The sequence below is a fragment of the Symsagittifera roscoffensis genome, chromosome 4, assembly GCF_963678635.1.
Source record: "Symsagittifera roscoffensis chromosome 4, txSymRosc1.1, whole genome shotgun sequence".
In the NCBI taxonomy this organism is placed as follows: domain Eukaryota; kingdom Metazoa; phylum Xenacoelomorpha; order Acoela; family Convolutidae; genus Symsagittifera; species Symsagittifera roscoffensis.
The window spans coordinates 47,459,748-47,531,836 of NC_087065.1; the positions used below are offsets into that span (position 1 = coordinate 47,459,748).

Below are 72,089 nucleotides of genomic sequence, written 5' to 3' on the forward strand. Positions count from 1 at the left end.
TTCAAAAGAAGTTTTTCCAATTTACTTGTTTTGGTTGGAAGACGAGCTTGCTGAGTGAGATTTTTCCGTTGCCTATTCGAAAGTGCCGGGAGTGTCGGGCTGGATACATGTTCGTAAAATCTTAGAGTATTTCGGTTGAGGCCAGTTTTAAGAGAATGTGCAAGATCGAGTGCCGGCTGGACAACTTCTTTACCACCAGCTTGCCGCTCTCAGCTGGAAGGTTTCAGTTACACTGGGACCACGTATTGCCTGCCCGCTCAGGGTCCACTAAGGCCTTGTACGTCTCACTATCCGTGACGTTGCGATCCAACGAGAACATCGGCTTAAAGCGAGGAGTAATGGTAGGACTAGCGCTGCCTCTCGGAACCACTTTGGCACGATCCCAGCTGTAACCTTGACTGGCAATCTTATCCGATGTGAGGAGGTTACCTTCAAGTTCTTGAGCTGAAGTAGCATTTTTAACAAAATTATGAAACGCTTGAGACCACTCATTATTTGGTTTTCTACCAAAATGTATTTCGAAGGCAATTTTTTAAGCACTACGTGTTTGCTTTTACGTATATCTTGAACAATTTGTTGAGTCGTTGATTTCAAGTTATTAAAATTAGCATCAAGTTTTCTGTACCCAATTTGCGCTTAATCGTTTGTATCGAACGCTCAACCAAACCACTGCCTCGATGATCTCCAACCAGAGAGAGGATACGAACAATGCCTCTACTAGAACAATAAGGTTTCACATTATCATTCTTAAACCCATACCCAAGATCAGTTCTGATAGATTGCGGTATGCCATGGATACGTATATAAGAATCAAGAAATTTAACTACTCTTTTTCGCTCCCGTTGTTTTCGTGATAAGAACAGAAGGAACCTTAGAGAAGCGGTCAATAGCAACTAAAGCAAAGAGTTTATTGTCTTTTTCATCCAAAATAGGACTAGCAAAATCTAACTGAAGTTCCTGATTAGGACCCGACAGGTGAGGAAGAGAGTGCGCCGTGTTAAATGCTTTAGTAGTTTTAAGATTCTTACCAAACAATGTGCACTCGCGGCACTTCTCACAGGTATCAGCGATTTGCTGATTTAGAAATGGCCACCAAATGCACTCTGAGGCCGACATCATCGCCTCCTGGCGCGGATGAGAGCGATGCAGCCTGGCAAGAACAGCCTTCCTCAAGGGCTCCGGGATTGCAAGTTTGCTGTCCACTATCACACAATCGTTGACCACCGCAGCTTTAGTCCAGAACTGGGCCATGTTCGATCCTAGTTTATTAAATGAAGTGACATCTTTGTTTATAATGGCGCGCTTCATATAACCAAGGAACCTATCTTCCTCTGTTAGTTCCGCCAGAAGATCCACATAAAAGACGCCCGGTAAGCCCACTATGTCCTATTTAGATTTAGAGAGAATCACTTTATCTTCCTTGACGGTGAAGACTCCAATTTTAGAGGCTGTTTATTATCTTTCCTGGTTTGGACCTTCGCATTGCTTCCAACAACTGAGCATGCCCCTCCTTCCGAGAATTGATCCGCGCAGCGACAAACCGAGTTCTAGCGGTCCGCTCTCTTGTTCTGTTGTGCTGGCAAATCTGGTCAATGCGGGAAACTCTGACTATCTGTCGAGATCGTAGCGGAGGGCGAGGGCTTGCTGGAGAGAAATTAGGCAAATTAATCGGAAAATTTTCCACAAAAGTTAACAAGTCAGTCTGTTCGTCCGTCGAATTAAGTATAGTATTTGAGTGAAAAGAGAGAGACATTAGTAATCGTATTATTAAGGTCATTAATTTCGGTATCTGGATTCATCATAGAAGGATTTGACTCTAGTTTTGTAAGTTTTGTTTCAGGTCAAAGACAATGTTTTTGAGCGAGAGTTTCGGGATTTCGTTTTTTAATTAGCATACTGGTACTTGATTGGTCAATTCGATCAGAGCATAACTCAACGCCCTCTATCGTTGAGGAATAAGATTGGGGAATTTTCATAACGCGATTTGATTGGTGACGCCGCTGAGTACTTTTATCAACGCCCCCTACCGGAGAATAACGATGAACTGGCGAAATGTAGCAATCCCTCGCTAAGAATGCGACGCCCTCTTGAGGATGAGAACGAGACCTAGTCCTCCGCTCAATAGACTTAACGACGAAAAGTTCATCGTATTGAGGAGGTTGAGCGGCAGAAAAAGTAGGATAACGAGACATGTAATAGAAAATACCTAAGGTAACCCCAGGAACATGTACGACTTCAAAATCAAAAGATAGCAATCTATCGGCCCACCTGGACAGACGAGAGTGATAGGACTTGTTATTGTAATTTTCTTTCAAGGCAGAGATAATAGCTTTATGGTCGGTCAGTATTTGAAAACGATTTCCGAATAAATATGTTCAAAATGCTCACAGGCCCAAACGATTGCCAACAGTTCTAATTCATTTGTACTTCATTTCCCCTCCGCATTATTAAGAAGCCGCGAAGTGAAAGCGATTGGTGCCCAAACATCAGGTTCGATCTCTTGCTCGAGGCAAGCTCCTTATCCATTATGACTAGCATCGCATTTTTTTCTGTATTTTTTTTAGAAGAGTCATAGGTAAAGAGACCAGGAATTTTAGCAAATAGACTAATGTTATTCTTGAATGCAATTTCTTGTTCCTCCCCCCTCATAAAGAACTGTTTATTACAAGATTTTTGGTGATTGCCTTAAATGCACTTTGTGAGTGTGTAGGTCAGGGATAAACCCATTTATATGATTCAGGGTACCCATAAACGAGCGCAACTGCTTTAATGTTTTCGGAGGCTTGAGTGATTGAATCGCTTCGTTTCTCGAAAATTTAGGAGAGTAACGTTGCTCATTGATTTCGTATCCCAACCAAGTTAACAGGTTGACCGAAAACTCACAGCCCTCAGTGTCGAGTCTTTTCATCACCACCTCTACAAGGGCATTGTGTGTGATCTTCAACATCTCCTTTTGTAACCACCAGGACATCGTCCAGATAACAAATAACACCATCTAAGCCCTGTAAGGTACAATCCATTGCCTTCTCGAACTCGGTTGGCATATCGGTTAAACCGTAAAATCCAGTAATAAATCTGTACGTCCCCGTTGCCTCGCCACATAGGGTGTTAGAGTTGCAATGACTACTAGTGACTGACGTTAAAGGCAACTGACTAAAGCATTTTTCAAGTCCAATGATGTGAACCAAACCTTACCAGGAACATCTTTGGTAATGATTTGAGCCACCGAGTCAATACGTTCGTGTATATTCGGCATCTGGTGCTTATTATTCCAGATTTTTGCATTCATTGCTTTGGAATTAAGAGCGATTTTAATTGAATTGTCCTTCTTGGCAGTCAACACAATGGGTGCAATAAAATTATCAGTCGTACACTTATCCAGTTTTTCATTATGAAAATTTTCCACTAGGGTTTTGATTTTGCCCGCGACTTTGTCCTGGATGTGTATCGGAGCTTTACGAGCTTTGACTTGCCGAGAAATGAGGGTGACCTTGAAGTTAGAATAAACCTTGTGATTCTTTGATCTATGTAGACGATTAAATACATGAGCGTACCGTTTAGCAAAATACGATTTGCAGAGCTCCGATATTAATTTATGCAACGTTTCTTCAAGAAGATGAATGGATTCTACCCGCAACTGGATAGCCACTAACCCCAACTTCTCATGAAGGTTCACACCCGGAAGATTGCTCGTCCGGTTTTCATAAGAAACCGGACGAGCATGAGAAAAGTAGCATCTTCAACTTTCCAACCATTAGAAGAGATAGAAAACGTGATCAAGCCCAATAAGCGAATGGGATGTTTTTTATAATCTAATTAAAAGGTTTCGATTGGGTGCCTCGCAACATCCCGAAAGTGAATGGACGGACGGCGTTGTAGTAAAAGGTTGAAAGTACGTTTGTTGAGGAATGAGACCGGGCTTCCTGTATCAATCGTGGAATAAACGAAAGTAGGACCTGACCGGAGTTGAATGCAGTTGCTCCTGGGTTTGCCTCCAGCTGATTTGAGTACATCAATGCTGTTGATCTGCAGTACACCTTCTAACTGGAAGACGCCATACTCCGGTTCGCTATCAAAGTCAACATCTATGAAATTACAATCTACTGAGTGGCTGGGCGCTTCCTCTTCTTCCTGAACCAAGTTCACCCTCCGCTTTGACGAGTTGCAACGTTTGCGAAGTGGTCACGCTTTTTACAGAGGTTACACATAACTTCCCGAGCTGAACAAGACTTCCTGTGCTCTAGACTGAAAGGATTATCGTAGAAGTAACAAGATTTTTTGCCTTGGTTGCCTTGGTTTTTTTGGACGATTCGCTTGGTTCTGAGGACCATTGCGTTTTCCTCTAGACGGCTGAATAGAAAAAGCTGGTTCTTATTTAACTTAAATGGTATTGGAATATTGTTTATGAGGAAGTAGCTTCTGAAATTGAGCTGACGTGCTTGCTCTCTTCTCACATTCCAACGCAAGTTGAAAAGTGTTATCTAAATTTGTCTTGGCTTTAATGAGCTGTTGTTGGACGTGTACGTCTTGAATTCTCCCAATGAAGAGGTCTTTGAGAATCTCCATCTCTTGAGCATTTGACCAACTACATAATGCAGCCTGAGCACTTCGCCGAGCATAGAAAGATGAAAAAGTGTCATTGCCTAGCATAAATACAGTGTTATACAGCTGTATCTGTTCGTTTGTGTAAACACGTTCCACATTAAACAACGTTTCACAGTTAATGTGAAAATCCCTGAATGGGGTAAAACCAATATCTGTATGTGGAAACGAGTCCGCAAATCACCTCTTGCCTTCGTTACCCACCGAGAAAAACAACCGTGATTTTAATCGAATCTCTGCCTCGTGATAGAACTATTTTTGACTTATCCGTGGACCTTTCTTCCTACGCTCAAGGTTCAACTCGTCCACTCATCGGACAGCTACTTGATCCCTGAGGACTCGAGTATCGGCCTCCGCTGCATCTTCCCCAGTGCCAACAGTCTCTGGTTTCGGAGGAGGTTCATCAATAATCTCCGCGGGCTCGGCAAGAAGGTCGTGTGGGTTAATGTTATATTTGAGTCCAACTGCTAAGAAAAACTAGCCAATCAACAGAAACGGTGGGTTTATAGACGGTTTCGCCCAGAAGGTAGGTATACCTAACAAGTCAGCTGTCTTCATTCACAGAAACTGCTGGCTGCGCCATGACATTTGCCGAGGAATAATAACTGAAAACTTGGTTGTAAAGTGAAATGTAAATAAGTAATTAGTTAGATAGTTGGTTTCAAGGAATAGTTTAAATCAAATACTCGGTATCAATTTAACATGAAAACCAAAATGACTTTCGACAGAGATTTACGTAAAGGAAAATGACAACATCTAACATCGATGTAGATAATCTAAATAGTGACCACCTCGCTAGCTGAACTCTCTCGAAAAGCTAAAATGTAAAAAAAGAACCAGTTTTTCTCGAAATTGAGAGTTTGTTTTGAAAGTACTTGAAAAATTTTCAACGAACGATTAAAAGTGTTTTAAGAAGACTTATTGTTGGAACAATTCTAATGATCATTTGTGATGCCTGATTTTGCCGGAAAAAAAAACAAAATTAAAAAAAAACGTTTGAAGACATTTCGTCCTCACTTATAGGGTTTCCCAAAAGCTTTAATCAATTATCTCGCTGATGTTCCACACTCCTGAGGCTAGGTAAAATCATTTCCAAAATTAGCTTCTTTCTTCTCCCATTTGTAGACGATTACAATCCCGATGTTTTACCTCACAGGGAAAAAAAGTCCGTCTACTGGGGGTCCAATGGACCAAAAAGCCACTTTCGATCAGCTAAAGGAATATCGCAAACCTTCAATTTCTTTAATAGAAAAAAATAGAGCGCATTCTGCACTCCTAATTTTGCCAGTTTCCTCCGGCAGCACGTTTCCTTGGTCTAATTGAGTTGTTAAGTTCAGTCTTACTGCCATAGCTAACCTCAAACCGATGTATGCCTTGATTCACTCATATTCAATCATCGTTTTCAGCGTTCCAATCAAAAACATTACGCATTGTATCTCTCGTTTCCTTAACAAAAAAAACAGGTTTCCTGCCAACTTCAAGAAAGATCACTGACTCTCGTTTCCAGGGCTTAGGGCTGGAGGATTGGCCATTTACCGGTGATAATTCAATCTTTTTTTTGGGGGGGGGGGGAGGGGGGAGTAGAGTAGACCAGTTTTTTTTCTCTTAAATTTTCGGGCATAAGAGGGTTTAGTTTCTTAAGGTTCGGACTGTTTTTGCCTCGAACGTTTGTTTACTTTTCTAACTATAATATTGAGCAAACAATCTCACTAATACGTTCCCACCATTAGCTTACCACTTTACACGCAAATCGAAAGCCTTCAATAATGGAGTACGAGAGTTATAAACGTTTGTCGAGTATCACAAACTGTATCCGCGCAGAGCGAGATATCCCCCCTAACTTAAGCAGGGTACGAAAAGTGACCTTCCACCGTAAGTTTTCTCGTTGATTCTTTAAATTACAGAGGGAACAGCCTTCAAATTACACCGGAACAGAAAAATCATTCTAAATGAACATACCATAATACCAATTTTATGCAGTACTAACGATAACGATTTGGGCCACTGAGGTGGCTACCACCAGTAAGAGAGCGAGGTCCGCCCAAAATGTTATGCAGAGTCATTCCGCGAGCGATGTAAAACGGTGTGTGGTACTGACGGCTCCATGAAGCACCTAAACGCCGAGACCGGCCGCCAGTTACACTTGCGGTTGAGTTTGACCAAAGCCAAAATTTTAGTCCATACAGAAGATAGTGATACCAAAGTTCCAATTACTCCCTAACCAAGCTAATTGAGTGCTCCTGTCCAGCTCAAGCTGTTTTCTAGACTGCTTTTTTAAATGGAGGAAAAACGCCGTCTTCACACAGCATCAGAAAATTTTTAGAGACCAGCAGCGTAAGCAACCGTACCGTTTCCAGACATTTCACTTCCCATATGACCCACCTAACTTGTCTTTATTGGACCGCGAAATCCTCGAGTCCGATTTACATTTTTAGGCAGAATTCTGCGGTGTACATCTTAAAATGTACAGTGATGACCAGGATGGCCCTCGCTGAATGTGTTTTCTGAGCGCTAACGTGGTCGCAATTAGGTGGAGGTAATATATATGTACTACCGTGTCCAAATTTAGGGGCCTCAACAGGGGTAGGGACAATTCGCTCCAGTTAAAGGGATGCGTCCCTGTACTAGACTTGGGTAAGCCTAGAAATAAAATTCTTATAGTTATCACGATTTCGTGGTAAACTAAGCAACTTTTGAACACAGGATAAAAAAGCGATCTAAAGGTTGTGGGTTTAATCACTATTGGCAGTTTTTATTCGCTGATCTTTTTCAGTGGTTTTGATTGCACTGAATTAGCGTTCAGTGATTTACTGCACTAATGATCGGTAAAATGGCCCTAATCAGAACCTAATTTTCGATACCAATCTTAAAATTTACGCTGATTCAGCGCTGAATCTTGTTGTGAGAAGAACTTTGTTTATTGCTGTTATTTCAATCGGTTTTGAAAAGCTTTAATCGAAACTACAAAATCCTGAACATTTTTTTTCCACATTCTTAGACACCCATTGAATGCTTGAAATTTATAAACCAAGCAATAAGTTGAACCAAAATACTTGATAATGACAAAATTTTTCCATATATTTTTTTCAATCTGTTCAAGTTTTTGAGAACTTTTTTTCTGGAAGTTGGTCATTTTACGGTTTAACTTGAAGTATCGGCTTGATATTCAGCGCTTTCTCTTGATAATATTCAAAATACTAAAACAGTTTTGCGCGCCAGTTTGCCGGCCAAAATATTGACTTTGAGAAAATCGTTGATTTTCATTTGCAATCAAGCTTGTGCGCCAAAATTTTGATTTGAGCAAATTTGTGACGAAATATGACAATTAGCAATTAAAAAATCGCATGCGTTCAAGTTTCAATTAACTACTAGTTGACTATTACAAGCAAGTCAATGGGCTAATTTTTCAAAAAGAGCAACCTTTGACCAGTTAGCGCATTTGTTTTTTTTTAAAATCTTGGTTGAAAATTCACGTGATATAGAAGATCAAGTAATCCTGTCAATGTTGACTTCCTACTATAGTGAGTAGATCTTGCTTTACGGCGCACGAAATTGTGCACAAATAGCTCGATGCAACTATACCAGTGCTCGAGTCGCGTTCTTGCATTGCTGAGATAGGAGAGGTGGAAATACGAGGTGCACATAATGCGTAAAAAACTTTGACCAGTTATGAAACCAATAACTATAAAGTGCAATTGCTCAAAATTGAATAACCTTTTTTTTCAATGTTTCCAATAATAACAAAAAAAACCTTGTTGATGCCTTTCCCAAAACATGATAAAAACGAAAGCATTTAAGTGCTGTGCGCTTTTTCTTTTTGAAATCTGAAAATTGTTTGAGTTTCATCAATTTACTGATTAGTTATCAAAAACCTGTCAGCTACCGATTTTCCATAGTTTTGCAGAGGATACTTGCTTGGCTTAGCTCTGGCTAAAAAACCACTAACTTTGTAGTAGTTGGAACATAGTTGAAAGATGCCCGAGGGAAAAAGTGCCCGGCCTGAGGGCACGAAGTGCCCCATGGCGGCTCTTTTGCCCGAGCCCATCTTCAACTATGTTCTAACTGTTGAAGAGTATGTTTTTGCTCTTTCTGAGCGAAATATGCCGGAAAATTGTGAAAGAGCCCGGAAAAAAGCGCGAAACTACGCAAATGATTTCTTTGAGGTAGCTAGAAATAGTTGAAAGATGCCCGAGGGAAAAAGAGTAGAAAACATACTCTTCCAAATTTTCAATGTGTTATTTTAATTTTAGCAAATTTAAAAACTGAGCATGGCACTGATTGCCAAAGTTGCGCGTGCATTCATTAAACTTGGAATACTTATCATGGCGTTTCAAGTGTTTATTATGAGCTTCGTATTCTACAAAAACTCGAATAATCGCAATTTTGATACATTTAGGATGAAACTAGTAGATGAAAACTCTGTGAAAGAAGAAATGGAATCCTCTAATCAAAAATTGAGAAACTTATTTCGTTTTGGTGCTAAAAATACACCTTCTGCATACTTGCAAGGCAATTTGTTCACTTTTTCAGAATCAAAAATCTGTGAATTACCTGAATCGAAAAGTGTTCAAAAGGATTTGGTAGTTATTTTAATTGCCAGTCTTCCCGAGAGGTCTGGAATACGACATCTCATCAGACATTCGTGGGCCAATCCGAACATTTACAAAAACTTGTCGATGAATTATGTCACGCTTTTTGTCGTAAGTTTCTTCCCAAAAATTTTATAATTCGATATGAGCAAATCCAAAAAATTCATTTGTCAGGATTGTTTTCATTTTGAAATGCGATCTTGTTTGAAATTAATGTTTTGAAACTGAGATCTTAATAGCCAGTACTGCAATGTAAAACACTAGCGGAAAATTTGAACGCCAATTTAGGTGTTTACTTTCTAAAATGATTGTTTTCAAATGAGATTTGGACAAAAACTTTACATAGGCTAAGATCAAGTGATCAAAGCTTCCCTCTATACAGTTATCAATTTTCGGCTTTAAATAAGTAACAGTATATTCTGAGTCTGAAAATTTTATTTTTACAATTTGCATTGAGTGTTTATTTCAGTGAACTTTTTCTCGAAGAAGCCGAGTAAAAAAAACTGTTCAACCGATGTGAAATACATTCTGAGCAATAAAATTGAAAGTTTGAAAATGGTAAGGACCTGAAACCAAAACTTAATTGCATTGACGGAAGCTCTGAATATTTACGTTTTGCAAACAGGTAATTTAGAGGGTCAAAACTTTAATTTGCGTTTTATTTTGATGTACTAGTTTTAATATAAAATCAAAAACGAAATCTGGCAAAAATGAAAAATTATCTGGATCCTAATAGGAAATGTTTCTGATTAAAAGTTTGTTTCAAATGATTTGCTGATTCAAATAATGACATTTCACAATTTTTCTTCAAAAGTCAAAACTGGAATAAACAAGATTTTTTGTCAACAAAAGTAAAACGTGGAGAGCTTAAGATGTCCAAATGAAAACGGGTGTTGCGTTACAAAATTACTATATTTAATGTGTCAGACATATTTTTATTTCTGTTTAATAAGTTACACCTGTGGAAAAAATTAAACTCAATGCTAAGTTTTTACTCCCTAAGTTAATGGATTATTTTGAACAGAATTTACTCAAAATCTTATAAAATTTTTTGCATCGACTGCTTGCAATTAATCTTAACAATTTTCTTTGATTTGAAGTAACTGCCAGCTTTTTTCAAAAATGCTGTATTCAATACTTGGGCTTAGAACACTGAACAAATCAATTTTCTTGTTCAAAAATTTCACATGAAATGACCAATTTTTCGACTCCGCTGGTTCAAAAAAGTGTTCATTCCATAGAAAATTCACTTCAATTGCGGAAAGTATGCGGAAAGTATGCCGAAATTAAACCAGGAATACACTGATAAATGCTAAAAATCAAAAACTTAGATTTCCAGAGTGGGTAGCTTAAGTAATTTGGTATAGGAACAACAATCAAAATGAAAATGACGAAACACCAAAATATTCACATCAAAACACCAGTAGCAATTGCTGTATTTGAGTGTCTTCCAAAATTGTTAAATATTAACAATGAGAGGAGAACAAAAAAACTACATCAGCTATTCAATTTTTATTATTTTGTTGTTTTTATGAAAGATCACCAATCAAACAAAAAGCAATCATTCACAACTATATGTAAACTGGAAAGTTAAATTAGAGGTTTTTATCAATAGGAAACCCTGTGCGTTTTTCATGGTGACTGGTTTAGCTATATTGAAATCGCTTATTTAAAAAAAACTGAAGAAATATACAAAAATTATATATAGTCAAGCTAATGACTTTTTTATTTTCTTTTTCAATTTGTCTACCTACAAGCTGTGTAAAGTATAAAGCTATATATCTTACTTAAATTTCAGTGAGACCAAAATGTTACTTGTTTCTTTTCAGTCAAACGTTTAATTTGCCGCTTAGATTGTTGTAATAGGGCAAAATTTTTTGCGCGTTAGGTATGCTTAATTGGCTAAGTTGGCAGTTTTTAAACTCCTGTATTTTGAAAAAAAAATTGCAGTTATTTTGCCATAATGTTTGAAAATCACAAAACTAGTTTTTGCGTAAACGCTATAACTTTGTTTTTTTTGTGTGTGTTTTTTAAACAATTTTGGAAACCAACTAAGATGGTTTCAATAAAAACCCTCAGTTCACGATCATTAAATTACTCTGTATTTTGAGGAAATTTTCTAGGTTTTTTCTTTTTTCTGTTCTCATAATTAATTTATAGTCCTTAACTTAATTTTGATTTTTGAAAAAATAGAAAACTTCGAGCCCGCTCAGGCCATTCTTTTACAGGTGTTAATTAGAAAAACCAAAACTGGTGATATCTAACAAAACCTTGATTAAAAGAGCGAGTTCTTCGCACTGTTTTTTTAAGTGTCAATTTGGTTTGGAAAGTATCCCCGAGCTATCAAATTTCTAATGAATCTGTGTTGTGTATAATAAAAGCATTTTTCGTTTGTTCAGATAATATCAATATAATAACAATATGAAGAATTTGAATTTACGGGCTCAAATTAATTTTTTGGAAAACTGTTGAGCTTGATTTATTCTTTATGCCCCAAAACTGACAATTAAGAGAATTGAAAGATGTATTTGTTCAGTGTTGGTCATATCTGTTTTGACGACACTAACGTTAAAAGTTCTTGGGAGCTTATAACAAAAATTTGGACAAAGTTTGAACACAACATATCTGCTAATGAGAAATAGTTATGAAATAATAAAAGTTAGTCAAGCTCAACAGCTTCGCAAAAAATAATTTGAGCACGTAAATTCGTATGTCTTAAATTGTTTGCGAGGATGTTTCCACAGCAAGAACATCTCTAAAACTAGTTTTGATATACCTGACCAAAGACTGGCCCATGTCTGTTAATCACTGTGATATCACAAAATAGTTATATTTTTCTTGTCATGTCAACCCAAGGGTGCTGTTTTACAGAGAAGAAGTTTTTAGTTGCAAATGGAAGTTTATACCTTCTAAAGTTTTGTAATTAAAGTACTTTCATTTTTTTCAATTCAACTATTTTGCCTTTGAGAATTATTCTATTTAGTCATACGCTCAAAAATTCTCAAAAGCGTTCAACATAGGCCTTTGTTTCTGTAGGTCAACAAACCGGAATCCTATTGGGACCGCGCCAGCTTGCTAATGGAGACCTTCATGACCAATGACGTCATCGTAGTGAATGTAGCAGAAAACTACAAACTGCTCACAGTTCAGCTGATGATTGGGTACATGTGGGTGCATGAAAAGTGTCCAGGGGCTAAATATGTCCTGAAGGTGGACGATGACACCTACGCCTATCTAGGCACAGTGGAACACATCATCAGACGGACTGAGGAGCGAAACACAGTAAAAGTAAATTTATTTACTACGAATACGGACAAGATATTAAAGGATGCAATTATAGTTTTTTTGGTTCTCCGGAAGTTTAAAACCAATGTTTTCTGTGGGATCAGGATGTCATTTTGATTGATTTGACATTTTTTATTTCTCAAAGGACATTTAAATTGACAATTTTGGCAAATTTCTAAACTTTAGGATAATTAACGCCATCCTCCCCTCCAGAAATTGACCTCCTCGTCGCCCGTAGGAAAACCATTTGATAGCGCCGGGAGAAAGAAGTTTGAACTTTTATTTTGTTATCTGTGCAAATATTGAAAATACAGACTGAAATATTGGTTTATATTTTAACACGGTTGATAAAAATATTTCAAAAGATCTGGAAGACTCTGTACTAGATTTTTTTCGGATATTTATAAGTACATTTATTAGCCATATGTCAATTTTGCTACCCGCTATCTTGAATAGTTGCGGAGAAAGCGACAAAGACGTTAAAAAATTCGCTTATTTGCCTGATTTAAAACAAAAAAATTTAAACTAACCCTAAAATGATTCTTTAACACTAATACTGAGGGGGGCGCGCGACAAAAAAAAACGCACGCAGCCAATGTGGCAGTAAAATATCGTAGAAAATTGTTCTAGCGTGAACAGGTTTTGTAGGAATTACTGTTTTCTATGAACTTTCGGGTTAAAAGGTTTCATATTTATTCTAAATTTTTTTTCTGGTAATATTTTTCAGAGAAAGTTGTTTTTGGGGCATCAGATATAGCATCGATTCGAAGCAAGTTTTTCGAAGCCGTAAATTGCGTTCCGGAGAAACAGTTCCCAGCTATTTCCTTAAAAAACAAGAAGGTCTGCTTAGATGTTTGCAGCTTAAACTAATTAACCGCGTAGAAATGGAATAGGAAGAAAAGGAAATCTAAAAGATGTCAAAAGTTTTGATCTTTTTGTGCTAATGTTATTGTTTGTTTTAGGCATCGTCAGTTTATGGAGGAAGATGCGCAGCAGATACAAAGGTTAGTTTTGTGAGTTTGAAATTTAAACCGAGACGGCTTGTTTTGGTTCAGACCAGATTCAGAGATTCCTGGAAAAACACAGTCATAGTCGTTAAAATTAGTCTTAAAAAAGTTCAAGCTAGCTCATGTCTATTTAAAATTCTGTCAATCAGTTATGTCCTCCTTCGGTGATAGCCATCTTTGACAGGTACCGGCCTTCGAGTGTCTGACAATGTCGATTGACCCCTAAAAATTATCGTTCTGCCCACAGATACAATTGAGTTGCTTACGTTTGAGATTTTTTAACGTATGGAATTAAAAGTTTCAAGATGGCGCAGCAATCACGACAAAATCGGGTTGGAGAACTACTGGGGATTACGTCTTTTTGGCCACCAAAACACGTCGAGGCACCAAGGCTGTGGGAATTCTGGATAAACGGCTTTCAGCGAGTAATGGATGCAAAACACTCTATCAACCCAGCAAAATTTTACTTTGCGGCCACACTTACGTGGTGCAAATATGAGCTCTAGCGGCAGATGTAGACGGGAAGAATATAATGGAATCGGAACAATTACTCATCTCTAATCTGTACTTGTGCCTGGGTAAAACGACATGATGAACTACACAAAAGGAGACCAGTGCAATTTCTGAACAATGGATACACGAATTTTGACAGTGAACATGACGAACCGCGAAGCCCAGATCTAGATTTGTTGATCGACAAAAACACCGTAGGAGGTTAGCGAATAGCGCTGTCATACAAGCGAGGAGGGGGTTGAATACGTGAAGACGTATGGTTCAACAACTGGGGAAGTAACTGCAACCGGACCGACGGGCGTAGGACTACAAATCTAAACGGAATCGGTGGAGAGAAAAAAGGGTCGGATACAGAAAAAAAAGGGGGCGATCCAAGGAAGAGAACAATTCTGATGGGGAACTACAATGGGGGATCATAGGTGCTACAACTACGACAAATCAGGAATTACAAGGGAACACATGAACGATTGTGCAGCCAAGGGAGTTACAAGCAGTTTTTGTAAAAGAGTGGGACTTTTTAAAACGAATTGTCCTACTAAAAAAAACAATCAGTGACGATCGTCGGTAGGTATGATCCAGGGTCAGGAGGACGGTGAACCGTTCGATTGGGAAGATACGGACTACGGGACATCACAGCATGAGAATGCAGTGGAGTGGATGAGTACACCAACGGATCGCAATCGTTCCTGGCATTCAGATTTTCCAGGGAACTATCTCGTTATGACAATACGATTGAGGAAACACATGAAAGTGGTTGTTGCAAAACTGTCGATCAAAAGTCACGGACAAAAACGTAGCGTCTGGATCGACAGCGGTTCGCCGATATCAATCTTCACGACCGGGGAATCCGAGATTCTTAGGATCCGCAGATATAAAAACTAACATCGGAGCTCCAAGAATTCCGCGACTATGTGAATAACCATTTCCATACTTTTGGAACTCACTTGAAACAATGATTGTCGAACTCGTGTCGAATGAGTGGGCAGCATCACGCCAAACTGAAGTGACGGCCGGACTATTTCAGTGAGTTTTTTTTAACTGGGTCGGGAAAACTCGAAACTACATGGTGCAGGCCGATTGATTTGCAAACCTTATCATCATCCAACAAAAATAAAGGGGGGAGACTTCCGAAAATGTTGCAAGATAAAGTCAAAGGCGAAATGAAAAAACTCATAAATCGAGGGCAAATTAAAATGCAGCATGATTGTTCGGACATATATTTTGTCTCTCCAATAGTAATAACCATCGAAAAAGACGGATTGGTAAAACTCGGTTTTGAGGCGCGCAAACTAAATAGACACGTGAACAAGGAGAAAAATCAAAAACTGAATATTGAAGAAATTATGGATAGGACCGGGCAAACAATCAGCGAAAGAAAAAATGACGACGTAATTTTTGAACTACAGATTTATCATATTGCGAATGTTCAACTAGCACTCAACCCAGAAACTAGCATCTAACGCAATTTTCCATTAGACAGGGGTAAATAGACGCGGACGTACCGATTCAAAACCGGCTTCTACAGATTGAACACAATTCCGGCGAATTCTAAATGGTAGTGGATTCAATTTTGTCATTATTTCCGCAATCACGTGCATTTCTGACGACATCCTTATGGCAATCATCCCTTTGGGATCAAAAGCTGAACAAATATCAACAGTTGAAAAGGATTTACAGAAATTACATTTGGAAAATCTGGCATTTAAATTAACAAAACGCAGGAATGTGAATGGCTTGGGCATAAAACACACCAAATGGAAATACGCGTCTGATCCAAAAAATTGACCCAATCGAAACTTTAAGACCGCCCTGCACAATATCGGAAACCAAACCGTTCTTGGCGTCAATACAAAGTTTTCACAAAAATACGTCCCAGTATTAGCTAAATCGTTAGCACCGTTACAGCCAATATTAAGCAGAAAAAGCGACTTCCTGTGGACAGAAGAATCTTACAGAAGAAAGAAAGTTTTTTTTGAAACTTGAAATGCCAAGTTGCAATATAGTGGAGCTCAAACACTTCAATATCCATAAGGACATAAGAATAGTTTGTGATGCTAGCTATAATGGATTAGGGGCCACACTTGAGCAACTCGGTTCCTAGGGTTGGCGGCCGATATCGCTCGCATCGCGCTACCGAAATGATACCGAGAATAATTATACGACAAGCAAACTAGAAATACTAGCGGTAGTGTTGGATGCAGATGATTTTCCATACCCTGTCTTGGGCGGGAAATTTAAAAACATAACCGACCACAAAGCCCTTTTATCGTCCTTAAACGGAAAAACAAGAAAAGTAAAACGATGTTTAGCCGGTTAACGAGATAGATCAATCGATTAACACCAATCGACTTCGAGATGGAGGCTAAGGTCGGATAAGCCGATTAACTGTCCCGAAATCCAACTAGCTCAGAGGAACTAATTTCGATATACGACAGCATATTCACGGTGGCGAAGATAAAGTCCCATCGCAGTGTTTTTGGATTCAATATTGAAAGTTTTCCGAGGGAAAGGACATTAAATTTAGAGATAAATAGCCAATCAGACCAAAGCATGCAAACATCAAATTCTGACACAGCCGGTAGGGACAATTTGTAACGCAACAGGAAACCAACTAATCACAAAACAGTAATTTGCGGATCCAATACTCCACGCGACAAAATCTTCAAAAATTGGTTAAATATTAATTTTAAAGACCGTTACGCAAGAAATTTTAAGAACCTAAATTACGATAAAAAGTTGGAGAAATCATTTGAAGAACTGGAAAATTTTTGGAAAGACACCCGTGCTCTGAAAGTGGTGAGGACGGCGAGGTGGAAGAAAGACAAGAAGCTCGTATTGATGCAAAACAGAAAGCAAAAAAAACAAACAGGATGCTTTCAATACCTTCGGCACTTACAGGAGAATCCTTTCACCCAATAGACCCCTCAAATCGCATAATGACCTTCTTCCCCAGATTTATAAAGTAGTCCAAAAAATACCGCGCTGCCCGATATTTTTCTCTTTCGCTTTGTCTAGTCACAGTATGCAACCGATCCACAAACTCAAGCGATAGATGAAAGAGTTAAGACTAAGTAGGCCAACATGTACTCAAAAGTTCACCCTATGAACAATTAACACTCACTACTCGTAATAGATTCCCACGTTCGCGACAACTGACTTGGAATGGACGACAAACTTGATCTCAAATACATTGCACAAGGAAGCAAACAACAGGCTTCACTACTAGCACCACGGAACGTCAAAAATGCTCACGGCGGCCAAGGATATCCACAGGATCATTTTCAATGTTCCAGAATTGTAGAGTGTATGATTGAGGGTAAGAACCTTAAAACCAAATGCAAAAATGGGACAAGGAAAAATTCAAGAAACAAAAGAGCCGAAAGAGGCAGTCCAGTTGGTCTTTTGGGGGCTCATAAACTACCTCAATGAATAAAAAAAGTACATGGATGTGGCGGTTTCTAATATACGCCCAAGAATTAAAACTGGAGTCCCTGGAAAAGATGCTCGAAAGGTCTCTCGGTGCTTTACATTTTTCAGCTATTAAAACGCTTAAAAAAGTTCATTCAAGGCGCACTACGGCGGGGAAGCAAATACGAGCTTAAGAGGCCTAACAAAAAAAACCGTCCATTAACAACTTAAGCCAAAGGTAATAAAATCCGAAACCTACCTGATTAGATGAAAGTGATCCGGCGGCGCAAGCAATGCCAAATCCCGCTGACCAGAACTAGAGTATCCGGTCGTACTCAGAGTACAGGGTCCGATTGACAAACCACCCACTGTGCCTAAGGGATAGTCAAGCAATCAATCAGGAAAAAACAAACAGCCCGATCAACAGATAAACCCAACACAGAGGCTGGACTAACGAATTTGGTTTTTCAACGCACAACCGAGCGAAATTTGAATAGGTATAACATAAAACGAAACCTGAACAGATTGCTTAACATAAAAGTGACTTCAGACTGCTTAGAAAATCCGGAGTCGCCATACGAAAGCCAAAGGGTGTAATGCCAAAGGGTGTAATCTTCGGGTGTAATCACACGCCCACCAACGGCACCGGAGCTACGAAATAAGCTAGCATTCAAAGGCATAGACACAAAAAAACCAACGCAGCGAGCGGAGGCCGGCAAAAAAGAAGACGATTCGAATCCAAATCGAAACTGAGTCTGACGAAGACAAAAAACCACTATCATCAAGCGTGTGATTGGGAAACTACTAACAGTATCGATACTACCCAAGGGACAGCCGCTAACCAAAACCTCAAAACCAGGGCCATCACAGCGAACGGACGGAATTCGTCTATCGAATTGAAAAATGCAGGAGCGAGCGAAAAACAAGGATCGAGCACGAGCAGAGGCAACACGGAGCGAGCAAAAACCAGTGATTTTCTGAAAATGGGCGAAACTCGAAGTAAGTCGGGCACAAAGCAAAATGGACTCATGACGTGTTCGAAGAATCTTACGAACTACCAGCACCGGCGAAAGTCAATTCGAAAAAGAAAGATTGAATGCAGCGGCTTGTGTCATACTCTAGCCCAGACTCCAACAGCAGCCAGGTCGAAACGTTATCACGAAAGAGCGGGCAAAAGCGAACAGTGGTGATAAGATGGGCGCTGTCAAGATTGACAACATCCTGAAAGGCAACAAGAAGAATTGAAATAAAGAAAAGGAGGAAAAAGGAGAACTATAAAGACTATTTAAAACAATCGTGGACCACGGGGAGGGATCGACTGCTTACAGTTACGATAGCAATTTTGATATACGATAGCATGTTTACGGTGGCAAAGATAGAATCAATTCGTAGCGTCCTCTGATTTAATAATGAACGTTTATCCGAGGGATCAGAAAGTAAATAAAACACTAGAGATTATTAGCCATTGAAATCAAAGCCATTGAACGTTTATCCGAGGGATCAGGAAGTAAATAAAACACTAGAGATTATTAGCCATTGCAATCAAACTGTGAAGATTTCGAAATCAGAAACAACTGCTTGAGTACCTTTTATAATGCAACACAAAATCAACCATTCAGAAGGCGGGAGTTTGCATATCCCTTAATCCGCTCAACAAATTCTTCAAACTAGTTGGGGCATTTTTAAATTCCCAAGATAGTTACGCAAGAAACAACAAGGATTTTGAAATCTGGAAGTTTTTTTACAAAAGACACCTGTGCTCTGAAAGTGGCGAGGACGATGAGCTGGAATAAATACAACAAGCTCAGATTAATGCTAAACAGAAAACAGAAAGACAAACACGAGGCTTTTAATACCTTCGGCATTTAAAAGAGAATCCTTTTCACCCAAAGACCCCTCAAATCGCAAAATGATCAGCGTCCCCCGGAATTATAATGTAGTCCAAAGGATACCGCGCTACCCGAGTTATTTATCTTTCTTTTTGTCGAGTCACAGTATGCAACCGATCCAAAAAATCAAGCGATCTATGAAAGAAATAAGACTAAGTACGCCGACATAAACTCAAAAGTTCACCCTACGAACAATTACTACTGACAATTCCTAATTGACTTCCACTTTCGCGACAACTGACTTGTGATGGAGGACAAACTTGATCCCAAATACATTGCATAAAGAAGCAAACAACAGGTTCCATTACTAACACCACCGAAAGTCAAAAATGCTCACGGCAGCCAAAGATATCTGGTTCCCGTATATCCAACGGAACATCGTCATTGGTCAAATTTTATAGAGAAGGTATGCTTGAGGGTAAGAGCCTTAAAAGGAAATACAAAAGGGAAGACAAGGAAAAATTCAAGATCCAAAGGAGCCCAATGAGGCAGTTCAGTTAGTCTTTTTGGGGCTCATAAACTACCTCAATGAATAAAAAAGAAAGAACGTGGATGTGGCGGTTTCTAACATACGCCCAAGAATTAAAACTGGAGTCCTTGGAGAAGTTGCTCGAAAGGGCCCTCGGCGCTTTACGTTTTTCAGCTATTTCAACGCTCAAAAACAGGTCATTAAAGGCGCAAATAAAATTCTCAAGTTCCTTAAACGTTAAAAAAGCAATCATGGGAATCTTTAGAAAATTCAGGTCGATTAAGCTACTAACTTCACGTGAGAAAATAGAAATTTTGCTGTAACGGCAAGGTTAAGGAAGAAATTTGAAAAACTCAATTCAATTATAACAAACCCGAAGAAGAAAAATTTGGAGCCCATGGAAAAGATGCTCGAAAGGTAGCTCGGGGTTTTAAGTTTTCCAGCTAATAAAACGCCCAACACGCGCCAATTGAGGCGCACCACGGCGGCAAAACATATACGATCTTAAGAAATCTAACAAAAGAACTAACTCAAACTGGTCAAACGTAATAAAATCTGAATCTGCCTGATTAGATGTAAGTGTCTGGCGGCCGAATCATTGCCAAATCCTGCTGACCACAACAGGAGTGTCCCATCGGACTCGGAGTACGGGAGCCTATTGAGAAACCACCATCTGAACCTAACAGATCTTCAAGCAACCAATCACGAAAAACAAACATACCGCGCTACCAATTGATGAACCAACCACAGAAGCAGGATTAACGAGCTTGGTTTGTCAGCGCGCAACCAACAGAAATCTGAACATGTATAACATAAAAAGAAACCTGAACACATTGCTTAGCATAAAAATAACGTTAGACTGCTTAGGAAGCCCGGAGATGCCATACGAAAGACCACAATGCCCAGGAAACGAATTTCGGGAGTAATCACAAGCCCACCAACGTGACATGAGCTACAAAGGAAGCTAGCCTTCAAAAGCATAGACACACGAAAAACGAACGGAGCGAGTAGAGCGGGCCGAAAAAGGAGGCGATTCGAATCCAAAGATGAATCGGAGTAGAACGAAGACGAAAGGCAGCTATCATCTAAGCTTGTGATGAGGAAACTACCAACAGTATCGATACTAACCAAGGAACAATCGCTAACCAAAACTCCAAAAAAGGGCCACCAGAGCAAACGGACGGAACGCGTCTATCGAATTGAAAAAGTCAGGAGCGAGCGAAAAACCAGGATCTCTCACGAGCAGAGGCGATACGGAGCGAGCAAAAACAAGCGAAATTCTGAAAAGGTGCCATACTCGAAGAAAGCGGCCACAGAGCAATTGAACTAATTACGTGTTGGAAAAACCTAACGAAATACGGGCGCAACCTGAACCAGCACCGGCGGAAGTCGAACCGTAAAAGAAGGGACAAAAGCAACGGCGTGTGTCAGACTCTAGCCCAGACTCCAACAGCAGCCAGGTTGAAGGAGCGGGCGAAAGCGAACGGTGTTGAATAGGATGGGCCTGGTCAAAATTCATCACATCTCGAAAGGCAACAAGGGTAAATGAATTTTAAAAAAAGGAGGAAAAAAGAAAACTATTAAGACTATTTAGGATTATCGTGAGCCAAGGGAGGGTCGATTGCTTACAATTACGATAGCAATTCTGATTTACGATGTTCACGGGGTTAAAGATGAAGTCATTTATTAGCATCCTCTGATTTATTTAAAATTATGCAAGTTTCGAAATCTGAAAGAACCTGTACAGGGCGATTTATAACGCAACAGAATTCCAGCCAATCACGAGGCAGGAAATTTCTCGTCCCCAACCCCACAAAACTAAGTCTTCAAATTTTTTGGGGAAATTTTGAAGTATAAAGATAGTTACGCAGGAACTGACAAGATTTTAAGTTACACGAAAATTGCAGAAATTATTTAGAAAACTGGCTTAAAAATTTCGAAAGACACGCGAGCTTTGAAATTAGTGAAAACGATGAGGAGGTGGAAACACTTTAAGAAGCTCAGACTGATGCAAAACAAAGAGCACAAAGGCAAAAACGGTGCTTTTAATACCTTCGACATTTGAAGAAGAATCGTTCCCCAAAAGACCCGTTGAATTACATAATTTCCATAGTCACCGAAATGAATAAGTAATTCCCTAGAATACTGCGCTATCCGGGTTAGTTCACCTTAGTTTTTTCGAGTCCACAGTATGCTTCTGACCCACAATTTAAAGCGATCAGTGAAAGAGTTAAAACCAAGGACCCCGACCGGCTCCAAATGATCACCCTATGAATAAATACTACTCACAATTTGTAAATGACGTCCACCTTCGCGACCACTCACATAGAATAGACAAAAAACTTGATCTCAAAAACATTGCACAAGGCAGAAAACAACAACCTCCATTACGAACACCACGAAACATCAAAAATGCTCTCGGCGGCCAAGGATATTTGGTTCCCATGTATCCACAGGAACATTGGGTCAATCATTACGAGGCCAAACTGTGCATTGGATAGGAGCACAATTTTGTGTCTGCATGTTCCTGGATTCCAGAGACAAGTCTTAAAATATGTTAAAATGTTAAAATCTTAAAATGTAAGTGAATTCCACAAACAAAATTTCAGTGGATTCCGCATACATATATCTGTAAAGTAAGTTCTGTCGGCACATTTGTTTTGTTGCTGATTCCGCAACAAGCAAATATAGGTAGTTGTTCTGGATTCCTCAACTGTAAGTGATTTCCGCAAACTGTAAGTGGATTCCTAATTTTGTTCAATACTGAACTTGCATATGAAAAATTAAAAACTGAGCTGGAATTCTTATCTCTAGCAATGCGGAATTTAAAAGCAAAGACTTAACCATTGTCAGCGGAATCCACGAACAAGGCTTAAAATATTGGTTACCTAAATCGGTGGAAGTCATTTTTTAGTATTTTGGAAACACAACACCGAATAATTTCAATATTCGGAGTCATTGAATTGAGAGTGTATGGAACACACAGCATATCGACTTATAATTCAGTATTTGTGATTGCGTCAATCCCAAATACTGATATTGGAAGCACAACGCCGAATAAATGCAGTAATTGTAGTCATTGGGTTGAGAGTGTATGGAAACACAACACACAGCATATCGCCAAATTAGGTCAGTATTTGGGATTCCATCGATCCCAAATACTGGTCAGTATTTGGGATTTAATAAATCCCAAAAACTGGAATAATGTGGAATAAATATGGAATATGTCCATTTTTTGGAGTCATTAGGTTGAGAGTGATTAGAAATTCACCGCATAGCAAATCATCGAATTAGTTCAGTATTTGTCATTCTATCGATCCCAAATACTGGTAAATATTTGGGATTGATGGAATCCCAAAAACTGGAATAATGTGGAATAAATATGAAATATATCCATTATTTGGAGTCATTAGGTTGAGAGTGATTAGAAGTTCAACGCATATCAAATCATCGAATTAGTTCAGTTATTGTGATTCCATCGATCCCAAATACTGGTAAATGTTTGGGATTGTTGGAATCCCAAAAACTGGAATAATGTGGAATAAATATGAAATATGTCCATTACTTGGAGTCATTAGGTTTAGAGCGATTAGAAACCCAACGCGTAGCAAATCGTCGAATTAGTTCAGAATTTGGGATTTCATGGAGTGAATGGAGTGTATGGATGTGATGGAGTGTATGGAGTGAATGTGTTTCATGAGAGTGTATGGAAACACAACACACAGCATATCGCCAAATTAGGTCAGTATTTGGGATTCCATCGATCCCAAATACTGGTCAGTATTTGGGATTTAAAAAATCCCAAAAACTGGAATAATGTGGAATAAATATGGAATATGTCCATTTTTTGGAGTCATTAGGTTGAGAGTGATTAGAAATTCACCGCATAGCAAATCATTGAATTAGTTCAGTATTTGTCATTCCATCGATCCCAAATACTGGTAAATATTTGGGATTGATGGAATCCCAAAAACTGGAATAATGTGGAATAAATATGAAATATGTCCATTATTTGGAGTCAATAGGTTGAGAGTGATTAGAAGTTCAACGCATAGCAAATCATCGAATTAGTTCAGTTTTTGTGATTCCATCGATCCCAAATACTGGTAAATGTTTGGGATTGTTGGAATCCCAAAAACTGGAATAATGTGGAATAAATATGAAATATGTCCATTACTTGGAGTCATTAGGTTTAGAGCGATTAGAAACCCAACGCGTAGCAAATCGTCGAATTAGTTCAGAATTTGGGATTTCATGGATCCCAAATACTGGTCAGTAATTGGGATTACAATAATCCCAATACTGATCTTGTCTAATAAATTTCTATTTTAGTGAAAGCAACTCATGTATTTAAAAGATATAATTTTTAAGGCTACTACAATATAATTTTTAACATCTATTTTTTGAGCAATTTTGAGTGGTACAATGATTTATGTATTTGTTCGTGGAATCCAAAACAGCATAGTAGATCAAAGAAAAGTAGCAATGTTGCGGATTTTGCAATAAGTCTGATTTTGGCCTGTTGCGGATTCCATTTACAATTCAGAGAGTGCACAGTTTGGCCTCATAAGGATGAAAATTGTAGAGGGTGTATGCTTGAGGGTAAGAATCTTTAAACTATGTGCAACAGGGGAGACAAGGAAAAACTCAGCAACCAAAGAAGCCCAATGAGGCAGTCCATTAGAATTTCGGGGAAATACAAACTGGGCAGTCAAATTAGAATTTTGGGGAAATCCTCAATGTATTAAAGAAGTGGTTGATTGTGGCGATGAATAGGTTCTCACGAAGGCCATCAGCGAGAGTTTGTAATACAAACAACGCAATTGAAAATTTCATATTCCGTAAAAGTTACATAAGCAATCATGCGAATCCTAGAAAAATTCATGTCCACCAAGGCACTAACTTCACGTCAAAAAAAATGAAATACTTTTTGTAACGGCAAGGGTATAGAAAAATCTTGAAAAAGTCACTTCTAACATAAGCCCAAGAATGAAAACTGGAATACTTGGAGAAGATGCTCCAAAAGGCCCTCGGTGCTTTACGTTTCTCAGCTATTACAACGCTCAAAAAGACGCCATTCGAGGCGCACCACGGCGGGAAAAAAATACGGTCTCAAGAAATCTAACGAAAAAAACCGTCACTTAACAAATTTAACTGGTCAAAATAAATGCAATCTGAATCTGCCTGAAAACATGAAATTGATCTGGCGGCCGAAGCAATGCCAAATTCCGCTGACCCCGACAGGGGCTTCCGGTTGGACTCATAGTACGGGGCCGAATGAAAAACCACCCTTTGCACCTAACAGATACTAAGCCAAACTATCAGGAAAAAAACAAACAGCCCAATCAAGGGATAAACCCACCTCAAAAACAGGACTATCGTGATTTATGAACGCGCAACTGAACGAAACCTGAACAAGTATAGGTTGCTCACTATAAAAGTAACGTTAGACTGCTTAGGAAATCCGTAGTTACCATATGAAAGACCAAGAAATGAATTTCGGGAGTAATCACAAGCCCACCAACGTCACAGGAGCTACCAAAGAAGCTAGCCTTCAATGGGATAGACACACAAAAAACGAACGCAGCAAGCAGAGCGGGCGAAAAAGAAGACGATTCGAATCTAAAGACGAATCGGAGTAGAGCGAAGACAAAAGGCTGCTATCAATGAAGCATGTGATGGGAAAACTACCAACAGTATCGATAGTACCCACGGGACATCCGCTAACCAAAATTCCAAAATCAGGGCCAACAGAGCGGTTGAAGATACCAGAGCGAATGAACGAAACTCCTCTACCAAATTGAAAAATGCAGAAGCAAACGAAAAAACAGGATCGAGCACAACTGCTGACATTCGAAAAGTCAAAAGTCTAGTTAAAGATCCATCACAATTGTGGTTTATTGTAGTTGCCAAAAACTTTTCGTTTGAGCACTTCAGTGTTTCATTCTGTAATCTTTATTTCTTATTTACTAAATCAAATTTCATTTCAGTAGAGGGAAATTCATAGTCGTTAAAATGATTCATTTAATTTTTTTATCTCATGTCCATTGATCATCTTGTCAACCATATCTGTTACACTTCGGTGCTAGCCATCGTTGACAGGTACTGGCCTTCGGATTGTCTGACACCGTCGTTTGACCTCTAAAACTTTATCGTTGTGATCATAGATACAATTGATTTGCTTTTTTGGGAGTAGTTAACGTATCAAATCAACTTTTTAACCTTTTTTGTGGAATAAAACACTCTCTAAAACTCATTTTTCACTAAGTATTTCGGACAAAACTTACTTTGATTTTCAGTTGGCTTTTCTCTTAGACCAAGATCAAACGATCCGAAATCCTCTCTATGAAAGCTCAAAAGTTGATTTCAGATTTCTACTAATGTAATATGAATCTTAAAAAGCCAGATTTCCTTGTCTGCACTAACTGTTAATTTCAGACCCATATTACAATGGTAAGTCTTCGAAATCAACAACATTGATAGTTTTTTAGTGTGTAGCTCTGATCATATGATCTTGTTTTGTAAAATAAAAATTCGCTGAAAAACGATGTAATTGCTGTCAAAAATGCTTCAATTAAAACCGCATTTTAGAGAGCAAACCAATGAAATCGCGAATAGAATACTTTTTCCACTAGTATAGAACGAAGTGATTTTAGTTTTTATAAGTCTGGATGATTTTCATGACTTTTTCAAGGAAAAATCTCAAAAAAGCTCTAATAACTGCAGAATTGATTTTATTCTTGTGCAATTGTGACCAATAAACTACCCTCCCTCCTCACAGCCGTTTATCAGGCAATTTGATCATTTAATTACTTGTTCATTTATTTGTACATATTATAGCTCGACCTATGTTTCGATCTAAGTTTTTGTGTCAACTTTTTTTGCTCAATCTTTGCAAAGTGCGAAAGTAAAAAAGAAACTTAGAACAAAATCAAATAACCATTATAAAAACAAACACTGCGAGACCAAACTGTGCATTTTCTGATTTGTAAGCGGGTTCTGCAACAAGTCAATCACAGATTTGTTGCGGAAACCGAAAAATTGCTGTTTATTTGATCTTCTTTGTTTTTTTTGGATTCCACGGACAAATAGCTAAACATTGTATTGCTCAAAATTGCTCCAAGAACAGGCAACTTTTCTCCAAGAACAGGCAACAGTTTCAGGAATCCAGAATTAAGTAATAGTATATGTGTTTAGTGAATTTAAGTTGTCGTAGAATCCGCAACTGTGAGTGGAATCCGCAAATATAAAAGGAATCCGTAATCTTTAAGCAGAATCCGCATAACTTTGCGGAACCTACTTACTTTTGCGGAGTCCGCTTTTACTTGCCGAATCCGGAACAACTGCCTGTTTTTCTCTCGTTGCGGAATCCTCAACAAAACTAATGTACCGACAAAAATTACGTTACTGGATTTCACACTCGGAATTTACGGACTTTTTGTTGGTGGAATCTACTTACATTTTGTAACATGTATAAAAGCTTGTCTATTAAAACCAGGAAAAAATAGACATACTGTTCGCCTATCCAGTGCAGAATTTGGCCTGGTTATGAGTCAGTTTTCCCATTTCTTTTTCTAATTCGATAAAAAACAAAAGTTTGCTGATTTGCTGCCACTTCACAACAACCGGCTTCTTTTTATAAGAATTTTGCTTCATGGTGCTTTCGTTTGAGCACTTCAGTTTTTCATTCTGTAATCTTTAATTCTTATTTACTAAATCCAATTTCATTTCAGAAGAGGGAAACTCATAGCCGTTAAAACGATTCATTTATTTTTTTTATTTCATGGTCATTGACCATCTTGTCAACCATATCTGTTTCACTTCGGTGCTAGCCATCGTTGACAGGTACTGGCCTTCGGATTGTCTGACACCGTCGTTTGACCTCTAAAACTCTATCGTTGTGATCATAGATACAATTGATTACGTATTACTTAACGTATCATATCAATTTTTTAACATAACTTGTGGAAAAAAAACACTCCAAAACTCGTTTTTCAATGAGTACTTCGGACAAAACTTACTTTGATTTTCAGTGGACTTTTCATTTAGAACAAGATCAAACGATCCGAAATCCTCTCTATGAACGCTCAAAAGTTGATTTCAGGTTTCTACTAATGTAATATGAATCTGAAAAATCAGATTTCCTTGTCTGCACTAATTTTTGCATCGGAGTGCACTCTATCTCAAAAAACAGGAAAAGAAGATTTTTCATGCCATATGAAACATCCTCAGCCACAAATTGAAAATACTCAGTGTGAAAATTTTACTAAACCCGGCTGTTTCTCCTTTTTTCTTTAAAAAAATAAGTAGAAATGAAAAAAATTGTTATTTTCAGACCCATATTACATTGGTAAGTCTTCGAAATAAAACATTGATAGTTTCTTAGGGTGTAGCTCTGATCATATGATATTGTTTGTAAACAAAAATACGCTGAAAAGTGATCTAATTGCTGTTCAAAATGCACCAAAAAAAACGATTTGTAGAGAGCAAAATAATGAAATGGCTTACTCTTTTTCCGCTAGTGTAGAACGAAGTGATTTTAGTTTTTATAAGTCTGGATGATGTTCATATTTTTTTTCGAGGAAAAATCTGAAAAAAGCTCTAATAACTGCAGAATTGAATTCAATATTGTGCAATTGCGACCAATATACCACCCTTCCCCCACAAAGGCGTTTATCAGGCAATTTGATCATGTAAATACTGGCTCATGCACTTGTACATATAATAGCCAAACATATGTTTCGATCACGATTTTGTGCCTAATTTTTTTGCTCATTCTTTGCAAAATGCGAAATTGAACAAGAAACTTAGAACAAAAATAAGACTATTATGAAAATAATCACTGCGAGGCCAAACTGTGCATTTTGTGTTTTATAAGCGGGTTCTGCAAGAGGTCAATCACAGAATTGTTGCAGAACCCGCAAGCCTGCTATTTCTTTGATCTTCTTTATTTTTTGGATTCCACGGACAAATAGCTAAACACTGTATTGCTCGAAAATGCTCCAAGAACAGGCAATTTTGCGGAATCCGCAACGAAATGTGTGGACTCCGGAACAAGTTTGTGGAACCCACAACATTTTCAGAATCCAGAATTACATAACAGTATATGTATTTAGTGAATTTAGTCTGTCGTAGAATCCGCAACTGTGAGTGGAATCCGCAAATGTAAACGGAATCCGTAAACTTTAAGCAGAAACCGCATAATTTTGCGGAATTCACTTACTTTCGCGCAGTCCGCTTTTAGTTGCCGAATCCGAAACAACTGCCTGTTATTATCTCTTTGGGGAATCAACAACAAAGATTTTTGTACCGACAAAAACTACCCTACTGCAATTCATGCTCGGAATTTACGGAATTTTTGTTACTGGAATCCACTTACATTTTGGAACATGTTTAATAGCTTGTCTATTAAAACCAGGAACACAAAGAAAAACTGTGCGCCTATCCAGTAAAAAATTTGGCCTCGTAATAAGTCAGTTTTCCCATTTCTTTTTCTAATTCGATAAAAAACGATAGTTTGATGATTTTCTTCCACTTCACAAGAAACCAGCTTCTTTTTATAAGAATTTGCTCCATAGTGCTTTCGTTTTCCATTCCGTAATCTTTATTTCTTATTTAGTAAATCAAATTTCATTTCAGTAGAGAGAAATTCATAGTCCTTGAAATGATTCATTTAATTTCTTTATTTCATGTCCATTGATCATCTTGTCAACCATGTCTGTTTCACTTCGGTGCTAGGTATCATTGACAGGTACTGGCCTTCGGATTGTCTGACACCGTCGTTTGACCTCTAAAACTTTATCGTTGTGATCATAGATACAATTGATTTGCTTTTTTGGGAGTAGTTAACGTATCAAATCAACTTTTTAACCTTTTTTGTGGAATAAAACACTCTCTAAAACTCATTTTTCACTAAGTATTTCGGACAAAACTTACTTTGATTTTCAGTTGGCTTTTCTCTTAGACCAAGATCAAACGATCCGAAATCCTCTCTATGAACGCTCAAAAGTTGATTTCAGATTTCTACTAATGTAATATGAATCTTAAAAAGCCAGATTTCCTTGTCTGCACTAACTGTTAATTTCAGACCCATATTACAATGGTAAGTCTTCGAAATCAACAACATTGATAGTTTTTTAGTGTGTAGCTCTGATCATATGATCTTGTTTTGTAAAATAAAAATTTGCTGAAAAACGATGTAATTGCTGTCAAAAATGCACCAATTAAAACCGCATTTTAGAGAGCAAACCAATGAAATCGCGAATAAAATACTTTTTCCACTAGTGTAGAACGAAGTGATTTTTAGTTTTTATAAGTCTGGATGATTTTCATGACTTTTTCAATGAAAAATCTCAAAAAAGCTCTAATAACTGCAGAATTGAATTTATTCTTGTGCAATTGTGACCAATATACTACCCTCCCTCCTCACAGCCGTTTATCAGGCAATTTGATCATGTAATTACTTGTTCAATTATTTGTACATATTATAGCTCGACCTATGTTTCGATCTAAGTTTTTGTGTCAACTTTTTTTGCTCAATCTTTGCAAAGTGCAAAAGTAAAAAAGAAACTTAGAACAAAATCAAATAACCATTATAAAAACAATCACTGCGAGACCAAACTGTGCATTTTCTGATTTGTAAGCGGGTTCTGCAACAAGTCAATCACAGATTTGTTGCGGAAACCGAAAAATTGCTATTTCTTTGATCTTCTTTGTTTTTTTTGGATTCCACGGACAAATAGCTAAACATTGTATTGCTCAAAATTGCCCCAAGAACAGGCAACTTTTCTCCAAGAACAGGCAACAGTTTCAGGAATCCAGAATTAAGTAATAGTATATGTGTTTAGTGAATTTAAGTTGTCGTAGAATCCGCAACTGTGAGTGGAATCCGCAAATATAAAAGGAATCCGTAAACTTTAAGCAGAATCCGCATAACTTTGCGGAACCTACTTACTTTTGCGGAGTCCGCTTTTACTTGCCGAATCCGGAACAACTGCCTGTTTTTCTCTCGTTGCGGAATCCTCAACAAAACTAATGTACCGACAAAAATTACGTTACTGGATTTCACACTCGGAATTTACGGACTTTTTGTTGGTGGAATCTACTTACATTTTGTAACATGTATAAAAGCTTGTCTATTAAAACCAGGAAAAAATAGACATACTGTTCGCCTATCCAGTGCAGAATTTGGCCTGGTTATGAGTCAGTTTTCCCATTTCTTTTTCTAATTCGATAAAAAACAAAAGTTTGCTGATTTGCTGCCACTTCACAACAACCGGCTTCTTTTTATAAGAATTTTGCTTCATGGTGCTTTCGTTTGAGCACTTCAGTTTTTCATTCTGTAATCTTTAATTCTCATAGCCGTTAAAACCATTCATTTATTTTTTTTATTCCATGGTCATTGACCATCTTGTCAACCATATCTGTTTCACTTCGGTGCTAGCCATCGTTGACAGGTACTGGCCTTCGGATTGTCTGACACCGTCATTTGACCTCTAAAACTCTATCGTTGTGATCATAGATACAATTGATTACGTATTACTTAACGTATCATATCAATTTTTTAACATAACTTGTGGAAAAAAACACTCCAAACGATCCGGAATCCTCTCTATGAACGCTCAAAAACTGATTTCAAATTTCTACTAATGTATCATGAATCTGAAAAAGCCAGATTTCCTTGTCTGCACTAATTTTTGCATCGGAGTGCACTCTATCTCAAAAAACAGGAAAAGAAAATTATTCATGTGATATGAAACATTCTCAGCTACTAATGGGAAAAACTTAGTTTGAAAACTTTATAAAAACCGGCTGTTCCTCCTTTTCTCAAAACAAATTAGCAGAGATGAAAAAAACTGTTACTTTTCAATGAGTACTTCGGACAAAACTTACTTTGATTTTCAGTGGACTTTTCATTTAGAACAAGATCAAACGATCCGAAATCCTCTCTATGAACGCTCAAAAGTTGATTTCAGGTTTCTACTAATGTAATATGAATCTGAAAAATCAGATTTCCTTGTCTGCACTAATTTTTGCATCGGAGTGCACTCTATCTCAAAAAACAGGAAAAGAAGATTTTTCATGCCATATGAAACATCCACAGCTACAAATTGAAAATACTCAGTGTGAAAATTTTACCAAACCCGGCTGTTTCTCCTTTTTTCTTAAAAAAAATATGTAGAAATGAAAAAAAAACTGTTATTTTCAGACCCATATTACATTGGTAATTCTTCGAAATAAAACATTGATAGTTTCTTAGGGTGTAGCTCTGATCATATGATATTGTTTGTAAACAACAATACGCTGAAAAGCGATCTAATTGCTGTCCAAAATGCACCAAATAAAACCGATTTGTAGAGAGCAAAATAATGAAATGGCTCACTCTTTTTCCGCTAGTGTAGAACGAAGTGATTTTAGTTTTTATAAGTCTGGATGATGTTCATATTTTTTCCGAGGAAAATTCTGAAAAAAGCTCTAATAACTGCAGAATTGAATTCAATCTTGTGCAATTGCGACCAATATACCACCCTTCCCCCACAAAGGCGTTTATCAGGCAATTTGATCATGTAAATACTGGCTCATGCACTTGTACATAGAATAGCCAAACATATGTTTCGATCTACGATTTTGTGCCTAATTTTTTTGCTCATTCTTTGCAAAATGCGAAATTGAACAAGAAACTTAGAACAAACAAATGACTATTATGAAAATAATCACTGCGAGGCCAAACTGTGCATTTTGTGTTTTGTAAGCGGGTTCTGCAAGAGGTCAATCACAGAATTGTTGCAGAACCCGCAAGACTGCTATTTCTTTGATCTTCTTTATTTTTTGGATTCCACGGACAAATAGCTAAACACTGTATTGCTCAAAAATGCTCCAAGAACAGGCAATTTTGCGGAATCCGCAACGAAATGTGTGGACTCCGGAACAAGTTTGTGGAACCCACAAATTTTTTTCAGGAATCCAGAATTACATAACAGTATATGTATTTAGTGGATTTAGTCTGTCGTAGAATCCGCAACTGTGAGTGGAATCCGCAAATGTAAACGGAATCCGTAAACTTTAAGCAGAAACCGCATAGTTTTGCGGAATTCACTTACTTTCGCGCAGTCCGCTTTTAGTTGCCGAATCCGAAACAACTGCCTGTTATTATCGCTTTGGGGAATCAACAACAAAGAATTTTGTACCGACAAAAACTACCCTACTGCAATTCATGCTCGGAATTTACGGACTTTTTGTTACTGGAATCCACTTACATTTTGGAACATGTTTAATAGCTTGTCTATTAAAACCAGGAACACAAAGACAAAATGTGCGCCTATCCAGTAAAAAATTTGGCCTCGTAATGAGTCAGTTTTCCCATTTTTTTTCTAATTCGATAAAAAACGATAATTTGATGATTTTCTTCCACTTCACAAGAACCAGCTTTTTTTTATAAGAATTTGCTCCATAGTGCTTTCGTTTGAGCACTTCAGTTTTCCATTCCGTAATCTTTATTTCTTATTTAGTAAATCAAATTTCATTTCAGTAGAGGGAAATTCATAGTCGTTGAAATGATTCATTTAATTTCTTTATTTCATGTCCGTTGATCATCTTGTCAACCATGTCTGTTTCACTTCGGTGCTAGGTATCATTGACAGGTACTGGCCTTCGGATTGTCTGACACCGTCGTTTGACCTCTAAAATTTTATCGTTGTGATCATAGATACAATTGATTTGTTTTTTTTTTGTAAGTAGTTAACGTATCAAATCAACTTTTTAACATATTTTGTGGAAAAAACACTCTCCAAAACTTGTTTTTCAATAAGTATTTCGGACAAAACTTACTTTAATTTTCTGTGGACTTTTCATTTAGACCAAGATCAAACGATCCGAATTCCTCTCTATGAACGCTCAAAAGTTGATTTCAGATTTCTACTAATGTAATATGAATCTGAAAAAGCCAGATTTCCTTGTTTGCATTAATTTTTGCATCGGAGTGCACTCTATCTCAAAAAGAGGAAAAGAAAATTTTTCATGCGATATGAAACATTCTCGGCTAATAATAAAAAATACTTGTGAAAACCTGTGAAAACTTGTGAAAATACTTGTGAAAACTTTACCAAACCCGGCTGTTTCTCCTTTTCTCAAAAAAAAATTAGTAGAGATGAAAAAAACTGTTAGTTTCAGACCCATATTACATTGGTAAGTCTTAGAAATCAACAACATTGATAGTTTCCTAGTGTGTAGCTCTGATCTTATGATCTTGTTTTGTAAGAAAAAACGTCGCTGAAAAGCGATCTAATTGCTGTCTAAAATGCACCAATTAAACTTGGATTTTAGAGAGCAAAACAATGAAATGACGCATGATTTTTTTGATAGTGTAGAACAAAGTGATTTTAATTTTTATAAGTCTGGATGATGTTCTTGACTTTTTCGAGGAAAAATCGCAAAAAATCTGTAATAACTGCAGAATTGAATCAAATCTTGTGCAATTATGACCAATATACAACCCTTCCCCCTCAAAGCCGTTTATCAGGCAACAGGCAATTTGATCATGTAATTACTGGTTCATGCATTTGTACGTATAATAGCCAAACCTATGTTTCGAACTACGTTTTTGTGACAAATATTTTTGCTCATTCTTTGCAAAGTGCAAAATTGAACAAGAAACTTCGAACAAAATCAAATAACCATTATAAAAAAAACGCTGCGAGGCCAAATTGTGCATTTTGTGTTTTTTAAAAGGGTTCTGCAACAGGTCAATCACAGAATTGTTGCGGAACCCACAAGATTGCTATTTTTTGATCTTCTTATTTTTTGGATTCCACGGACAAACAGCTAAACAATGTTTTGCTCAAAAATGAGCAAGAACAGGCAACTGTGCGGAATCCGCAACGAAATGTGTGGACTCCGGAACAAGTTTGTGGAACCCACTATATTTTCGGGAATCCAGAATTACACAATAGTCTAAGTGTTTAGTGAATTTAGGCTGTCGTTAAATCCGCAAATGTTAGTGGAATCCGCAAATGTAAACGGAATCCGTAAATTTTGAGCAGAAACCGCATAACTTCCCGGAATCTACTTACTTTTGCGGAGTCCGCTTTTACTTGCCGAATCCGGAACAACTGCCTGTTATTATCTCTTTGGGGAATCTTATGTACCAACAAAAACTACCCTACTGCAATTCATACTCGGAATTTACGGACTTTTTGTTACTGGAATCTACTTGTTTTTTGGAACATGTTTAATAGCTTGTCTATTAAAACCAGGAAAACAAAGACATACTGTGCGCCTATCTAGTGCAGAGTTTGGCCTCGTAATGAGTCAGTTTTCTCATTTTTTTTTCTAATTCGTTAAAAAAACGGTAGCTTGATGATTTTCTTCCACTTTACAACAACCAGCTTCTTTTTATAACAATTTGCTGCATAGTGCTTTCGTTTGAGCACTTCAGTTTTCCATTCTGTAATCTTTATTTCTTATTTACTAAATCAATTTTCATTTCAGTGGAGGGAAAGTTATAGTCGTTGAAATGATTCATTTTATTTCTTTATTTCATATTCATTGATAATCTTGTCAACCATATCTGTTTCATTTTGGCGCTAGCTATCGTTGACAGGTACTGGCCTTCGGGTTGTCTGACACCGTCGTTTGACCTCTAAAACTTTATCGTTCTGATCATAGATACAATTGATTTGCTTTTTTTGGGAGTAGTTAACGTATCAAATCAACTTTTTAACATAATTTGTGGAACAAAAACACTCTCTAAAACTCGTTTTTCAATCAGTATTTCGGACAAAACTTACTTTGATTTTCAGTGGACTTTTCATTTAGACCAAGATCAAACGATCCGGAATCCTCTCTATGAACGCTCAAAAACTGATTTCAAATTTCTACTAATGTATCATGAATCTGAAAAAGCCAGATTTCCTTGTCTGCACTAATTTTTGCATCGGAGTGCACTCTATCTCAAAAAACAGGAAAAGAAAATTTTTCATGTGATATGAAACATTCTCAGCTACTAATGGGAAAAACTTAGTTTGAAAACTTTATAAAAACCGGCTGTTCCTCCTTTTCTCAAAACAAATTAGCAGAGATGAAAAAAACTGTTACTTTCAAACCCATATTACATCGGTAAGTCGTCGAAATTAACAACATTGATAGTTTCCTAGTGTGTAGCTCTGATCATATGATCTTGTTTTGTAAGAAAAAACTTCGCTGAAAAGCTATCTAATTGCTGTCTACAATGCACCAATTAAAACCGCATTTTAGAGAGCAAAACAATGAAATGGCGCTTACTTTTTCCGATAGTGTAGAACAAATTGATTTTAATTTTTATAAGTCTGGATGATGTTCGTGACTTTTTTCGAGGAAAAATCTCAAAAAATCTCTAATAACTGCAGAATTGAATTAAATCTTGTGCAATTGTGACCAATATACAACCCTTCCCCCTCAAAGCCGTTTATCATGCAATTTGATCATGTAATTACTGGTTTATGCATTTGTACATATAATAGCCAAACCTACGTTTCGATCTACGTTTTTGTGCAAAATTTTTTTGCTCATTCTTTGCAAAGTGCAAAATTGAACAAAAAATTTAGAACAAAATCAAATAACCATTGTAAAAACCAACACTGCGAGGCCAAACTGTGCATTTTGTGTTTTGTAAGTCGGTTCTGCAACAGGCCAATCACAAAATTGTTGGGGAACCCGCAAGATTGCTATTTTTTTGATCTTCTTTTTTTTTGTATTCTACAGACAAATAGATAAACTTTGTATTGCTCAAAATTGCTCCAAGAACAGGCAACTTTGCGGAATCCGCAACGAAATGTGTGGACTCCGGAACAACTTTGTGGAACCCACAATATTTTCAGGAATCCAGAATTACATAACAGTATGTGTTTAGTGATTTTAGGCTGTCGTAGAATCCGCAATTCTGAGTGGAATCCGCAAATGTATACGGAATCCGTAAACTTTAAGCAGAAACCGCATAGGTTTGCGGAATTCACTTACTTTTGCGGAGTCCGCTTTTGGTTGCCGAATCCGGAAGAACTGCCTGTTATTCTCTCTTTGGGGAATCTGCAACAAAACTAATGTACAGACAAAAACTACCCTACTGCAATTCATTACCGGAACTTACGGAATTTTTGTTACTGGAATCTACTTATATTGTGGAACATGTTTATTAGCTTGTCTATTAAAGCCTGAAACCCAAAGACATACTGTGCGCCTATCCAGTGCAGAGTTTGGCCTCGTAATGAGTCAGTTTTCTCATTTTTTTTTCTAATTCGTTAAAAAAACGATAGCTTGATGATTTTCTTCCACTTCACAACAACCAGCTTCTTTTTATAACAATTTGCTTCATAGTGCTTTCGTTTGAGCACTTCAGTTTTCCATTCTGTAATCTTTATTTCTTATTTACTAAATCAAATTTCATTTCAGTAGAGGGAAATTCATAGTCGTTGAAATGATTCATTTAATTTCTTTATTTCATGTCCATTGATCATCTTGTCAACCATATCTGTTTCATTTCGGTAATAGCTATCGTTGACAGGTACTGGACTGGCCTTCGGGTTGTCTGACACCGTCGTTTGACCTCTAAAACTTTATCTTTCTGATCATAGATACAATTGATTTGCTTTTTTTGGGAGTAGTTAACGTATCAAATCAACTTTTTAACATATTTTGTGGAAAAAAAAACACTCTCTAAAACTCGATTTTCAATCAGTATTTCGGACAAAACCTACTTTGATTTTCAGTGGACTTTTCATTTAGACCAAGATCAAACGATCCGAAACCCTCTCTATGAACGCTCAAAAGTTGATTTCAGATTTCTACTAATGTAATATGAATCTGAAAAAGCCAGATTTCCTTGTCTGCACTAATTTTTGCATCGGAGTGCGCTCTATCTCAAAAAACAGGAAAAGAAAAGTTTTTATGCGATATGAAACATTCTCAGCTACTACTAAAAATGCTTAGTGTGAAAACTTTACCAAACCCGGCTGTTACTCCTTCTCTCAAAAAAAATTGAAAAAAACTGTTATTTTTGATGAAAAAAACTGTTATTTTTAGACCCATTTTACAATGGTACGTCTTCGAAATCTACAACATTGATAGTTTCCTAGCGTGTAGCTCTGATCATATGATCTTGTTTTCTAAGAAAAATCTTCGCTGAAAAGCGATCTAATTGCTGTCCAAAATGCACGAAATAAAACTGCGTTTTATAGAGCAAAACAATGAAATGGCGCACACTTTTTCCGATAGTGTAGATCAAAGTGATTTTAGTTTTTATAAGTCTGGATGATTTTCATGACTTTTTCGAGGATAAATTTCAAAAAATCTCTAATAACTGCAGAAATAAATTGAATCTTGTGCAATTGTTACCAATGTACAACCCTTCCCCCTCGAAGCCATTTATCAGGCAATGTGATCATGTAACTGCTTGTTCATGCAATTCTACATATGATAGCTCAACCTATGTTTCGATCCAAATTTTTGTGTCAATTTTTTTGCTCATTCTTTGCAAAGTGCGAAATTAAAAAAGAAACTTAGATCAAAATCAAATAACCATTATAAAAAAAACTGCAAAAATGCACCAACAAAAATGCACCAATTAAAACCGCATTTTAGAGAGCAAAACAATGAAATGGCGCACATTTTTTTTCCAATAGTGTGGAACGAAGTGATTTAGTTTTTATAAGTCTGGATAATATTCATTACTTTTTTGAGAATAAGTCTCAAAAAAGCCCTAATAACTGCAGAATTGAATTCAATCTTGTGCAATTTTAACCAAGTTACCACCCTTCCCCCTCAAGGCCGCTTATCAAGCAATTTGATCATGTCATTACTTGTTCATGCGTTTGTACATATAAATGCTAAACCTATATTTCGATCTACGTTTTTGTGCTAAATTTTTTTGCTCATTCTTAGCAAAGTGCAAAATTAAACAAGAAACTTAGAACAAAATCAAAAAACCATTATAAAAACAAACACTGCGAGGTCAACCTGTGCATTTTAAGATTTGTAAGCGGATTCTGCAACAGGTCAATCACAGAGAATTGTTGCGGAACCCGCAAGGTTGCTATTTCTTTGATCTTCTTTTTTTTTTGGATTCCACGGACAAATAGCTAAACATTGTATTGCTCAAAATTGCTCCAATAACAGGCAACTTTGCGGAATCTGCAACGAAATGTGTGGAATCTGGAACAAGTTTGTGGAACCCACAACAGTTTCAGGAATCAGAATTACATAATAGTATATATGTTTAGTGACTTTAGGCTGTCATAGAATCCGCAACTGTGAGTGGAATCCGCAAATGTGAACGGAATCCGTAAATTTTTAGCAGAAACCTCATAGTTTTGCGGAATCCACTTACCTTTGCGGAGTATGTTTTTAGTTGCCGAATCCGGAACAACTGCCTGTTATTCTCTCGTTGCGAAATCCACAACAAAATTAATGTACCGACAAAAACTACGTTACTGGAATTCATACTCTGAAATTACGGACTTTTTGTTATTAGAATCTACTTACTTACGTTTTGGAACATATTTAAAAGCTTGTCTATTAAAACCAGGAACACAGAAACATACTGTGCACCTATCAAGTGCAGAGTTTGGCCTCATAATGAGTCAGATTTTTCATTTCTTTTTCCAATTCGAGAAAAAAACGATAGCTTGATGATTTTCTGCCACTTCACAACAACCGGCTTCTTTTTTAAGATTTTGCTTCATAGTGTAGATTAAGGGCTGGTAAATAATAAATAGCGAAATGTTATAGAAAATTAAAAGATTTCCCTAAAATTGTTTGAATGATGAAAAAAGCTCGAAAAACAGTATTAGCACTGGTAAATCTTCGAAACCAAACATTGATAGTTTCTTAGGGGGCAGCTCTGATCATATGGTCTTGTCTTGTAACTCTAGTGTAGAACAAGAAGATTTTATTTTTTATAAGTCTGGATGATATTCATTACTTTTTTGAGAAAAAGTCTCAAAAAGCCCTAATAACTGCAGAATTGAATTCAATCTTGTGCAATTCTAACCAAGTTACCACCCTTCCCCCTCAAGGCCGGTTATCAAGCAATTTGATCATGTCATTACTTGTTCATGCGTTTGTACATATAATAGCTAAACCTATGTTTCGATCTACGTTTTTGTGCTAAATTTTTTTGCTCAATCTTTGCAAAGTGCAAAATTAAACAAGAAACTTAGAAAAAAATCAATTAACCATTATGAAAACAAGGACTATGAGGCCAAACTGAGCATTTTGTGAATTGTATGCGGGTTCCGCAACAGGTCAATCACAGATTGGTTGCGGAACCTGCAACATTACGTTTTTCTGATCCTCTTTGTTGTTTTGAATTTCACGGCCAATTAGCTAACACTGTATTGCTCAAAATTCTCCATAAACAGGCAATTTTGCGGAATCCGCAACGAAATGTGTGGAATCCGGAACAAGTTCGTGGAAACCTCAAAAGTTTGAGCAATCTAGAAAAACATAAAAGTAAATGTGTTTAGTGAATTTAAGCTGTCGTGGAATCCGCAGCTGTGAGTGGAATCCGCAACAAAACTAATGTGCCGACAAAAATTACGTTACTGGATTTCGTATGCGGAATCCACGGAACTTTTGTAATTAGAATCCACTTACATTTGCGCATACTTTTTCCGCTAGTGTAGAACAAAGTGATTTTAGTTTTTATAAGTCTAGATGATGTTCATGACTTTTTTGAGAAGAAATCTCAAAAAAGCTCTAATAACTGCAGAGTTCTTGTGCGGTTTTAATCAATCTTGTGCGGTTTTAACTAAGTTACCATCCTTCTCTATTAAAGCCGTTTATCAGGCAGTTTGATCATGCAATTACTTGATCATGCATTGTTGTATTTAATAGCTATACCTATATTTCGATCTATATTTTTGTGCCATTTTTTTTGCTCATTCTTTGCAAAGAGCAAAATTAAAAAAGAAACTTAAGAAAAAATCAAATACATTTTTAAAAAACAAACACTACGAGACCAAACTGGGCATTTTGTGATTTGCAAGCGGGTTCCGCAACAGTTCAAGCACAGATTTGTTGCGGAACCCGCAAGATTGCTATTTCTTTGATCTTTTTTGTTTTTTGGATTCCACGGTCAAATAGCTAAAAATTGTACTGCTCAAAACTGCTCCAAAAACAAGCAAATTTGCGGAATCCGCAATTAAATGTGTGGAATCCGGAACATTTTTGTGGAATCTACGACAATTTGAGTAATCCAAAAAAAGTAAAAGTAATTGTGTGTTTAGTGAAATTGAGCTGTCGTGGAATCCTCAACTGTGAGTTGAATCCGCAAAGGTAACGGAATCCGCAAACTTTAAGAGGAATCTGCATAATTTTGCGGAATCTATTTACAATTGCGGAGTCCGCTTACACTTGCCGAATCCGGAACAAATGCCTGTTCTTCGCTCGTTGCGGAATCCACAACAAAACTAACGTGCCGATAAAAATTACGTTACTGAAAGTCATAAGCGGAATCCACTTACCTTTTGGAACATGTTTAAAAGCTTGTCTCTTAATTCCACGAACACAGAGACTTATTGTGCGTCTATCCAGTGCAAAGATTGACCTCGTAATGAATCAGTTTTCCCATTTATTTTTCTAATTCGAGTAAATAACGGTAGCTTGATGATTTTCTGCCATTTGCACAACAACCGACTCTTTTTATAAGATTTTGCTTCATAGTATAATTTACAAGCTGGAAAATAGTAACTAGCGAATGTTTAAAAAAACTAAAAGATTTCCCTAATATTGTTTGAACTTGAAAAAAAAAGCTCGAAAAACAGTTTTAGCACTGGTAAATCTTCGAAACCACACATTGATAATTTCTTAGGGGGTAGCTCTGTTCATATAATCTTGTTTTGCAAAAACAAATTTCGCTGAAAAGCTATCTAACTGCTGTCCAAAATGCACCATAAAAGACTTAATTTTGAAGAGCAAAACAATGAATTGGCGCATACTTTTTCCGCTAATGTAGAACGAAGTGATTTTAGTTTTTATAAGTCTGGATGATGTTCATGACTTTTTTGAGGAAAAATCTCAAAAATGCTCTAATGACTGCAGAATTGAATTCAATCTGTGCAATGTTGACCAAGTTACCACTCTTTCCCATCAAAGCCCTTTATCAGGCAGTTCGATCCTGCAATTACTTGATCATGCATTTGTATATATAATAGCTATACCTATTTTTCGATCTACGTTTTTGTGCTATTTCTTTTTCTCATTCTTAGCAACGTGCAAAATTAAACAAGAAACTCAGAAAAATCAAATAAACTTTTAAAAAACAAACACTACAGGTCAATCACAGTTTGTCGCGGAACCTGCAACGTTGTTTTTTCCTGATCTTCTTTGTTGTTTTGGATCCCTCGGACAAATAGCAAAACACTGTATTGCTCAAAACTGCTCCAAAAACAGGCAACTTTGCGGAATCCGCAACGAAATGTGTGGAATCCGGAACAAGTTTGTGGAACCCACAACAGTTTGAGTAATACAGAATTACATAAAAGTATTTAAGCTGTCGAGTAATCCACAACTGTGAGTGGAATCCGCAGCAAAACTAATGTGCCGACAAAAATTACGTTACTGGATTTCGTACGCGGAATCCATAGAATTTTTGTAATTAGAATCCACTTACATTTTGCAACATGTTTAAAAGCTTGTCTCTCAAGTCTAGTAACACACAGACACATTGTGCGCCTATCCAGTGCACAGTTTGGCCTCGTTTTGGATTAGTTTTTCCATTTATTTTATTTATTCGAAAAAAAAACAGTAGCAAGAGGGTTTTCTGCCAATTGCACAATAACGGGCTTTTTTTTATAAGAATTTGCTCCATAGTATAATATACGGGCTGAGAAATTAATTACTAGCCAATATTTAAAAAGAACTAAAACTTTTCCCTACAATTGTTTTAACAATAAAAAAGAACTTGAAAAACAGTTTTAGCAGTAAAAACTGAAGCTACTTTTTTCTCTTAAAACCATCGAAGTTCTCGTTTTTAGTTTTTTTTTTATAAATCATTGTAGTTTGGAAATTTAAGTGAGCGTAATTGTTTTTGTAGCAATTGACGCTATCAGTTTAAGGCTCAGTCAAAATGTGGTTGTGACATTTTTTCCGAAAAAGTTGACACAAAAAAAAAAACAAAAAGATTTAAATTTGGTTCTTTTAGAGATAACTGAAAGCAAAAATGTATGATATTTTAGGTGCGACTAACTTTTTTAGCTAGTTACAGCGACTGGTTTGATTTTTACTGGTAACTTTTATGGCTGTTCGAGGTTGTATATCAATAAGAACGAGAATTTTTTGAAATGATTTTTTCATGAAACGAAAAAAACTAAACAATTGCGCCATTACATGAAATGAAGTCTGAGGTTTGTACACTATGACAAACAGATTTCTCAAGAACAACTTGAAAACAAAAAATAAAAAACGCTCTTGCCATGGACAACTCCGCTTTCAGTAAGAAAAGAAAATAATCAATTTATTGTAATTATAATTGTACTTTTAGCAAAACTATAATTAATTATAAGCGCCAATTTTAGATGTTTAAACGACTTATAATCCATTAGAAGAATCATAACCTTTTTGATGACATTTTCATAATTTCTAAACAAATATAGTGGATTCTAATCGCTGAATGAAAATACACTAAAATTCAGTAAGAAGTAAGAAATCAGTGAAAAGTAAACAGTAAAAAAGTAAACAGTAAACAGTAAACATTAAGAAAGTAAACAGCAAACAGTAAACGGTGAGAAAACATACCAACTGAAAAACACACAAAACGAAACAAAATTGAACGGAATTAAGTGATGACATTTGTTGAATAATAATGGATTATAATCAATTAAAATGGATTATAATTCAATAAAATTTCAGAAACAATTTTTCAATCAATTATCGATTATAATGTTTTTTTTTGTTTCGAAACACAGTAACAATATTATCCATTTTTAAAAGATTAAAATTGATGCTTTTTGAAATTTATAGAGACGGACGACAAATTCCATTTTAATCTAATGTTTTCTCTTTTTCTGAGTGCGGGCCGCAATTTCAAATTTAGTTTTCTTCAGGAAAATTTCGTTCCGTAAATCTTTGATTCCGCAATTGTGTTTACCTAATTTGGTTTTGCTGATCTGTTAGTTTAGTGAAAATCAGGGGCGGATTTAAGGGGGGAGGGACACTTCTTAGAGATTCGACCCCTGCTGACCCAAAAGGTCCCCCTTTGTTCTGTTTTGAGACATCCAATTTTGGCTGACAGCTATTTTTGGCTCTTGAAGATCTATTAACGCGTAAGCGGATACTTAATCCATTTTAAAAAAACGTTTCAAATTGGTTGGAGGAAGCTTATTTGCCATAAGTGATTTGTTACTAGGTGCGAAATCTATTACTTTGTACTTTATATGGCGTGTGGTGGGATGATCACAAAAAATCTCAAATAAAAAAATGAACTTTATTTTTTTACATTATTATTTTTTTCATATTACTACTGCTCCATAGACTTTAAAAGACAGTCGGTACATTCAAGTCTTCGCTCTGATACGAGCAGTCTTGTTCATATTTTTCTAATCTAAATATTACCGACAAACAGAGGATTTAAAACGCTAAAATGTATCATTGCGCAGATTTAAAGTTAGGTTTTAGGTTCTCCGACCAACACTGTTGCGGTCACACAGACGCTATCGCAAATGGATGGTGCCTACTAGCAAATACTCCGAACCAGTTTACCCGATGTACTGCAACGGACCCGCCTATTTCTTCTCAGCCAACCTTCTACCTCAAATTGTATCCAAATGCCCCTTTCACTGCATTGGACTTATGCAGGGAAACCTGAGAAAAAAGACTTCGGCATGTTTTTGGACTCTTGAAGATGTATTTTTCGGATCATGCATCGCTACGTTTAGCAATAAACCTTTCACTGATTTTGACCTTGACATGTACAATTTTTCCTTACTCGGGGGCGTGCCCAGTGTTGAATCTTTGAACATCAACGACCCTCCTTTTGCTATACACCCAGTGAAAAGTGCACGCGTTCTGGAGAAGCTGCATCGATTTTACCATGGAGTTGAAATTGAGAGTTTGAACAGCAAGAGAAGTATAGAGATATCAGATTCAACCTAAGCTATTTTTTGATTCCTCATTTTTTGTACAACTTACGGTTCCAATAAAACGATAGTTAATTTAGAGTGAGTTTTGATGGTCTGATATTGAGTCTGGTTTGATCAGAGAGTTTTGAGAACCAATCAATTTAAATACACTACTTGAACCGCAACGTTTACTGTCAAGCAGTGAAAAAATAGGCCGTTTTGTTTCAAATAGACTTGTGGAAAATCATTCCTTCTCACAGGAAATACATAAATATTGATTCAGTTTACAATTCTCAGAGTACTATGAACTCATTTCAGATTCGGAGCAGTTTAATTGGCATATAGAAGCCGAAAGCTAAAATTTCATGACTTTTTCATTTTGAGTCGCCGACGACAGGTCAAAAGAAACAATTTGACAGAAATATACAGCAAAGCTAAGAAAATAATACCATTCATGAACAAAAATTGCTTACACTCTTGCAAAACATCGAACAACTTATCAGGGTTGTGATCAACTGTAACTTCACCCAGCGACACTTTTTCTACAATCTCAGCAGCCTTTGAAAATCCGCCCAGTGACGTCATCAAAATTTTACTTTTCCTGAGTGATTTCTGCATTTCTGAGTATTTACTTGGCTCCATTATGGCGTCCAGTTTCGATGAGATTTCGGAATATGTCAGGGAAGCTAGAGGTAGAGCCATGTTTTTCTCGACGAGTGATCTGGCGTTGACGGGTTGGTCGCCGAATCCTGGAAAAACCAGCATTGGCTTTTCAGAATAAACACCTTCCTGCAGTGAATTCGACCCTTAAATGCGAAAAAAATAAAAACCATGATAAAATAAAAACAAAACTGATGGAATCTAATAAATTGATCCACCCAACTTGTGTTAAAATTAACAAAAGGCAGATCAGTTGCTATGCAAAGCTCAGAAAATTCTGCTCAGAGTTTTCAAATTTACTGTTCCGACTTTCGCAACGAAAGTAACGGAATATTTGTGCTCGGGGTGGCTTTTTTCTTCAGACAACTAACCATTTTTGAGCAAGTTTTTATATGATTCAAAAGGTATTGTTCTTAGCTTAAATTCAAAAAAAAAGATATTTCACCTGAGATCCATTTTTTATGGGGGTTTAAGGATTGCCATTTTCGCCAATTTGTGACAATTAACTCGCGATATATTTCACGCTATTAACGCGTCAGCGGAGATTTAATTCGACTCAGAAATCGTTCCAAATTGGTTGAAAACTTATTTTCCATAATTGATTTCTTAATAGGAGCCAAAGCTTTTAATTTGTACTTTATATGGCGTGTGATGGCATGATTTTCACAAAAAAAACTCATAATGAAAAAAGTTAATTTTATTTCATCACAATAAATTTTTCATGTTATTACTGCTCCATAGACCTAAAAAGGCATTCTGCTCGATTCAGAGTGTCATCCGGTACGGATGGATGAACTTAGCATCTTTGATGCATACAATTATGTTCGACCTATTGATATAAATTCAATAACATGTTTGGTCATTGACCTTTACGGCTGTACGCCGAAAAGAAAACATGAGCAATACCTCAGACGATATTTACGATTCTTAAGAACAGTTGTTTTTATCGAACTCGCATCAAACATTCCGTTTATCAATCCGTTCGGATTCGATATACTCAAATTCATACATTGAGGTATGACATGGCGCAGCCAGCAGATATTTCGAAAAATCCGCTAAACATCAGGCCGTTCTGGGAGAAAGCCTCGCCTGAACCACCTCTAGTGTGGTCGAAATGGGCAGCAATGTTCGAAATGGCAGTATTTGCAAAGACGGAATCGAAGTAAGAAATCTACAAAGAAATAAACCACCACTAGTTGAGCCTACAGAACCCATCTATGAAGTTGTGATAACTGAAGAAACGGAAGCCCAAAGAAAAACCGGAAAGTTAGAAACCAAGAAAAGAGAGTCGGCTGGGAAAACCGCGTGGTTACGAGCAGAGAAAAAGGAAATTTATGTTATTCTTTCCGGTGGGATGAGGCAGACGCAAAAGTACGAAGCTACATTTTTCTCTGTCTTGAAGCCGAGGGGCAACGACAAGTACAGCAAAAGAGACCGGGCTTTGATTTACATACGGTGACTACAAGAAAATTAATAACGACCCGAGAAGATATTTCTGTCAAAACCAGAATCGTAGCGCTTGAAAGATACAACTTCATTTGTAGAAAACAGAAGAAAACGGACAGTCTTAAGCAATTCCATGCAGATCTAGTTGAACTGGCTTCAAGGGACGATTGTGGAGACCGAGAAGACGAGTGGGTGAGAGACATGTTCACCGCACACATGCATAGCGAGAAAAACGACGAGGAACTACTAGCTCAAATGCGAAGCGCAAAGGATGCATATGAATATGCAATTCGCCGGGAGAAAGGTATCGAAAATAGTCGCACTATGAAGATAAATCCTTTCGGAAATCAGTAAACAGTAAAACAAGAACCAGCACACACAAGTGGACGGACGCAGTAATTATGCGAATAATCAGAGTTCACAGAGTAGTCGGGGCGGATTTCGCGGTTGACCATCTTCACGTGGACAGCAAAATACAAGAGGACAACAGCAACAACGAAACACAAACTTCAATACTCAGAAACAATAATGCAAATGTGATAACCAAATTGTGATAACCAAACTTACAATCGTGTCCCGCAAAGGATATAATTTGTTCAAAATGTGCCGAACTGGGGCACTTTGCTAAAGTGTGCCGTTCTGGAAACGTCAACTATATGGGGGACCGCAATGAAGAGGAACAACAAGAAGAAATTGAGACTGAGAGTCAAGAAACGGAGAACAATCCAGTAGGATTCGCAGAGTTTACATCCAAAGATTGTTGGATGAATACCAAATTGATAAAATTTCGGAACTGGCATTTTCGGAAGCTTTGGAAATTAGAAACACGGCCAGTTTATCACAAGATGATCTTAACGGACATATCGTTAAGCTAAAGAACAAAACAGAAGAGCTGTTCGCTATCGCAGATTCCGGGAGTCCAATGTCGTTTTTAAACGAAAAAATAGCTGGGCGGCTACAAGAAAATGACAAGTCAGCATTGTTCAAACGTATACCACCAGAACACGCTGCTCGCAATTTGGCATGTTACAATGGCGAAAAGTTAATCTCAAAAAGAAGATTGATTATAACAATTGAATCTGGAGGTTAGAAAATACAAGCCGCCCCATTCATCAATGTTGACGACCAGAAAGCAAACATCATAGCTAGAAATATATTACCGCAGTTCGGAATTAAATTAGTTCAAGAAAAACAAAAACGAGGGGACGTGCTGAATATATACGAGCCAGAAGAATCAAACCCTAATATCAAACAATGGGTTAAAGACAATTTTCTACTATTATGTGTACGTAGCAAAGACATTATTCTGAACCAACAATTAGGACGCCGTATCCCAGTGCAACTAAAAGAACGAGTCGAAAAAAAGCTTATCGACCAAAAACCCATTATAAAATTGTATTAAATGCCCGGATCGACAATTCATCAGTCCGATCATAATTATCGTGAATAAAGACCAGACGGTCAAATTGCCTTGATGCAAAAAAGATAAACAAATTAAGAACAAATGACGACGAACTACTAGCTCAAATTCGAAGCGCACAGGATGCATATGAATATGCAATTCGCCGGGAGAAAACTATCGAACTATGAAGATAAATCCTTTCGGAAATCAATAAACAGTAAAACAAGAACCAGCACACACATGTGTGTGGACGCAGTAATTATGCAAAAAATCAGAGTTCATCAGAGTAGTTATGCCTAATATTAATCTGCTGTTAGACAACATAGCCTAAATGGTGAAATCAAACAATAATCAGCAAACTTTTACCTCAACATTAGATTTGCTATATGCGTACTCACAAATCCCGTTGGACAAACCAACTCGAGAACAATGTAATTTCAGTTTAATTGGTGGCAGTGCCAACCGGGACGTATCACTTTCAAACCGGATTTTACGGTCTCAAGGATTTTCCAGCTGAATTTCAGAGGGCTATTGATTTGATACTTACCAATTGCTCGAACACGTACGCATATCTGGATGACATACTCATAGTACCTAAGGATCATTCGATATACGCAAACAAAAATTTCAAACGATACTGGAAAAACTAGATGCGGAAAACCTCGCAATACCACTGGACAAGTGTAATTTTGCGTGAAGACAATTTGAGTGGCTAGGGTACACCATAAACAGCGAAGGCACTGAAACCTTAATACGAAAAACAGAGGCGATTGAAAAATTATCACCACCGATAACTTTTTAACAACTAAAAAATTTTATGGGCTCCATACACCATCCCACCAGGATTATTCCTAATTTAAAACAGACGGCAGCTGCATTACGACCTTTACTAAAAAAAATACAGAGAAAAAAAACCAATTAACTGGAAATCGAAACACAATACATCATTAAAAATATCATTAAGTTAGTCTTCGAAATAACACAGAACAAACATTTTGATCAACACTTGGAAGCGCGCATAGTGTGCGATGCCTCCACCTCAGGTTTAGGAGCGTCACTCGAGCAACATTCAAAAGAAAGGTGGGTGGCGATAGCTTATGCATCACATTTTTAAAAAATCTCTTGAGAAGAAATATTCAGTTAATGAGTTACAATTACTTGGGTAAATTTGGGCCATCGAACATTTCAAATACTATCTTTATGGAAATTACTTTACCGTCATCACTGAACATCAAGCTTTGATCAGCGGTTTAAATGCAAGTGAAAGATCAAAAAATCAAAGTAGAGTAAGACGTTGGATTGACCGACTAATTCCATTCCATTTTAATATCAAACATATGGCGGGCAACAAAATGATGCTAAAAGACTATATGTCAAGAAATCCAGTTGAATTGGCAATACCCCCAAGCGAGTACGATAAAGAATTCGTTGTGGCATCACATAATGTATCTCCAAACAACCTAAAAATTATTGACAACGTCATCCTTAACAATTTAGCCAATCGGAACTTGGCACCGTGTCAGCTGATCGAAAATAAACGGCTAATAATTAGCACTTGAAAGTCTCGATTGAAATAACAGCAGTCCGGAAATTCCGGAATCGGTCATTTGCAAACGCTGAAAAAAAATCAGTTCTGCTCAAATCAACCTACAACTCAGCCAGCTTTCTCTCTTAGAAAATAAATTCAGCGATTAAACCACACTCTCAAAAAAAACAATTCAGCGATCACAAACGCAAAAAATCTTGTCAATAACATAAACGCAATGCGAAAAACGAATCGAAAGACGGACATCAGGAATTTTAAAGGCGGATTTATTCCAGATGAGGTTAAGACTTTGGAACCTCGAGTCAGAAAGGACGAAAAAACATCAAACTGGCAAGAGTCTTCCGACACAGAGAGAGAGAGCTTATCGGACCCGCGGTGGCATAAACGACCACCAACCGCCAGGAAACAAAATCAACAGACATCACCACTTCATCACTAAAGGAAACCGTCAAGGACGCGCGAGAACTGCTTCCCTCGAGGCCATCGCCAAAGAACTTTCCAAAAATCATTTTCAGTGAAGACGCGACGGAAACACAGAAACCAACCACACTCAAAGTGAAAACCACACAAGCAGTTCAAACCGAAGATTACAAAGCAATGGCAGGCACACAAACCGACATTCCACAACCAGAGACGAACGAAAAGTGCGTGAGCGAGGTCAATCCGAACATTGTCAGTCAGGAGGAATGTGCACCAAACAAAGAACCCCCCACAATGACCAACACGTAACTCGAGGCAGGCCACCACATGATCACGGAGGGGATAATGGCCACAATCAGTGAGGCAACAATGACGGAATCAGTAGAGGACACATCGCTGTTTCGTCAAAAACTACAAAAATTGCAAAGTTGCTTGCAGTAAAACTCATTACCGCCGCTACCAGAAAAGACAGAATTTTGAGACCACTCATCAATTTTGTTAAAAAACGGGATTGGGAATCAATTAAGTCCTCATACGGTCAGTATTGGTACAACGTACGCAACCGATTACCCATCCGCGAGGACTGCCTGCTCATTGACGAACGCATCGTCGTTCCTACACAGCTGCGTCAGACAGTGCTGTACAGCCTTTATTTGACACATCCAGGATCGGCCGCCATGCTGGATATATTACAACAACAATGTATGGTTCCCGCACACAAATCGATCGATCGTTCAGATTGCGCAACGCTGCAAGCATTGTACAGAACAAGGTAACAATCTCAGATCGGAAAAAGGAAAGAAACACTCATTCCAATAGAACCTATTGTAGAACCTAATGAGGAGGTTCAATTAGATTTTGCCGGGCCCCTCCCTGATAAGCTAATTGAGGACGCTTACATCTTAAATGCAATAGATAAATAGTCGAACTTCCCCACAGCAAGAGTCTTCTTAAATACCACGGCGGATGTCGCGACAAAAAATATGCAACGATATACTTCGAATAATGGGGAACCTCGACGAATACGATGTGACCAAGCCCAAACATTTCGAGACAAATAAATTCCAATTTTTTTGTAACACAAACATCATAAAATTACTTATCGCACCGGTAGATCATCATAGAGCCATAGGGGTAGTAGAAAGAATGATACAAACATTAAAACGTATGCTAGGGGTAATGAAAATAGGTCAGTCTAACACACCGTACAAACTAGCATCTGATGTTGCCGAAATTAAAAAAAAACTTTAAGAACAACACCACACGGCGTAACAAAAATATCACCGTTCGAAGCACACATGGTTAGAAAGCCAATTACTCCATTATCCAACGTGGCAACAACTAGCTCACCTAATAACCTTAACTGGGAAAATTCAAAACACGCATATTTAGATCGAAAGAACATTACAAAGCCGCCTCTACCTGCAACAAATATGCACGACTTGCAGCCATGTTCGGATGACGAGGTATCAAAAAACCGACGCTTACAGATGCCACCAAAAACACCAGGAACGAGCAAACTAACAACACAACTAACATCAGGTGCAGAACCCAAAAGAATCATAGAAGTAAGTTAAGGTAAACTGAATACTAGGTATAAAGGGATATAGGCACAAATTGATAGAAACTTCAATAAACGATTAGATTAAGTGGCGAGAAAAACAATCAGAGTGGTTAGTAAGGTGAAGTACCCTAAAACTTTCGACCAAAAAATACAAAACTGTTGACGGGAAAGTTTAACCGTACACACCACATACAGCATGGGTGCAAACATTCGGGAAACTATCCAGATTTTTAAGAAACAGTGGAGTTGCATTTGTTCCTAATGCTTTAATCTACGGACCGTGCCAACTTTCACGGTTAAGTGATTATGTCGCCTACAAATCCGCAAGGAGAACAGGACCTTGTCTACCTTTTTTAGACATCGAAGACCCAAATGCGCCCCAAAACAATATGTTCAAAGAGGATATGGAAACAAGTCTAACAAGGAAATTGACGAGAAAGGAACAGGCAGCAGACAATCAAGAACAAAACAAGAGACACACTAGCCCAACCAAACGACGGGCCAAACCAACTGGACGAAGAACGGGTGGAATCCCTTGCAAAAAACCTCGAGGAATGAGCCTAAACACGATAGAAAAACCCAGCGCAACAAAAGCCACGACAAAAGCCACGACAAAGACACAACCGTGTCAAGCGAAACGGAGAGCGAGAATTCATCGATGACTTCAGAAACATCCGCGCCGTCACCAGAAAGGTTAAATCAAAAGAAAACTCCGCCATCAACAACATCGACATCAGCAAATAAGATACCGACAAGACGATCAGTTTGTCACCGCCAATCGACATTGGCGAAAGCATTGGGTGCCCCCACTCCAATCAACACGATCGACGAAGCATAAAGCGATAAACAACCCTTAAGATTCAACATCAAAACGCCGCCCGAACAACCAACATCGCCGTCAAAACCGAGCCTGAAATGCCTAAATAAGTAAATGGGTTTCTCTGACAAGTCAACGAATATCAGGCATGCTTGAAATTCCTTGAGGCGATTAGTGAGGTGAAATTCCCACGGCCAAGAAAAAGGAAGAAATCATAGACCTTACCTCACCAGTTGACAGTCCTGAAAAGGACGATTTTTTTTTCTCGAAATGAAAAAAACGGGAAAAATAGCGAACGACATAACAGACGACACAACCCACGAGGAGCATGAAAAGCAGGAAGACGACAATAACAACAAAAGAAAAAGAGAATAGAAATGGCAACTGAAAAAAAAGATGTGGAGGCACCAGTCCCCAAGGGACTATAAACTCAAAGTTTAAGAAGTGTTCGTTTCCTTTCCCGTTGAAGGGGGGTGTCATCCGGTACGGATGGATAAACTTAGCATCATTGATGCTTAAATTTATGTTCGACCTATTGATATAAATTCAATAACATGTTTCGTCAGTTGACCTTGTACGGCGTTACGACGAATTGAAAACATGAGCAATAGCTCAGACGATAATTTATGATTCTTAAGAACAGTTGTTTCTTCGTAATTCACATCAAAAATTCCGTTTATCAATCCGTTCGGATTCGATATAATCACGTTCATACATTGAGTGAGGTATTACATAGGGCTTCACCTCGATACGAGCAGTCTTTTTCATACTTTTCTAATCTATATATTACCGACTAACAGCGGATTTTTGGTGTTTCATTAACCCACGCATGCACAGAATTCAATTGAGCGTTGATGTACGTAATTTTTTTTGTGAAAAATTCGGCCTCTTTGGGAAAACCTGCAAAATGCTACAGACTTGCAGAAAGAGTTTTTTGGAGAAACATATTAAGCAAATGGTTTAAAAAAACTACCAATACCTGCGTTAAAAATATCAAGATTGCACATATTAGAGCGTGGCGCAGACATTTTCGACTTCCTTTTTGTAGGCCAGAGATTTTTTCGGCACGATAATTTTATTTAAACTTTCTAAAAGAAATTGAAAAGCTTTTTATTTTTCCTAATTATTCTTATCACTTACAATGACAAGAACAAACTTTAAAAACTGTTTTGTGCTCAAAAATGCTGCAAAAAACGTCAAAAAACGGAAGCTAAAATCGTCGAAAAAAACATCGAAAACTAAGAAATTCAGTTTGTCAAGAAAAAAATGTCATAGAAACAGTGAAAATTTGAATTATCAATTTAATTACTGCAGCTTTTACCCTTTTTGAAATATTTTAGATTTTTTATTTTCTCGAAATTTCATTTCATTTAATAGTTTTTATTTGAAGCAAAAACATGAATTTTTGCGAAAAAGTTTTTTTTTGAAAAGATAGTTGAGTCTTTTGATATGTTTTCTTATGTTTCATATTTTTTCAATCCTTGTGGTCGGAGCATTCTACATTTTAGTTTGTCGCTGAGAAAGTTTTGTTTGAATTTTCTGGACAAGCGGGTATATATTAGGTAAGAAATTAGGCAAAGGAAACTTGATTTTACTGAAGGTAAACAGGTTTTATAAACTTTTTTAACGAGCAACTTTTGTCGGTTACGTCTAATTCGCCAGCTTGTAATTCACTAATAATTGGGAGCGATAATGTTGGAGCCAGTGTTGGTGAACATTGCATGATATAAGGACTTGATTGGTTGCTGTGCCCGATCGCAACCAACCTTTGTAGCGGCTCAATTTTAATTTCATGCATAGAGGTTTCTTTGGTTCGGAATTTATAGACCAGGTCGATTCCGTTTTGAGGTACATGGTAGATTCAATTGTACCAGTTTTCCCGTTTTTGAAATTAGTCAAATCGGACACATATTTACTTGTATAGTTATCTCGTCGCGCTACGCAGTAAAAATGACACCAATTAAAAAAACGATAAAACCTTTTTGAAATTTTTATGCGCGTGGTCGGAGCATTCTGTGCTACGTGCACCCAAACCGGCTATACTTTTCAAATTGAAAATGAATGCTATAGTTAAGAATCATTTCTATAGTTAAGCTATAGAAACTAAATTTGAATCATTTTTACTTTATAAGATTTTTTGATCGGTGCTCGAGAAAAAAGAACGTAGAGTTTGCGTTCTCCTATTGTGTTCGGAACCAACGAGAATAGTTTTAGCTTAAAAACTGATGGTTTTTTAAATAGAAAGGTTTCTCCATTTTGGTTTCATATTAACTTACCTGCGTGTGTGATGAAAACTTTGACTTTTTCGTGTAATATCATCGTCATTTGGGGAATTTTAGTCACCAACAGAAAACGATCATTTGTCATTTTTCGTTTCTTTAGATCTTCGTAATAGACATTACTAGCCGACCAAATAAAACAATACTTTTCCTGGTTCGCAAACTGGACCAAAAGCTCTTCCAAATGTGAACTAGGCATTTGGAAAACTGTGCCCAAGGACATAAACACTACTGGTTTTCTAGAACTTTCTAGGAACTTCGTAATTTCGGAGTCCAGTGGTTTCAAGTATTCTGAATCTGGTACGAATCCAACATGGTTAATATTTGTGTTGCGATTCATGAAAGAAGAGCTCGGTAAAGTCACTTCAGGAGGTCCCAGGTGAACGATGATGCTCATTATGTAATAATAAGTGTAAGGTAAGTTAAAGTTAACGCCAAAATAGTTAAATTCCGGAAATAACTTATGTTTGTCCTCTATTGCTCTTATGTAATCGAGCGATGGGGTTGATATAAGCATATTATTGTACATAATGCTGAAGACATCGTAAAATGAGTAAAGGAAGCTCGGAAGTTTCGAGTCAGGGAAAAATAACCATCCTTTCCGCTCATAGGGTTCATCCGCTAAAGGCAATGGTAACGGTCCTACGTAGTAAGTAACAACTGGTATGTTATGTAATTTGGCTGCTAAATGAGCACCTATGAACATGTAATCATGTATCATTACGTCATAATAGTCATTTTCTTGGAAAATGTCGTGAACAAATTCGAACATTTTCTGAACACCTATATGTGCAAAAATGTCGGTATGTTTGGGCGTCATAACTGCTCGTATTTGGCTGGCAATTAAGACTGGTCTGGAAGGGAAAAGTACTTTTTGATAGCAGTTGGTAACATTTTTGAATAAAATATTGATTGTGTCACAACAGTTATCGGTTACAATTAGGTCCACGGAGTGACCTCGATTTAGAAGTTCGCGAATCACTCCCGAAGATGGCAATGCATGTCCTGTTTGACAAGGGGTCACCAGAACTACATTGAGACCAGAAACCCTATTCAACAGACAAGAGATCGTGAAAAATAAAGGCAGTATCATTACCAAGCTCCACATTGAAAGCTGATGGTAAGAAATTTCAGCTTGATAGATTTCAGAGTTGGCAATAAACCTTTACAAACTTATCGAGTTTGTAAATTGAGTAGTATAAAATATTTGATCATTTCAGTAGTACGATTAATATGGCATGATTAGTACAAGTATTGTGCTAGCTAATATTTGACCAAGATAAAAACTGAAAAGCTTATGCAAATTTTGTGTTAATCAAAATATAAACCTGCACATTAGGAGCAAAATAATACAAATTTTGGTCGGCCCAGGAGAATTTCGGATCGGACCTTTTCCAAAACGCTGTGTAAAATTTTTGCAAACATTTTTTCGCTGCAGACAAATTTTTTGAGAAATATTTGCTGAAACTGCAGTTTTTTGCTGAAACCCAAAAATTTGAATTCACAAGGGGAAGGGCTTTTGTATGATATATGACATCACTCACATCGCTCCGATGATTATTTGTGGAAGCTGATTTTGCATGGAAAACAAAAAAATCAAAACACATCCGAATACAAAGTTTCTCCCCATTTTCAATGGTCGCAACAAAAATGAAATTAACCCAATAAATATATTCTGACTATAATTTGTTGAGACACCTGAAAACGAGCCGTGCTGGCTTAATGGTGTTCTCCCATACGATTTCAATTTGTTATTGTTAGTTTTTATAAATAACTCTGTAACTAGATATCGTTAAGAAACTATTTAGTTTTATGATTATTAATTAAATTTAATTAATGGAGAAAATACAATTAACATGAAAGACTGCGAGCAGAATTAAGCCAAAACTGTTTCAAAAACATGAGTAAAAGTACGTTGATTAAAATTGGTGTTTACAGTTAAGCTAAAAGAAGTTATTTTGCAGTACTAACTTTCCAGACTTTGATTTCTCCAATAACTTATAAATCAAAAATCGGTCTTTTTGTTCAGATTGGATACGGCTAAATGTTTTAAAAGTTATCAACTATGTATTTGTTGTAAGAAGTCAACCTGAACTTGACCTTAAGAAATCCAGAGTTATTATGTGCTACGAACCTCTCGCATTCTCTCTGAGCGCGGCTATTGTTGCTTTTGGTGTAATCGGAAACCTAGACTTCGCTTGGACTTACAAGGAAGCCCACGGAGGCCTCTGGTTCCACTGCCCGAGCAAAAATTACCCAGATTTTGATGCCTTTAAAGGACTTGAGGACAAAATTGATGCTTCGATTTACAACGAATGCCACAAATATACAAAAAGTGTGTCTGAAATCTATGGACAATCATGGGATGATCTTATGGCCACAAAAGTAGTACTACTGTTGGGAACTTCACTGGGAGTTCCCATTTTAATTTTGATCACTCTTCAAGTTTGCAAAATAGTGAGATTTTGGATTGCGGCGCTGATTGGAGTGTTCCAGTTTTTGTGCTTGGTCAGCGCGGCTGCTCTAATGACTCATAGTTTTATTTATGCCTCGCCTGAAAATCTGAATGTCGGTTACAGCACCGTGTGCGTCTGGTTAGCCGCAATCATGTCAGTGATTTTAGTTTTTGTTGTGCTGTCATCCGAAAAAAAATGTTGGGAAAGCTGTTGGTCTGTACTAAAGCGAAGAAATAAAACAGGAGATCGAAAGGACCTTGAGAAGGTTCAATTCAACTACGAGGCAACGGCGACGACTCAAATTGAAAACTCAGAGAAAAGTTCTTTGGTTGAATCGCCTAGAAACACAACTATAACATCTGGCCTAGCATCGCAGGAAGCGAGTTTAGACGAAATGCCTGAGGTTGCTCCAAATAACGACAGCGGGAGAACTAGCGAATCTTCAGGATCCGAAGTGACCAAGTCCTTGGTGGACTCGCAAACAAGCATGTCACCACGGAGCTCAGCAGGAAGTAGCGATAAGTCACGTAGATTATCAGGGAGAAGGCAGTCTGCTACGAGAAAGAATGTTTCGGGAAGAGATTCAATAAACTTGCCGTCCACTATCGAAGAAGAAAATGAATTGCTGGTTGAAAATGAAACAATAAAGGAGATGTCAACTGATGTTGATTTCGATACTACTGATCCCAGTGCTGCGAAGCTTAATACGGAAAATTGAAATCATCTCTCTGCAAAATACCAACTAGCATATAAAAATAAAATAGACTAATTTCCAAAAGAAAATAGAAACTCAACAAGAGTTCATGCAAGATTGATAAATTCACTTGGTGCAGCAGGACTTGATAATTAATGTTGATTAAATTTGTTTTCGAAAACTAAAAATTGAATGATTACAAATTCCTATCCGATCAACAATAAAAGTTAATTCAAAGATTTACAGTTTTGTGTTTGCCTTATATAACACAGTAGAGTGCTCATGAAGCTTCTGAATGAAGCTTTAAATTTTCTTTTTGAAAAAGATATTGATTTTTTTGTTTTAGCCGTTTCATTTAGCCAAAACCCTTGTCTCGTAAATCTCTTGTCTTAGTCGCAAACACGGAAAGTTGGATGCCAGTTTTTTGTCATTGAAAAATGTTTCATGATTTTTATCAATTGAAAGTCCAGACTCTCTTTAGGTGTCATTCGTTATTTTTTCATTTGGTCTCAAACGCGGAAAATTTACAAACTTTTTTTATTTTGGATCAGTTTTTTAGGAATCCGAATCACAGGCAACGTGATATCACCTTTTCCCTTCGGTTTTCTATGAGCTTTTAAGGATAGTCTCAATTGGATAGAAAAACGCAGACTGCGCCATAGTTTTCCTGCACTTCAAATTATTAAGTGGTCAAAACAGTAATTATGACAAAAAAAGTTACTAGAACAAGATTACAGGATTTGTGTTGCGTTGTTCCGGTGCATACCGTTCATAGCAAAACAGTTAATGTAAACTACCAACAAAAAAGTCTGAAACTTATCCCCCACTGAACTTAACAGAAAATTTACTCAATGAAAAGACTTAAAAAAAGCTGGATAAACACTGTATTCATGAAACACGAGCAAGATAAATGTCAATTAGATTTTGTTAAGCCCATTTATTCACGGGGAAAGGACCAACGTAAGAACTGTACAGCTCATCACGGTGAACCGCTGTTGTGCCCCTGTGAAAGAAGAAGATGCAACTTTTTTTCTTATTATTTTGGGTTGCGTATTGTTGCCTCACCCTCAAGGAACGAACAATCGACCTTTCTATTGAGAGGCGGAGATGTAATAACTTCACCCCTCTCCCCTCTTATGATGACAATTATGATGACAATGTTGATAAGGAGATATTCGCTTAATCAAACAACATTTTCGGCATAATTTATGAGTTTTTGATCAAAGACAAAAAAGACGACTTTTTTGTTTCGATCTCTTATCTAAAATCGTTATGACAGGAATATTTGTAAATTTTTAGAAATTTCGAATAAAAAAAACAGTTTTTGCGATATTGTTTTTTGTGAGAAACAGCTGATGAGCGAATATTGCTTTGCAGGGGCATATTTGAATTCCTCTTTCATAATAAAACTTTTTGACAAACCAAAGGCTCGTCATGTTTGTCCTAATTTACGACATCCAATTTTTGCCCAGCAACCCAAAACGCACCAAAATTTGTACTAAAGTTTTCTAAGAAGTCCAAAAACTTCTAGAGACGGCCAAAAACCTAAGTTCAAATCTCTTCAGACCTTTTATAAAACTGAAAAACTTTTGTTCCAAAAAACAGTCCGTCTTTTTTTGTCTGCTTAGTTCGTTTCGACGTAATTCAATTCAACGTTTTCAATTCATTTCTGTATCTTCTCAATTTACTAAGTCTGAAATTGCATATTTGTTATGTTTGACTACTTTTTTATTTGGTTTATTGACCTATTTTGAGATCTTTAGAGACAAAGGTATGGATATTTTTGGTGATATGGTATTTTGACAATTTTTCATGTTTTCGGTTTGTGTTTTTTTCAGTTTCATCATGCCTGCTAGCTTGCAATGTAATTTTGTTTGGTAACTTAAGTGATGCGAAGATCCTCTTAACCTTTGTGTTGAAGTTGTGTCAGTTTTGCGTTAGCTTGTTAAAAGAGTCGGCGATATATTATAACATGTGGCATCTTTGTTACCTTGAATACATCAGGTTCAAATTATTACTTAAGCAATATGGAAAAAAAACAAAAATTTTCTCTGTGGTCTTTTATTTTCACAATTTTGATTGGGATAGAATATACGCATTACACGGATAAACTTTTTGCATATCAATTCTTTTCCTGTGCATATCAATCTAAGTGTCAAACCCGTCTAATATTTCCTTTCTTGCGACAAATTGTTTCGTTAAAAAAATTCTGTATCTTCTGAAAAATTAGGAGCAAAAATAGCACAAAAAATCTATCCGTGTTTGAACTACCGGCAGTAAGCGTCCTCGAAACTTTTATATGTTTTAAAACAAATTGTGATTAAAAATCCACATTTTTAAAGTCTCCGAAAATTTGTTTCGTTCTTGCGTCGTCCACAGCCTTAAAGTTTTAGCAGTAAAACTTTTTTCATCTCAAATCTTCACAAAGATAAGTTTAAGATTTATTTTTGTTCCATTTCGTGCAATCCAAAAAAACTGTTTTGACGGAAAAATCATTTGTGCTTGAACAGTTTGGATGCTACTTAGCGTTTTTCGGCGGGTAAAAAAATCTAGAAAGTTTCGAAACATTGAGGAACTTTTTTCAGAAATATGTCGGCTTATGAAACAATTGTTGTTGAAAGCTTGATTGTGAAGACAGAAAATCAGCCAAAACTTCAAATCAGTTTGCTAAAATGAAATACTCCTAAGTATTTTAAATGTATCAAAAACAAATATCTTAGAAAACTCAAGATTGGTTTTCAAGCTGATTCTATTTATAATTTTTTTGAACATCATAAAAAATGGGGAAAACCAAAAGCTGCAAAATCGTTTAATTTTTTATGGTAGATATGTCACAATAGGCGGTAATTTTGAGAAATATTTGAGTAGTGCATTTAAGTACATGACTACAGTTGAGAACTCTTATGCATAAAATAATCTTTCATTTTTAATCACTTGTTCATGCTACTAAGATAGTTTTTGTAAATACATTAGTTTGCCAGACAAAAAAATATTCGAAAAATTAAAATTTACACTTCTTTTGCCAAAAACTTTCAAATACATCACAAATACAGTTCGAAGTATAACAAAAAGTGATTCAGCTATTTAACTAGAATCTTCAACCTATTGTAATATATCACCTTACTATGTTTCCCATTTTGTGTTTTTTTTTGTGCTGAAAAATTTTTGGGTACTCTCTTTTTCGTCTCCTCAATTTGATATGATTTTTTCATTTGATGTTTACTAAAAAAAGCCTGTGAAAATTTCAAAACACAATATTATTTCATATTAATGCTGAAATATATATTTTATAAGTCTGAAAACGGTCAAGTCTTTTTTGGTTTGTGTAGTTAGTATGCATTAAAATTAGATAGTTTATTTTTTGGAGAGCAACATGAACTGATTTGCTGCGACGTAACTCTAGTGCTTCTTAAGGTCCTCTTAGTTTCCTCTCAGAGACCAACAAACCTTCATCCGCGATGTTTTACCTGACACTAACCAGAAGTGGGCTGCTGGTTCAATTAGGCACCGAAAGCAACTACTTAGACGTTGGTGTCAGCTTTAACCAGCACTAACTATTTCCGAACGTCAATTGCCTCTTCTTGACGCTGTCAAAAAACGAAAGTTACCCAACCAAGGAAATAATTTGGGTAATTAGAGCTAAAAATATGAATAATCAGTGCTAAATACTTGAAAAAAAAACAATCTCGGTTTCTATTTTAGAGTTTTTTAAAATTTATTGTTCAATTTGATAGAGCTATCGTTATTCAGTTTTTGTCGGTGAATGGCGCCTTAAACAGAAGGCAGTTTTGATTGATTTCTTATAGTTCGGACTTAGGAAGAAGAGTAACAGATTATGAATGCTCGTGGTAATTTTTATATTATAAACCAACTTTGGTAATAAAAATGATAGTTCTTAACTGATTTCTTTACTGATCACCTTGCAGATACCGCAAAGCTTTAAAACCAAAATTTAAAAGGTATGCCAACTACAATCATAAATGATTGTATTTGCTAAAATTAGGTTTGAAGTGGCGTTTTTCTATGTTGAAAAAACTGTTGGACTTATTTCAATGCGCTTGGATGTGTTGATCAATAATGCTCAACGGTTAAGCGCAATCATCTGAACATGATCAATGAAACCTTCAAACCAAACATCGTTGGCTCTGACTGAAATCTAGGTTGATCAATTAATTACTCATTCCTTAATAGACGCTGGGGTGGGTAGTGCACTTTTTTCATTTCTAAATTTTGTTTGTGAGCAAGAAAAATTTTTACGACATTTTTCTCTTCCAAAAAATGGGATAAATTCGAAAGTACACATGGCTATGCATGAAATCATGTAGTCTTACATGATTTTTTTATTGGATTGTCAAACGTTCATTAGAAGTTTTTAGACAGCAAAATCTGATTGATAACAAATACGCCAAAGAAAACTGCTGAAATGTACTATTTTATTGGACTAATTTTAAAAAGTTTTTACCAATTGTTTTTATTTCAAAGACACCAAATTTGTGGTTATTGTCCATAATATTTTCCTCAACCATTTTTTGATATGTTCTGGGGTTTTAAATTTGAATCTAAATCTATAATGTTCAACGAGTTCACTCAAAGTTTTCGAAGAACGGTAAAAAAAATGCAATCAAAACTATACCTTTTATAAGTTCAGCAAACTAAGCGTCTAAAAGATTAGAGTCAATTCAAATTACTTTAAATAAATCTTCAATATCATCTGAAAACTATTGATGTCCTGAAATTAGAAAAGATTTTTTTCCTGTGATAATTTTTTGAAAAATTATGAGGTGATGAAATATGCCAAATTGCCCTATTTGGAATTATTAACAAGCTATTTGTTTGCTAAATTTAACGCGTAAGTGTTGATTAAATCCGGCCCAGAAACCAACTCAAATTGAATTGAAGCAAGGTAGTTGTTCTAATTAAGGCGCTACTAAATAGTTAATGATTCATTTTCGTTTTGATAGCATGTGGTGGGATGATTCCTGAAGCAATTTTAAATTTTCAATATCATTGTTTCAAATCTTAATATACTCTATAGACTTTGAAGAGATTTCGAAACATTTGGGGCGTCGCACTGATACGCGCAGTCTTATTTTAATTTCAGTATCATTGAATTAGTAAGTTGAGTTAGACAGTTATCAATAGCACTTAACAAATATCGACGACCAAAAACCAACATAAAATGGTGCTGCTCCTTGTATCAAGGCAAATTTTTGATTGTTCCGAATGCTCCTAAGTTTGAATGAAAATATCTCAAAATGACAAAATAATAAACAGGTTTTTTCGCAATTTTACTCTCAAGTTAGTACCTTTTAGACTAGTGACGAATTACTAGAATAAAAAACTTGCTGAAAACTTGACTTGCTTTGAAATTTTTTGATCCCCTCAGAATCTAAATGATGAACACGTTGAATGAATGAAAAACCTAGTGAGTGGAGTCAAAAAACTTGCCAATATTTGAAATGATTAAAGGCGCGAGGCTCTTATAGATTGAGTTTTACAAGTAAATGGGTGTAACTCAGGCATAATTACACCGGAAACATGAAAAAAATTACGTGGATTGAATTTAGAGGATCAGAAATAGATATGTGTACTTGATGTAAAAATGATACCAAAATATCTCCGGTTGTTTTTTTGTCTCCTTCTCAGTTGCTTTTTTGTTCCGACTTTGTGCTCGGTGTGTTATTTTTATTCAGTCAATTTTCGTCGACCGAAATAACAGTTTTAACATTTTTATATACTCCACTGAAGATATCGGCTTCTTGATTTCAATTGTAAAAAGATATTTCACCTCCGATTACTTTTTGTAGAGTTCTGGGAGTTTGAAAAGTGCCAATTTGGCCATGTTTTGGACTAAATTATGCGCGTTTTGAATAATTTATTGATGATGCTGAGAAGAAAACGCGAATTGCTTATGCGTGGTGACATCCATCACACTCCACAAAATTTTTCCAAATTAAATTGAGGCTAGCTATACAGTTGTATTAATTTCGTACGACAAATAATTTCAAAGTTGACCTTCGATTTTGTCAAAAAATTTTAGTTTTTTAATATTTTATTTTCCTAAAAGCTATTTGATAGGGATTAAGGGGCAGTTAGAGCATTCAGGGCTTTGCCCTGATATACGACCAGTCTTATTTGAGTGTTGCAATATAATATCCTAAATGCTGCATAAAACAATTTCTACTGAAAGCAAATTTTACTGGACACTTTCACACAAGCAAAAGTGTTTTGAATAGATTTAGAAATTCATATTACTACAAAATTCAAAGAAAGCAACTGGAAAAGAGGACCTGTTTTGAAATCAAGTTAGCATAGTTTATTCAAATCTTTTTGAGGTCCTCTAATTTCAATATACTATTTAAATTAATTTGAACAATTTTCAAACTTTTTCTCTGAAAATTTTACGAAGGGATAGAAAACTGTAAAAGTTACAGCAATTGAAAAGCAATTTTAAAAAGTCCAAGATGCCAAAAAAAATTGATTCGGCAAGATCATCCCCAAAAAAAACTATGCTTTTACTTACTGCTTCTCAAAATGAGAGGAGCAATCATTCGGTACCTGCCACAGGGCGCAATTTAAACTACGGGCATTACCTTTTATTTCACAAGTGCAATTATTTAAATCGCCAATGCTAATCGAAGCACATAATAATCGACCCGCATAGCCGTTACGATTACGCCTACCATTTTTTACATAATTTTTTCATAAGTTCAGTTGCATGTTTACTGATACTCATTGAAAATCATTTTTACAACTTGCATATTATTGTTTTTAGTTTTATTAGACGGGTTGAAAATACATTCACGAAATGGTGTCTTGACATTTCTTAGAAGGTGAAGAATATCAGGTTGTACCGAACACAATGAATTTGATAATATGCATGTTTTAAGTGGAACAAATTGGCGTCTATAACTATTTGTGACATCAATCCCTTCCATTCATTATTTTGTGGGGATCGAAGGGGAAATGGTAATAGGATAAGGTACCCGAGTAAAGATACCCGGATGAACTTCTTTCCCTCGGGAGAACTATTTACGCTCCTATCAACGCAATTAACGTAGACTTGAAAAAATGAGCAGCGTTTAAACTGTAACTATCATATATTTCCTAAATTACATTTCTGCCCTCCAGAACATCTTAGAACAAGTGAATTTGCATCGCTGCAGCTGAAAAGTAGCCCAATCTAATTCATATGTTCTCATTTGGGTATTGAGAGTGCGCCGCTTTTTTGATGATATCGACATCCACTCAGCTGAACTGATGTAGTTAAGAGATCTTGATAAGTAGACGAGGCAAATTAGCGGTAAATTTGGAGTCCTGAAAATGGCTTAAGTGATGATTAGAAGAACAAGTGATATTAATTGGAAAATTAAGAAAAAGTTTAGCACAATAAAAAATCCTGATTGTTTCGCCCGGCGTTTAATTTAAATTTCAGTGTTTGATAACTTCTGAATACCACTAAAAGATGGCCAAATAAAGGGGGCGGGTCTAGGATTTTCTCGAGGGGTGCACTTTTGGAAAGTTTTGTCGACCTTTTTTTAGGTTGACCAAATTGATTTTCCGAGCACTCCCAGAACACTAAAGACAGCTATACTATAAAGACTATATATGAAGACTGCATTTTTACCTAAAAAGTTTGTGCCGCAGGCAAATTTTTGAAAAAACAGGTCAAATCGCCGAAGTTTGATCGGGAGTGTAAGCCACAGCTGTCATACGTTGTCGTAATTGTTTATTTTTGAAAATTAATTATAGTTATCAAACCATTTTTTAAACGTGGGTGACTCTCTAAATAAAAGGTTCCTTTTCTGCAAGTTGTTAGCTTTATTTGCAACTTTTTAAGCTTGGAATAATGGTGCATATACAAAACAGTCCAATACAAAACAGTTCAATACAAACAGTCCAATTTAGTTTCACTTTTTTCAAATTTGGGATTACTAGATTATCTCAATATCGACCAGGCAACAATTCGTTCCAAAATATCAATTTGTAAAACTAGAAATACTTTGTGCTGGCTTCTGTTTAAAATATTAAATATCTATATACTGCGGTTTTCTCGCAAAGAAAAAAACAAGTCCCATCCAAAGCCCGAAAAGGGGCAGAGCAAACAGAAGAGGGCATCGATGCTGGCCGATACCGGCTTAGAGGCTAGAGAAGGGGTATCTACTCAGCGCAGCATACACCAACGTGGTTGCCATTGAAGCTGTCGAAGCAGCAAAAGGTCAAAGTATCAGCTATCAGTTAAGCGATCAAAAACTGCACCGATACGTGTGTTCAAGGAGAAAAAGCGCAGTTGTGAGTTGGGCGACCGTCGGGCTCGATCAAGAATACCTTACAAAGCAAATCGAATTTCCGAGTGTGTATCTCAGCTGAGGTTATGTGCTCTTTGGATGGAGCGGAGATCATTCTGAAATTTCTACGAAGATGAAGACAGCATAATTAACCGCGGTCTAGAAGAACTAAACCAGATATCGGTCAAATCGGGAAAAATGAAAACTCGAAAACTTATATTTCGGTTGAACTCAGTGCCTCGGTAAACTGATTCAGCACCTTGGTTAAATGATTCGATCTCAAACAATGTAATTGCTTGTTCCGACTTTGGAAGAACTGCGAAAATATATATGCTTGCTTTGTTTTAAACTGATACTTCGAAAGTCTTTTCTCGTACAGTTATGGTGGTATAAAGATTTCCAGTTAGTCTAACTTGGGAAAATTAATGAGTAGTGTATTTTGTGCATATAAGGCGTAGTCGAAGATTTAATCCGGCTTAGAAATTGTTCCGAAATTGAACTGGACCATGCTTTTTGGTCTAGCCATTATGTAGATTCTTTTTCCGGGGAGTCGTCGCCTCTAAGCACGCTTTCACTCTACTTAACGGCCGCAGAGTTTCTCCCCTTTATACCGTGTAATAGCGGGGGACACCACGACACGATATGATCCACAATCCCGAAAGGGTTATGTTGGTGGTTAGACTAAATCGGCCGATCAAAGGATTACGCAACTTCCCCCTTAATTTCTGCTCTTTTCGGCTCTCCTTTTACGCTTCTAGCTAGTTCAGCAAATCGTGGGCACAATGAGTAAACTCTCAATCGCAAAGGAAATAAAACAATTAAGAGTGCCCTTAATGAGCTAACTACTATTTAACAACTTCTATATTGAAGCCCGCGTCCCGTTCCGTTCAATCGCTCATCAGTTTTCGGTTGACTCGATTCCAAAATCGCCTACTCTAGCAGAGCAGCGACACAACTATTTCAACCCGGTACTAAACTCGGGTTCCAGCGCAACTCGCTCACTAGCAATAATTATTCTCTTCTCTGATTGAGAACCAACTACTCTTAATAGCAGCTAACAACTGTTCTCTTCTCTGACGAGATCCAACTACTCTTAATGGTAGCTCACACTGTTCTGACTCTTAAAGGCTTGCCGGTACCCTCCAATTCCTAATTTTTCTTTACACTTAGTTCTACTTAAGTCACGCCATTCCCTATCAGTCCTGACATCCGCCTAAATCACCCGTCCGCACATGTTTTAAGACTATATCCTTCCTCCTGTCAAGTCTACCACGTGCCAACTTCGGTTTCTTTTATCAATCTTTTCACACTTATTAGATACCCGGTATTCGGTAGCTGTCGCAATTTGACCAAGCAAACAAATGTCATACGATTCTAATCAACCAATTCCTGAACTATGTGAACTTCAGCTCTCGAGTTCAACTCAGCCTCCAAATCATGCTATGTTTACTCTCAGTAATACTCCCAAGGTCTTTGATTTAATCATCCCGTTAACGTTCCGACCTCCCAAGGGTAGGGGGAGACCCTTTTCATTGGTAGCTAACAAATTTCAGGCTCTAAATTTTCTATCTGTACTCTATTCCAATCCCGACCTTCTAGCTATCAGGGTAAGGTAGTTCGTCTATTAGGGGTAAAATCAAACCAGAAAGTCACTACCGGGAAGCCAAATAAAATCCCCGTCCATTCATACTGTTTAGGAGACTTATTTTCATGATGCGGTCCTGTTTCTTTCAATTTCCTCTGAGACTAATTTTCTTTAGTTTAGTTGAAAAGCTATTAATAGATCACTCACCAAGCTAAATTGAACCCAATGTTTACCAAGTCCACTTTGAAATAACTCGACTACTCCAAAGTTGCAATGTCAAAGATATATCTCTATGAGCTTCTGCTCTACCTTCCAATATATAAGTTTTCCCCAATTTTTGCAAGGTGACCATTTTCATTTCCAGGGGTTGCGCTGGGGATTACGCCACTTTCCGGTGTTAATCCCGAGGTTTTCTATACAAATTTGGTCCTAAACGCCCAAATGTCAAATTGAGGTCATCCCGATGTCACCCGGGGTCAATCTTCGACATCCAGGTTTAGAATCACCTAAAGGTCCTGCCTACAAAGTTTCATTCATATCCCGTTAATACTTCAAAAGTAATCCCATTTCTAGGGTCCATTATCACTTTTCCCGGGAAAAAGCTATTAACACTCGAAGGAGTTGCCGGAGGGTTTTCACTCACAGGGGGTATTTTTTCGGGAATGAGTTGTAGTATCTGATGCCGCAATAAAATCGGTATGCCCTTCCTCAACATTTTGCTTAAATTGCCTATTTCCGGTTCAAGGGATGGGTTTTCCAAGTGCTAGTAGCTTCCGGTCTAACCGCCGGATTTGATTCAAATTATAATACAAGATGTATCTTGCCACTACCTATCATCCCTCCAATTTTCAGCTCCCTGCGCTCATCGGTGGCCGAAAAACGACTTCTGGAAGTTAGGGGTGGTTTTTTTTTTAACTTAGGGCATAAAACCGGAAGTGGGTGTTTTAGGGGTCTGGGGTTCCAAACTTAAGCTTCCCTTAACTAGGCCTTCAACATGCTAGAATTTGAGCCCAATACCGCTGCTAGTTTCCGAGTTCTGATAGGGCCATTTACACTTCCGGGGACCGTTATCACTTGGGGCCGGTTGGTCCGAGGGGTATGGATTTTTGCATGCCCGGGTCAAATCATCCCTAGTATCCGTCGTCCTATGAGTTTCATAAAGCCAGCCACTGTAGTTCCCATTTGGGGGGGAGGGGTCCGCCGATCTTACTTCACCTGCATTTTCCGCCATAGGAGGGACTATATCTTTAGAGATTCGAACTATTTTGGACTCTACACTTTGTTTGCTCTACTACTTAACTTAATGACGAATCAATTTTACGCTCAGGTTACTATAGTATGTAATACAGTAGAATCACCAATTCTACACAATACTTTGCTATATGCAAACAAGACTGTTCGTATAGCAGGACAGAGCCCTGAATGTTCCGACTGCCCCTTAAATGGTCTCGAATAACAGTACAGCGTGCTACAAATTGAGTCGAAATGAAACCATCAATTAGTTTGGAACAATTATGAGTAGATAATAATTAGCCGCGTATAGAACATTTGCAAATAAAAATTCTTAATCCACCGATTTCCAACCCAGTTTAGGCGAGTTCAAGGAAACGCGCTTGGCAATCTGAAAGTTTTTTGATCGATCCACGCAGGCTGTCAACTTTCTTTCTGAAAATGGTCTGATAATAAAAACATCACCCCAAGCACTTGTACTCCTCATTTTTTTCGAAAGTCAGAAAAAATATATCACTTTCTGCTTTATATAGCGTTTTTGTTTCGTTTTTAGGTTGCTGCTGTTGTGAGTAGAGAAAATGGTTTATGAGCAGTAGCACTGATATGCTAGTTCGAGGTTTTCACATGTCGTTGGCAGATGAATAATAAAATGGCAAAATTTTGAAACAGTCAAAAATAATTTTAAAAAAGCAAGATGCCACTTTTGAACAATTTTTGCATGCAATTTTATATTTCTGGGTGACCTCGAGGCATAATTTTTGCCTTAAAAACTATCTTTCACTTGCAAAACCTGTCTGAAACAGGTCACTTGCTTTTTTACTTTATTTTTTTTCTGTTCCAATTGTTTACAACTCTCTATGGCGGAAGACGTAACCTATGGATTACTTTATTCAAATATGTAATTAACCTGATTTGATTGTGATTGTCATTATCTTTTGGAGTGTTGAACTTGATGCGAGGTGTCTAGAGCCGGCCACTCATCTAAATTTGATACAATTCACGTGTTTAATATTGTTCCACAACTTGTTTTATCAATCCTTTCACACTTGTTTTATAAGCTTCAAGTGAGAATCTGAAATTTGGAAAGTTTACGTTTTTTTACTGTTGTTTTTTTTCATTGATTTTAAAAACAAAATAGTAACAAGACTGCTTGTATCAGGGTGCAGCCTTGAAAGTTCCGACTGCCTCTTAACGTTTATGGAGCAGTAATAGCATAAACAACATAAAAAAATTGAACGAAATAGAATAAAATGAAAAAGTTTTCTAAAATTTGAAATTTTTTAATCATCCCCCAATACGCCATATAAAGTAAAACAAGATAGATTTTGCTCCTTGTAACAAATCAAGTCTGGCAACTAAGCTTCTTTCAACCAATTTGGAACAATTTCTAAGACAGATTAACTCTCCGCTTACGCGTTAATAGAGCGAAATATATCGAGCGTTAATTGTCCCAAACTGGCCAAAATGGCAATCTTTAAACCCTCATAACTTTACAAAAAATGGTCATAAGTGAAATTTTTTTTCAACTTTAAGCTCAGGACAACCATAGCTTTCGAATGATAAAAAAATTCCGTCAAAAATGGCTAGTTAAAAGTCGAAAAAAAACCCACCCCGAGCACAAATATTCCGTTACTTTCGTATCGAAAGTCGGAACAATAAATCTGAAGATTCAAAATTAAAGATTCAAAATTAAAAGAACATTTGTTTGAAGATTAAATTAAAATACAATACCAAAAATCATTTAAAAAAGTTATTTTTTGTCTAAGATTTTTCTCAAACAACTAGTTGAAGCGTTTGGGTTTTAGAACAAGCTTTGGCTGCACGGGTTGACCTCCATAGACCAAAAAGGCTAATCATACAATTCTATAAATTAAATCTGTGAAAAAAAACTACTCATACAAACTTCATACATTTTGTTAAAAGTGTGTCATCGAATTTTCGAAGAACTTTTTTCTTGTTTTGGCATAAAATTCGGTGTATCGTACCAAATAAAAAAGAAAAAAGTTTCGTCAAAAAACTGTAACCATTCAATTTCTATTTATAGAAATTGTATGACAAGCATTTTTTTTATTGCGACTGTGGTACCGTGTAGTACTGCTGCCACAGTAACCTCTGAGAATAGTGCTATTAATTATTCTGTTATGTATTGTTGTTACTATTCAAGGCCGTTCATGCAGGCCAAGCGCAATAGTCATTTAGGACATTGCTGTTGAGATAGAGACATGAAAAGACAAGCATGATCTCAGATCTAAAATAAGACAAGTTAGCAGTCTAAATTAAAACGTTTTACTTATTCTGTTTTACAAGTACTTGAGTAAATCCAACAGTTATCACATGGCGCAGCCAGCAGGATTCCTGTCCCAAGACAACAGAACGGACATGGGGATTCCAGTATTTTGGACAACCGCGAACTCTGACCCTCCCTGGAATTTTAGGATATGGCTAGATCAATTCTTTTGGCCGTAACCGTGAAGGAGAGTGTGGACCCGGAACTTTTGTTACAAGAACCAAAAGAAGTTCTGTTAGAACAGTTACCAAGACCCGAAACTCCAAGGGAAAACGAAAATGCACAAGCGATTGCCGATAGAGAAGCCAGAGATCAACTAGCTAGAGATAAAATTAACCTGGAAAATGAAGAACGAAGAGCTAGAGGTCCAAAGGTTGGTCACAACGTATACTACAACGAGGTACAGAAAAGAGTCGCTTCCAGACTATTCCTGGCGTTGGGTACAGAAGGTAAGAAGAAATTCGTCCAAAAGAACCCCCACGTGGAAGTGTCAAAGTTAGAATTTCGAGAGATGGTGGCCTTGGCGAAAGTGTCATTTGACAAATCACAGAGCGTTACATATGAACGT

The 72,089-nt window shown here is 37.0% G+C and overlaps 1 protein-coding gene across 1 annotated transcript; it reads left to right on the forward strand.

Annotated features, from left to right (window-relative positions):
* The first annotated feature begins 8,621 nt into the window (after positions 1-8,621).
* LOC134844912 (beta-1,3-galactosyltransferase 5-like) lies at positions 8,622-44,881 on the forward strand. The gene is made up of 4 exons (XM_063861739.1): positions 8,622-8,765; positions 12,228-12,479; positions 13,439-13,480; positions 44,405-44,881. Exons 1-4 carry the CDS (start codon positions 8,622-8,624, stop codon positions 44,879-44,881), a joined length of 915 nt encoding a protein of 304 aa, XP_063717809.1.
* Positions 44,882-72,089: the final 27,208 nt, after the last annotated feature.

Coding starts and splice junctions, on each gene's coding strand:
- LOC134844912 (XM_063861739.1), top strand. CDS start 8,622: ATGGCGGCTCTTTTGCCCGAGCCCATCTTCAACTATGTTCTAACTGTT. Junction 8,766..12,227: donor ACGCAAATGATTTCTTTGAG/GTAGCTAGAAAT, acceptor TTGTTTCTGTAG/GTCAACAAACCGGAATCCTA. Junction 13,481..44,404: donor GATGCGCAGCAGATACAAAG/GTTAGTTTTGTG, acceptor GTTAGGTTTTAG/GTTCTCCGACCAACACTGTT.